General features: G+C 38.7%; 1 protein-coding gene across 1 annotated transcript; it reads left to right on the top strand.

Moving 5' to 3' along the window:
* The first annotated feature begins 505 nt into the window (after nt 1–505).
* Nucleotides 506–43,432, top strand: LOC103525834 (vitellogenin-1-like). The gene is made up of 36 exons (XM_008490824.2): nt 506–545; nt 837–857; nt 1,078–1,229; nt 3,647–3,895; nt 5,939–6,100; nt 6,783–6,934; nt 9,559–9,709; nt 9,808–9,965; nt 10,066–10,231; nt 11,184–11,306; nt 12,869–13,087; nt 15,157–15,374; nt 15,460–15,557; nt 19,625–19,749; nt 19,828–19,929; nt 20,014–20,133; nt 20,391–20,580; nt 20,670–20,763; nt 20,876–21,061; nt 26,180–26,324; nt 27,879–28,098; nt 28,983–29,152; nt 29,761–30,199; nt 30,299–30,564; nt 30,650–30,706; nt 31,416–31,652; nt 32,986–33,192; nt 34,216–34,358; nt 34,880–35,018; nt 36,249–36,384; nt 37,091–37,277; nt 37,691–37,788; nt 38,368–38,462; nt 38,568–38,727; nt 39,931–40,092; nt 43,117–43,432. The coding sequence occupies exons 1-36, from the start codon at nt 506–508 to the stop codon at nt 43,233–43,235; spliced, it is 5,706 nt and encodes a 1,901-aa protein (XP_008489046.2). The 3' UTR covers nt 43,236–43,432.
* Nucleotides 43,433–72,089: the final 28,657 nt, after the last annotated feature.

Consider the following 72,089-nt stretch of genomic DNA (forward strand, 5'->3'; position numbering starts at 1 on the left):
AGTCTCTCATTGCAAGTCTATGAGCTCTAAGGTATCTCAATCCTAAAGCTACAAAGTCAATCACAAATTCTCCTTTAAAACTAGAGTTTCAATGTGACAGAGCAAACTGTGTCTCCAAAGCTGGGAACCTTGTCAGGAGTAAATCATCAGGAGACAGAAGATATGATAGAAAAGCTAAATTATTTTCTTATGATTGAGGAAGTATTTTTATTTTAATTTTTCATTATTGTTTTATTATATAACTTCAATGTGGAGAAATAGGAGAAAATAACAAGCAAGGTATCTTGAAAATGAAATCTGTATTTCACATAGCACGTTAGCTGAAATCATTAGGTGATTTGAAGTATTCAACATTCATGACCTCAGAAATGTTTATTTTTTGATTGATCAATGCAGGTCATAAAATATGCTTATTTGTCAATCCAGCATGCCAAAAGAAACATGTGATAGCACATACCTTTATAAAAGAGAAGCCAGCCTGTTTATCCTTTACTTTATCCCCATCATGAGGGGCTTCATATTAGCCCTGGTTTTAACCCTGGTGGGTAAGTAACTGATTTGCTTTGATGAATTTAAAACAATAGATTGAAGAAGTTTTGGAATCCAGTTATAGCTTTCTTACAAACATGAACCTTAATATTTCATGGAAAAAAATATTGTTGTTTAAAGAAAAAAGGCTTTTGGCTATGTGCTGAGCTACAAGTACAGTTAATTAGAAAGAGTTATGCCATATGTACAAGATGAGATATAGCCTTTCATACTAAAAAACATTAACATTTTGGGGTTTTCTTTCTGCTTTGTCATTTCATTACTTTTTTTTTTTCCTTCTCTTTCAGGGAGCCAGCATCTTAATTACCGTAAGTAATTTTCCTATCAGCTAATATAATTATAATGAGTGAAATTCAAAATAGAATCTGAAAAGTGTATCAATATTTAATATATTTTTATAACAGCTAATTTTGTTCAGGTGCAATACAAAATGATCAAATTCATCTTTTTTGTTACATACATACTAATACAGGTATTTTAATATATTCTGTACAGTCTCTGTTTTTTATGGAAACCATTTTTTTGCAGAACCCGATTTCAGTGAAAACAAGGTTTATACATTTAATTATGAAAGTGTGCTTCTCAGTGGACTTCCAGAGAAAGGACTTGCAAGAGCTGGAATAAGAATAAAAAGTAAAGTGGAAATCAGTGGTATTGGGCCAAAACTGTGTCTTATTAGGGTAAGAAAATGTATTCAATTTGAAAAGCAAAATTCTCTTCATACTTGACTTCTCTTTTTTAAGCTTTTGGGAAGTAAATAAGTTTCATCATGTATTGTGCTTACTTGGGGAGAACATAACCAACACTTATTTTTTATGCAGGGTCCTAAATTCTGTTTGCACTTGGCCATGTAATTCTCAGCTCAAGTAAAAGTTGAGCTTGAAGTATTCCTTCTGCTTTATGGTCAGGGAGACAATGGAATATAATTTGAAATGCATCATAATTTATTACTGGATCAATGCAATCATTCCAAACTCTACAATCTAGGATTATTTAATCAAGTGATTTCGTAACCAGCAAAGGAAAGGCAAAAAAACGTATGACGGGCTGGATGTGATTCAATATTTAGCATAATTAATGTCATCTGGTGGCTTCTTTTTCTGCAGGGTCCCAAATGACATTCTTTGTCACCCTCAATTGTATATTTTTACTGCATGCTGAGCAATTACTAAGAGTTCTGGTTCTGTGAAAAACACTTATGCCTTTAAAAGAAGCTTATACGTGCTTCTAATGAATGTATTGAAACACACTCTTCAATTGCTTTACACAAATTCCATTTAGCCTTCTTTATATGTGGAAGAAAAATGATCTTTTTAAAAGCTTTTTTTTGAAAATTGAAAACTGCAGATTAAAAAGATGGGTGATAAATGCTTGGTAATGCTATAGCCTTCCAGACTGAATTGGCCCTCTGCTACTAGGTATAAGTTCAAATTATAATAGATCTGGACAGGGCACATTGCTTTTCCATGACCTTTGCAAATAGGTAGATTTTTTTTGTGAAAAACCCAAGGAAGTAGAAGCCCTGCATCTATGCTGGTAAATAGAAGGCTTTACTGGCAGAGAGGAGGCAGATATAGTCTTGTCTTCTCCCCACAACCTGCCCCATTCCTGCTGAAGCATCTTTTGGTGTGGCAGAGTGAGTCTTCACCAAAAAATTGATTTCTCTTTCCTAAAACCTTCCAATAGTGCTTCAGCTGCCCTTGGGTATTTGGAAAAAGTTTTCATTTTCAAAAGTAAATACAAAAATAATTTGAGAAAAGAAAAAGAATCGTTATTTTGGGGCAAGTTCTAAGCAAAAGGTAGCATGGGTTTATTCCCTTCTGCTCTGGGAACAGTTTATTTTGCTGCTGTTATATTTAAACCAGACACTTTGGAGGGGTGGTGCAGGGAACCGGTCTTTCATCTGTAGCCTACTAGTTTGCATTCAGCCCAAGCAAAAGGCTGTGTTCCCAGGGCTGTTTCCAGGTGATAATTTTTTCATCATGAACTCAGAGTCAGGGATTGCCAGCTGTGTTCAAAACCTAACAGACAGCACAAGTCCTGATTGGCCCCGAGGGCTGGGGAAAACTGCCTTGTCCCAGCCCTGCAGAGCAGTCCCAAACCTGCCCCTGTGCAATATGCCAGAAGCACATCCCAGAGGCAGCATGAGGAATTTGCTCCCTAACAGCCTCCTCTGTAAGCTTCAGTTTCTGGGGCTGGCAGTGATCTCCAACAACAATAACAAAAATAAATATGAAAGTGCAGTCTCCAGAAATCTGCTGAATGAGGATTTAGCTTGTGTAGCTTTTTTGAGACATTAATCCACATCTCACATCACTTCACCAGCCTGAGGTGTCAGAGAAAAGTCTCTTTAAATTGTCCAAATACATAGAAGGGAAGGGTCCTCTGAGAAACTAATCTAAACATGCCCCATTCCCATGGTATAGAAGTCGCTCGAGGTCTATGCATAGTTTAACACAACATTTTACTTGCTTGGATGTGCCCCAGGTTGAGGCTGGAGTGTGAGGCACTGAGAGGGATTGGGGGTACATCAGCTCTGCAGCAAAATGTGTAGGATTATTTTTGTAATCTGCTCTCCACTGCTCAGACTAATTATGACTATCTGGCTGGCCCAGCAGCCATGTTGTTATTAGTTTCTGACTGCTGTCTCTGCTCTGTGACCCCAGAGAGGGAGGTGACAGAGTTCACAACAGGAGTTAATGATGCTTCATGCAACATTAGCTTTCTCCTGCAATTTCCTTCAGATCTTCTGTACTACTTTTGGGTTGCAACCTGCTTCATGCAGCTCTTCTCTGGCTCATTTCTTCATACAAGTCAACCTTTGGCAATATCTATGAAACAGAACAGAGTGCAGTGACTGTGGAAATATCACAGGCATTTACATTACTTCCTTACCTTTTATGCGTGGAAATGTGTATAGCAATACTAGCTGTGGTAAATGGCATATTTTTTCCCTTTAAAGAGGCTTTGCATTATTTAAAAGTGGTGTGTTGTTTTGTTTTTTTTTTTTACGAGTAAAGATTTAGATGCTTTTTTAGATGTGCATTAAAAAAAATGGAAAAAATTAAAGAGGAATTATATGCCCCCTTTTTTCTAGATTCACTCAGTCGAAGCAGCAGAGTACAATGGTGTCTGGCCTACAAGCTCATTCGCTCGATCACTCAAACTAACCCAGGTACTAACGGGGCAACTCAGTAACCCCATCAAGTTTGAGTACAGCAATGGCCATGTTGGAAATCTTATGGCTCCTGATTCTGTCTCGGATGATGGTCTGAACATCTACAGAGGGGTTCTGAATGTGCTGGAGCTGAGTATCAAGATGCAGCATTCGTACAGTTTACAGGAGGTGAGCTTTTTGTTTTGGCCAAGGTGGTTGCTTCTCTTCAGATCCTCCTACTGAATTTTCTGAATTCATCTTTGACATAGACTTCACTAACAAAAACCACATAGGTTTGTGAAATTATGACTAATTTGTTATCATGGGACAACATTTGATGGAGATGAACCTAAAAAGGACAACAGAATAGATTTTTAATCTGGCTGATCAAATTATTTTTTAAAAATTCATTTGCTGCTTTAGAACTTTAGACAATCTGACTTGTGAAAGTAAACTCCTATGAAAGCTGAAGGCTACATAGAATTTGAATACTCCATTAAAACAAGCTTAAATATACCACAAGAGATTAAAGATAATGTAAGAGTAATTTGACTTTTTTACCAGCTGTATATACTTTAACCTCTTCTAGTTCCTCTTGTCGGAGGAAAAGACTAGATGTGCCATGACATTACTGTAACAGCTTTGACAGTTGCAGTTGCTGTTCTATTGGAATTTCCACTGTTTTTCAAGTTTTAACATCTTAGTAAATGTAAATCATATGATATTACATTTCACCACAGAACCTGCAATGTGGTTAGTTTTTTGCAAAACTCTATTTACATTGATTAGACTACATTCAATTCAGAGCTCAGCAAACCCCTTGAAATTATTATACTTTCACGTTATTTTTATTGAAAATGCAGACTGGAGAAACTTTAATTTTAAAAAATTTATTTTTATGTAAGTAGAGTTGTTTCTGGGAAGGGAACTACAGGATTTACTATTTTCACACTGCTTGTCACACATGAAAACCCAGGAGGTGGTTTTGCATATTCTGCAGCACTGTTTTCCCATATCTAGATTTACATCTTCATTATCTTTAATTCAGTTACCAATATGTCCTACTCTCATTGCTGAGCAATCTATGTGGCTTCACATTGTAGAATCATTTCCAAGTTTTCTTTCCTTTTCTTGGGCAGAAACTGCTTAATGAACATTGGCACCCTTGCGTGACAATCTCTCTCTAAAGGAAGATAAGCATTATTAGTCCCAAAATCTGAGCTGCAGAGAGGCTTAAAGGACTAACCTGGGAAAGTCTACATCACATCCCACAGGGTGTAGGGCTGGGGTATCTGGGCTAGCCATGAGCTAAAGTCAAGCTAGGCAGGAGATAATTTATCACTCTGAGCCCCATGGGCTGGCCATTCCCATTTAAAGTCTAGATCCTCACTGGAGCCACATTGTGTTCAGTAATAGTGTTAAGCTGGAGATGAATTGGGTATGTACTGCTTCCCAACCACCACCTGGCCATTTTCATGGTCTGTCATAGCCCAGAGCTGCTCTCTGGAGTGACTGTGTTATCAGTAACAATAAAAAGATCATGAAAATAACCCTTCTTCTTAAAGTGCAATCAAATATTTTCCTCTCCAAAATTTCATCTCTGACTGAGGAGGTTTAAGAGCTCTTATAAATATATATGCTCGAAAAATTATTGAAGGTTTGAGGTAAAACTGCACACCCAAGAAAACCTAAATCAAAACTCTGCTATCTTAAAATTCTTTTTAACTATTGTTGCTCATATTGTGACAGATCTTTCAATATTGCAAGGCCTGTTCCAAAGGCATTTATAAGCTGTCTATAAAAGCAAATTTTAGGGCAGAATTTCATCTCCAGCCTTATAATACTTTGCTGTTTTTATTCTAACTGATCAAATTATTTTGGCACTTTTTATTAATATTCTCTCGATGGCATTTCATAATCGACAGCTCTGTCTAGAAATTGTTACTCACCTTTTCTGGGGCTCCAAATCTTGTCTCACTGAAACTCTTGAATTTTAGTTCTCTTGGTGAACCTCTGATTTGACTTACAGGAAGTATGTTAAAAAAGAGATGAAAGTAACGATCATCCTGATTTTGCTCCTAGAGAGTTACCACAACTAAAACAAACAAACAAAAAATATTAATTTCTGCTAGCAATTTTGAAAACACAGAATTAAACAGGGAAGCCTATGTGGTGAATTGAAGAAACTTTGGTAGGAATGAACTTCTTTAATCACATTATAATTTTTCCCAGGCTGGAATTGGAGGTATTTGCAACACAACCTATGCAATCCAGGAAAACAAGAGAGCAAACTTAGTCTATGTGACAAAATCCAAGGACCTTAACAGCTGTGAAGAGAAAGTTCAAATGGTCACAGGCTCAGCATATACTCATCCATGCCAGACCTGCCAACAGGTAAATTAGAGTATTTTATATCCATATGCAGGGAGCCATTTGGCATCCATGTTACCTCTTGCTTTGTTATGCTTAAAATGAGAGAAGGGTCAAATGTTCCACATCTACTTATCAGCATTTTTTTCTGTCTGAAAATCAGATCCACAGAGCAGTAGAGGTCTGTGCTGCAAACTGCCATCTACTGCAGACACACTTCAACCAACCTGAACTAGCTGGCTTGAAAACCATTAATTATCAAAAGTAGTTAATTCACATACTCTGTTGAGTAAAACAGGTAGTCATGATGTCCAGTGTCTCCTCTGCAAGATAGGTACTACAGCCTCTTATAATCTTTTCTCTGAAAAAAGAGATTGTGTGGTTTACACTGTTTTTCTCCTCAGGAAACGTGTCTTCCTCTCAAGGGAATAACCAATTACTTCTTTAGGAAAGGGGAAAACAAGCTAACACTTATTGGCGGTAAAAGTAACAGATCCAGGCAGCATGCCTGTCATTTCCTTTGGAAGTGTGCACACAGAATTCACATAAAGTGTTCAGATGGGCAGCAAGCAAAACAGCCCTGGAAAATAAGTGGGCTGAAGTGGGTGATGTAATAGCTTCTACTCACAGAATTTAGAAGTTCAATGACATTTTTTTTCTTGTTTCTTTGTTGTTGTTGTTGTTGTTTTATATGTATTTTATAAAGAGGAACAAGAATTCCAGGGCAACTGCTACTTACAATTACAAAATTAAATATACACGGAACGAAGCTGTAATTACACAAGCTGATGTTGAAGAAATCCACCAGTTTGCACCCTTCAATGAGATAACAGGAGGAAATGCTATAGTAGAAGCAAGGTACTGTACATATGCCTTTAATTCAGCACCTAACTTAGCATCTCAGTAATCTGGTCAAACTCTATAACTGAAACAAATCCTTTACTTCCACAGCTTATTGTTTGCCAGTATTTAATTACGTAAAATCCCACACAGTTCATAAAAACTACCTTTACTGTTAGTTGTAAATCTGAAATGTGCACATCACTATCCAAATTTTGTTAGCTAAACTTGGCAGGGTTTGACTATTTTATTTCTCAGGGATATTTGATTTATGTCATAAAAGCCAAAACAAATGTAATTCCGTCTGAAAAATTGTGAACTAATATATTTGCAGTAAAATCCTTTGAAAGACAGTTATTCACTGAAAGAGAGTTCCCTGGAAAATAATAATACAGTCAGAGGCCCTGGAGACTAGTTCATAAGAAACCTAGATAAGACTTTACATTCGGATATACTTCCTAAGTACAGTGGGCTGCTTGCAAATCTCCCATCAAAACACTTTGTCAATAGGAAATTGGGTTTTATTGCAGCAACACTGCGCATAAAGCATGTAAAATGTATTTGCTTTTCTACACCAAATTTTCCATATTTTTAAAACAAGTTTGGGGCAAAATGAGAATTATGGTTGTCAAAAAATTAAGTTCCTGCTCATTTTTAGCTCAAGGCCTCAAATTTCCAGTGTTCAAAAATTTTTTTCATCTCCTTCGAAATCACCTATTGGAAAATGTTTGCTTACTTGCTTTAGTGATGGACTCTATAGTCAGGGGTGTCCTACTGAAGAGGGAGGCTTTTTACATAAAGGGCACTGTACAGAGGAGATTCCTCCATCCCATTCCAGCTGTTGTAATCTTTTATTGCTCCACTAGCTTTTGCAAGAATCTATTGCTATAATATACACTTTTGGAAACTGCAACATCAGAAAGTTCATTTCAATAAATCACCAACTGACTTCATTAATATGATGAACATATTCACTTTGGCTAACTGGAAAAAAAAAAACAAAACAGAAAGGTAAAGGTGAAAGTAGTTTCACTGTCTTATGCAATCAAAATGAAGGTAGATACAGCTGCAGTGCCTATCAAATTATGGGTTGTTGTGAGTGAGCATTGGTCTGGAGGCAATGGTCTTGCTGATTTAAACTCTCCTTCTGCATGGCGCTTAGACTGTCTTCCTTACTGTTGTCCCTCAGAAAAGGTGATTTCCTTCCCTTTTCCTCATTTTCTCTACATCTTTTGCATTACTTAACAGATGGGGCCAAATAGCTGGAAAGATGTGGCTAGGTCAGCCAAATCTTCAGAGGTTATTTTCACAATGGACTTTCTCTTCAGGAAAAAAAAAAAAAAAAAAAAAAAAAAAAAGATTAAAAAATTGAAAATCTAACATTTGGAACTGAGCTTTCAGGCCTGTTCAGTATAACCCCTTGTATCATCTTCCAAGCCAAGAGAGGTTTACTATTGTTTCACTGATTTAATCCTATCTTTAGTATTCATTTGCTTTTTTCTTCAGAATATATTTTTCCATCTATTCTAGGCAGATATATCTCTTCCCAGTACGATGAATATGAAGACATAATGGATTCATCATGTGCTGGATGGGGGAGTTAAATCTGCCCAAGTGTACCTGATGCTATACTTTCTGACCCAAATGCCCTTTCAATAAATTGTATAAAATTTCAAGAGAGAAAAAATCTCTGCTGATTATGTAGTGATTTCTATTCAAATTCCAGTGGCTTGTCTGCAAAGCAGTTATATGCTATTTTCTGCAGTGATTCTCTGCAATCCATATGGAAAGAGTAGATAGAAATGATACAGAAGATCATCATAGAGATTCCAAAATAAACATGCCAATTTTCTATGGAGATTTTGAGATACTGCATAGTACAACAATATTGCATTTGGAATGCTTTCAGTTGTTCAGTACAAATTCCTAACTTTAGTATAGTGTCCTAAATGACCTATTTTAAACATAAGTGGTGGCATAGGATGCATCCCTTCAGCTGAAAATGTACTAAAGATAGAAGATTTTTGCAAAAAAAATCTCTCATTGGAATATTCTTAATAACAAAGAATGAAGGGTTGGTGCTTCTTGAAAAGTTTCCAATAACTTAAGCACTCTTCCAAAAACTAATTCTGAATTTATCTGGCCCTTTTTGTTTGGGAAATCTAATTTGAAACTTTATGAGAATCTTTTATCTTTTGCAGTCCCCAGGACAATCAGCTTGACGGGTGAAATGGAGAGATAAGTGTAAAGTAAATGCAAATAAAAATCTTGTAGTATTTCTTATTGTATGTAAAGATTTTCAGTTCCTTTTGAATCTTCCAGGGGGCAAACACATATTAGAGCTTTTATGAACTTCTTAAAAGGTTTACATTAAGTGATAATTTCTAAAAAAGTTTATTTTTCTCTCTTCCTGAATTTACTCCTTAAGGTACAACACACAGCTCCTATAATATTCAGGCCACAGCTTTTCACTACTCACTTCCTCTTTTATTCTCAGGCCATATTATTCCCAAAGGAAGGCAAATGCCGGCTCTCATCTGAGCCCTGATGTGTAAGCATACACGTTCTGAGGACACAGTTTTTCGGTGCTTTTTTGTACCTTGCATCTTGTGAGGTCATAGCTCTGGGTTTCTTCATTCCAGGCAGAAACTTACTTTGACTGATGTGCAAAAGCACCTGACAGAGGTCCCACCAAAAGAATTCCAGAACCGTGGGACACTTCAATACCAGTTTGGCAGTGAATTGCTTCAACTTCCCGTACACTTATTCAGAATAGAAGACGTGGAAAGACAGGTAAAGTTCTGCCACCGGTCAGGCTCTTTGTTGGAGGCTGGAATCCTGCATGTGGAGACCAATGCATGTAAGCTTCGTGCATTTTAACCTTCCTGCAGATAGAGGAAAGCCTGCAAGACCTGGTAGAGACCACATCTGAAAGGCTTCCAAGCGATGCACCAGCAAAAGCCCTCAAGCTTCTACACCTCTTCCGTGCAGCAAATGAGGAGGACTATGAGACAGTGTGGAAGCAGTTCTCCAGCCGGCCTGTGTACAGGTACAAGGGATAAAAGTGGTGATTCTGCTGCTGACAGACTCTCTTGGAGACAATCTTTATGTGCCGATCTGGAAAACCGTCCTTGCCTTTCCCATTACAGACGCTACATTTTGGATATAATTCCTGCAGTTGCCAGTCACCGTGCACTCAGGTTCTTGAGAAAAAAAATGGAAAAGCAAGAGGTCACCAACTGGGAAGCAGCTCAGACAGTGCTTGTGGCTCTGCACACGAGCACACCAACTCGAGACGTGATGGAGGAAGCAACGGTAGGGCTCAACTCGCTCATTACTGTATTATTAACATCTGTATTATTTATTCCTTTGACAAGATTGTGAAGGTTTTGAAAATACAGAACTTTTATAACCTCTCATAAGGTTGAAAGGAGTTTATTTCCTGTCTGTCTTAAGGGAAAGAGAATGCAAATCAGAAGCACAGAAATGAATCCAGAATGAAACAGGAAAGAAAAAGATGCCTCAGTGACAGGGGTTATTGCTGCAAACAGTGGTTTCCAGTTTCCCTTTGTCCAAATGTACTTTACAGTTACATCAGATTAGATCTCTGTGTGTACAAAGACTAAGGAGTAAGAAACACATATTTGGTATATCCTGTATTCGTCCTGATTGACCTAGAAGGACGGATATAAATCAGAGATCTTTTGAAAACCAGGGAAATATGCCAACGTGGAGGCCATGCCACGTATCTCAGATTAGAGTTTTGCCCTATGTGAAAGCTGTGACTGCCCAGCTGTAACCGTGCAGTAATGCTCTGCTTCTCACTCAAGGAAGAAGCAGTGGGCTGGTGCCTTCTGTCAGCTCCAACATTTATATGAAATATTCCTGTCTGCCTGAGGTCCATTCACAATGTATATCAAGTTATTTGTACCTATAGTTGAAGCAATTATAGAACAATGATGTATGTTTCTTGAATGAAGTGTGTTTTCCATTCCAGAACTGGGTGATTTCCTCCCTTTGGATTACAGCCTATGCCAAATTTAAATCTGAAACACTAGAAAAGCAACAGATCTGCCTTCCAGATGTTCTTTGGAATTGCTTTATGCTTGCATTTTAAAATACAGTAATATCCACTGATTAACTATAAATCCATTAATGCAAAAATAGCAAAAGTTTGGTTTTGCCTTGCATTTTGGCAGAAATATATATTTTTTTAATATTGCTGCTTTTCATTAACAGCGGTAACAAACAACTGCTTTCTCCCCAGCTCATCGTGAAAAAACATTGCCCACGTTCAAGTACTGTACTTGGAAAGTTTTGTCACCTCAGCTATGCATCACTGTGCCACAAACAATGCTCTTCATCAGACTCCTGCTCAGAATGTCTCCAGGTAACCACATTGTTTGTCGTTTAGAAGAAAAATTAAGCCTTGACTTCTTTCTTCATTATTCAGAAACCTGTATTTCACTTCACTACAGTGTTTCCTTTGGGGAAAAGAACCCCAGTTGGTTAAATGCTGCTTTTTTATCTTTCGATTAGCACACAAAAGAGAATGAGAGGAAGAAGCGTATAATTCATAGCACTTTCTATCTGAGTATCTCTGAGTGCTTTATTGCCAATTATTAATGAGGTCCCATGGCACTGCTGTGAAACAGTTTAAATATAGGTACTTACATATACTTATAAATAAATTAAGTGACACAAAAGCCCAGGATTTTGTCCAGTCATGTAGCCCAGCCATCTCTCAGCCAGAAGCAGAGCCCAGTGATCCACAGACTATAAGCTTTAATAATAGTAATACCCTTCCTGTTTGGCATTGCTTTTAATCAGTGGGCCTTAAAACACTTTAAATAGGCAGTAAATAGCATTTCCCCTTTATAGAGGTGCATGTCATGATTTACAGAGGTCAGCCAGCCAGCCAGTGATAGACAGTGAAGGAGAAATAGGTGTTTTCAGTCTTCAGCACTGGTCATTCCACCATACCCACTAAGAGCACAGTGTTTAATACATTATGTGCTTGCCATTATTTTTTTCCTGTAGTACACAGGCACGACTGATATTCCTATGTCCATCTCCTGTGTTTCAGCTGCCACCAATGCCCTTGAGCTAATTAAATCGAAGCCCAGGGGCAGGGAATGGAAATTCTTTCCCAAAGCAAATGATTGTATAGGCTTGTTCAATGCATTTCTAATGTTCATTCATTTAATTAGCAATATCAGATTGGACTTTCTGCTCCATCAATGACTTTCAAATGTGATATTTTTAAAGCATGGGAACTGCATTGAAATTTTTTTGTACCAGCTCAGTATTTCTTCTTTACAGCCGTTTTTTTAGCATTGAAAACAGGTTTCTATTGGGATTTAGTTCTTTTTCTCATATTCAGCATTCTGACAGCTATTTCTAATTGTGCCACCTAACTCTATGATCTAGTTATTTACAACAAAGGCTATAAATTGACCTGGTGATGTTAATCCATGATAAAAAGTTCCTGTCACAGCTGAATTTAATGTCATCACCACTAGCCATATCTTCAGGAATCTTATTTAAGGATCTGAAGAATTTAACTGCATCTGCACTTTTGCACCTGTCTTCAACCATTAGACAGAGATATTCAAGTAGCATTATTGCAGGGTTCCCAGCTCACCCTGAAAGGCAGTGGGAACTAGCTCCTAGCTATTAATTTTTCCTGTAAAAATCTTGCTTGGTAGCTTTAAGGCATAGTGATGAAGTAGCTGTTCATTGCAGCTTTCTTGGCTATGCTTGTTCTATGAATAAAATGTCTTATTCATGAGGACAAAAAGAATTTGAAAATATTTAAAATAAGCGAATTGAATAAACTGAAGTTATCGAAGTCAAACCTCAGAATAAGGGACAGGATGTAGATAAGAGATGGAATTGAACTCAACAGAAGATTTGTTTTCTGTTTCTTTCCTTTTTTTTTTTTTTTTTCAGCTACTTCACGGCTTTGCAGGAGAAGCATTGAGCAAGTCTAACATAGAAGAAATTACCTTGGCTTTGAAATCCCTTGGGAATGTAGGACATCCAGCCAGCATCAAGCACATCAAGAAATTTTTGCCAGGATATGCAGCCAGTGCCTCAGATCTTCCTCTCAAGGTCCATGCAACTGCTGTGATGGCCCTGAAAAACATAGGCATAAAAGACCCCAAAATGGTAAGGAAACAAGCTGCCTCCTTTGCACATATGATAACCCAACACAATGCTTCTAATTGATGATGGGAGATAAGGAAAATCACAACATTTTTTCAAGTATAGGTGTAATATGTGTGGGTTTTTAATACTTGACAATTCCTTAGTTGGCCTGTCTTACTCCTTTTGACATTAACATCTAGTATTTCAGACTGCAACAAAAATCCCATTAAAAGGATACATTCATTACTCTGTTGCTGAAGACAAATCAGTATTTCCATTCCAAACATTTATTTTCCAAGGACAGAAGACAGAAAGCTAAATTATTGACCAGAATGTGTTTAATGCCTCTTCAGCTGCAGTATGTGAGAGAACCACAAAACAAGGTTTTCAGAGAATTGACATTTAATACTGTGTGTCACATCTAATTGTAATTCAAGACCAGATCTTATTGTAAATAGATACTAGAGGTTTGCATCCTAATTAGAAATTTACAGACACTGTGTGGGTTTAAGTCATAAACAGCACATTTAATAAATGTGACTTTGTCCCTGAATAAGATAATGATTAGATATCACATGCAATGATTACACAGGCATACTCTCATCCACCACAGACATCACTTTACAATCTCTTTCACCTTAAAGCAAGTTGCTTCTAAAAGGCAATTTTGCATTTTCAAGATTTTTTTACCTGATATGTATTTTTTTTGTTTTATATAAGACTTTTCATAATATAAAAAGTAAAATAAAAGCTTTCATTAACTATTCAACTAATCTGTATCTCTTTTTCCATTATACTCATTTTTTGTATGTGACTCCCAGTTTGAGTGCACATATTGATCCACAGACAATAGTGTGCCAGCGTATGCTTTTAAGCAAAAGAATAAAGAAACGATTTACTAGAGTGCAGGAGCTAGAAGGGGAAAAGCAGAGGGGGAGGAGAGAACAGCATGAGTAGGAGTTAGGGTATTAACTGGGGAAGAAAAAAGCCAGTTTGGTGTTTGACAATGCTGTGTCTGTTTGCCTCTGTCATGGCTTTACTCATATGACCCAGGCCACCTCTATTCTCTGCATTTTCTTTAGAGAAAATTGATCTGGAGCAAGGTAATGCCTGTGGGTGATTTTTTTCATTGTTCAAGAACCAGTTTAATGCCTGGTCTGCAGCTAGCTACACACCCATATTTTCATTAAACAGACTTAATATACAATCTGTGGGGTTTTTGTTTGTTTGGGGGTTTTTTGTATAATTTGAAAAGGTAGTTACACTTGTAAAGAGGCTACTGTATCTTTGTCACCGCTTTTACCTTGGTATTTAATAATCAACATATGCAAATTAATAAAAACTATCCTAGTATTTCTAAATTTAGTTGCAAATTCCTGATCAGACTTGTGGCCAGAGCCCCTGGGGATGTGCTGCCCAGGCAGGACAGGGAGAGGCTGCCAGGATAGGGTTACACCACCCACATCCATTCTGATGTAGAGGTGAAAGGCTTCAGCACAGTTCATGGAAACTGGAAAGGTTCCAGTACAAATCTGGTCTTAATACCAAATATTGCTGGGGTTAAATACATTGGTCACAAGTAGTGCTGTGGAAATTACATCTGTTGCATAAACTTTCAGTTTTAAACTGCCTGCATGAGAGATTTCTGGTAGTAAACTGGCTTTCATTCTAGCAGAAAGTTCTCCAGGAGGTCAAATTACTAGAAATAAGACATAGGTTTATGGATAGGAACTAAGAATCACTGAAACCATTTCTAAGGTATGTGATGGATCCACCTAACCTCTTTCACCTAGAGTGGTTATGCTACAGATATGTTATGCTACAGATATATTCTACTATAGATCAAAAAGTGATAATATTTTTGATGCAGAAGTTAGTTCCTTGGATCTGAATGTCTTGGAAGTCAGACTATGCTACCGTAATGCCCCTTCCAGTCCTCAGACTATGAAACCAAGAATACTGGTACCATAACAGTTAAATAATACAATTTTCTACTGCACTAATGACAAAGAGATAATTCACTGGTGACAATTTTTTTCTAGGAAATTGTTCAAACATACTGTAAATTTGAATTTATCTATTGTTTTCAGGTCCAGGCTATTACCCTTGAGATTTTCCTGAATCACAAACTTCATCCTCGGATTCGAATGTTAGCTGCAGTGGTTTTACTTGAAACCAAGCCAGGTCTTCCAATAGTGATGACATTAGCTGATGCTGTGCTGAAGGAACCTAGCATGCAAGTGGCAAGTTTCATCTACTCACACCTGAGGGCCCTGGGTAGAAGCACAGCTCCAGATCTTCAAGTGATGTAAGGAAAATCTGGATCCCTTCCCGAGCTGAAAAACTTGTTGCAAACTAATTGAGGTGTTAATGTGCTCACTGAATTTTTTCAGGGCTTCTGCCTGCAGAATGGCTGTCAGATTATTAAGTCCCAAGTTTGACAGATCCGGGTATCAGTTCAGCAAGGTTTTCCGCTTTAGTATGTTTAAAGGTAAGATTCAGAAGATTTTGTAGAGAATTATACACACATCAATGTGCCAAAAAATGGTACAGTGTGAGAACCCAATTCTCCCAGCCAGCTGTTTAGCAGCATGTTTTTCCTACATATTTTTCTGTGTTCAGTGAAAAAAAAAAATATGTAAAAATCTCAGGCTTTCCATTTGGAGTGCATTTAGGTCCCTGTGTGTTTTGCATTGTACACTGCCAGCATGCAATTACCGGAGGGCTTGTGAGGCTCTAACCCTCCATTTTCATTAGCTGGTAAGGCACATGCTCCTATATCAAATACTGTAGTCTCAGTGGTGCTTAAGAATTTCACACCATTGTTCAGCACCAAACAAACAGAAGGGACCTAAATTACTGCTGAAGTGGATTAATTTCTACCGGTGCTGAACACCTACAACTCTTGCTGAATTCAAATGTGATGCTAAATACTCTTCACCCCAAGAGTAGTGCCCAGTGTAACAGCAAACTCTGAAAACATTCAGATGTGACAATTCATTGCATCCAGTAACAGCTAAATCAGGCTTACTGTTTAAAGATTTTTCTTGCACTATCCTACTGGGATTCTTTAGTGGAATTAGGAGATCTATGCATAGGATCTGGAGGCTGACCAGTTACATCAAAGGGAGTTGCATATAAAAATACAGAGCATGGAGGATCAGACTGAAAGATAGCTCCTACTGGGCTAAATTGTAGCTATTTCCATGTTCCATGGATGTCATTTTTCTCAGTAGAAATGTTTTAAGCAACTTTCCTATGTAAATGACCATGACAGCTTCATGGTTTTGGCATTTGTATCTGGCAGACTAGGGAGATTATATCTACAAACACTGTCTCCTTACACATGCTGTTTTTATAGGAGGATCTGGATGGGTTTAGCACTTTTGCTATTCATTGGTACATGTAAAAATTGTTTTCAAAGCATAAATAGAAAAAGAGACTCTGGAACATCTGAAATCCACAGTGTTCAGTGTACAAGTGCTTCTGCCTCCTTTTTGGATGGAGGTAGTGGTTTGAAGAACTTATGTAAATCTTACTGTTTCCCTGTTCATTGTTTTTACTCAACCATTTAATCAGCTCTATAATGAACATAAATGTAGTACATACCACAGCAGCCACAGTAATATACAATACACATACTTGCTGCCTCAGAGATGGAGATAGAGAGTGCCCAAAGAAATGCAGTGGCTAATAGGCACTGTGTGAACTTTTGTACCATTCAAAATGCATTCAGGGAGACATTTTACCGTAATATGCAGATATGTGCTTCTAGTTTTAGGAAATTGTTTTCTCTTCTTATTTTTGCCTTTAAAATGGAGCTATCTCAATTTTTGTGAGACAGAAGGGTGCAGTCCATCATGACAGTAGCTGGGAGAGAGCTATGTGAAATGGATTACTTTGTTCTGGCTGTAGCCTGGAAATGTAGCTCATCGGTGAATTGCTGTTACTTCTTGGTGAAGACCAGCATCAGAAATTTGTTTAGAATGCATAATATTTAGACTTCTCACCCAGAAGAATAAGGAACAAGATTCTTTTCTCACACATGCTAATTTTAGACTTGGATAACTCAGTTAGCTAAATGAAGTCAGTCCTCAGTTATAGTGGTGTGGGAAGAGGATCCATCCCCCAGCTTTCTGATTTGATTTGTCACCACTGGCCACAGGTGAAATGTGTTTCAGTGAGTCCATGCTGGAGGAGTTTCCATAGTGACGGCTGTAATGCAGTACCTATTCCTTGCTAAAAAAAAAAATGTGCCCTCAGCACCATGGATCTTTGTGGTGCTAGATACTGAATTTTTAATGTCAGGCAATAAAGTCAGCTGATGCTATCTCTAATCTGGAATCTGTCACATCTGGCCACCACAAGCAGTCCTTCATGCTCTACACACTGCTACTGAAATCAAAGGGATGACCCACGTTCTGTTCATTGCGAGGACTGACAGAATCTGACTCTCACCATGCAGATTCATATAATTAAATAAGTGTACTAATGTTCACAAGTACCGATGACTGCTTTCTTTGATCACTGATATTTCATTCCCTTTACTTAGGAGCAAGATATTTAGATATATGCAGGTGCCATCACACTCCACAGTGAAGTGGGTATAGTGCATCATCTGATTATGTCAGTAGGATTTTTCATTGGTAAATATTTTCTTAGAGCATTAATGTTATGTAATGCTTGAGGTATGGAAAATATCTCTGCTCTTCAAGTTAATGAATTCTGTATAATCATTTAATCATTTATGAGCAACACTTCTTATTAAGGATCATGAAGAGCCATGGATTTTTAACTAACGCTTTACATGGGTTAAAACAAACAACAAAAAAGACCCTTAAAAATTCACTAGAAGTACCATACCTCATTCCAGTGTCCACTGTTCTGGCAAAGCTCATTCAGAGGAAAACTAGTCCTCATATTTCCAAGTCTCAAGTCCACCTTATTAGTAATGTCCCAGAGTGGTATCACTTTGCTTTTTATTTTCAATATCATCAACATTAAAATGTGAGCTTCTGTCATGTCTCCTTGCTGTCTGCTAAAGATCCTCAGTACCTGTATTTTGATTCTAGGAGTTGGTACTGAACAACTTCTGTGGTGTGTAGATGGTGCTCAGCATTTTGAGTAGCACAGGATCTTTGTACAGAAAAACAGTGAAGGTGATGTAGTGAAATGCTAGTTCATACAGATTTAGTAGACCAAGAGGATTCTTTTTCCAGCAAACTGTTCCTGAAATACATGAAACTGGAATATATCCAGAGAAATTAGAAATCAAAATTAGTCACAGCAATCTGATACAATATAAGAGGCTGGTGCTGGTCTCTTCTCCCAAGTAAATAGGAAGAGGATGAGAGGAAATGGATTTCAGTTGTGCCAGGGGAAGTTTAGGTTAGCTATTAGGAAAAATTTCTTTTTCCTAAGAAGTGGTGAGACATTGGAATAAACTGTCCAGGGAGGTGGTGCAGTCACCATCCCTGGAGGAAGCATTTAGATGGGGCAAAGCAGGATATGGTTTAGAGGTTGTGGTAGCTAGATTATAGCTGGAGTCCATGATCATGAAGGTCTTCTCCAACCTTAATGGTTCTATGATTCTAACTTCATGTGAGGGTTACACAAGGGTAAAGGACCATCCCCTGTCTGCATACACAAGTTTTGTAGAGAATGAGAAAATGTTGACCCATAAGTGAGTTGTTACATGAGGATAGCAGAAATTTAACATAGGGACTCCTAAAATTCTTCCCCATCCTCCAACTAGCATAAGAAGGAAAGAGAGACGAAGTCTAAAAGAAAGGAAGCTTGACAGAAATGCCTACATATTATGTTGACCTTGTTGTTCTTGAAACCTAAGAAAACTTAGAAAAGCCTTGGGATTACTTTAACTCAGAAAACAGGACTATATGGACTTGTGCCAAGAGTGGAAAGAATACACGATTTTGCTCTGGAAAGTTTATCTGCATGGAAGAATATTATAGGTGATAAATCTAAAGTAGAGAAACTAAATAGACAAAAAATATGTTTGCTCGAAGCTCACTCAGTAGTTAAGAATTACTTAACAATTAGTGCATTTCATGTAAGGAGTTACAGCATTTGGAATTGAATGCATTAAATAGCTTCTGGGTCATTTGAGAGAAAAATCTATACCTCACCATCTGTCCTTATAGGACATCTATATCACTTTCCCTAAACTATTAGCAAAGGATGGCAAATCTGTTTTCATTTCTGATCCCCTTTGTCAACTTGTCCTAAATGATGTCTCATAAAAGCAGTTCATAAACTGACTTTACAGAATTTGCCTGGATGCAAATTACAGAAGTGATTGGAAAAACAGCATAACCACCATGCAATGAGCAGGGGGCTTGTAATTTTGCTCATTAATAGCTCGAAAATGCAAAATATTCTGTTCATGACTGGTTTATAACATCAGTTTTATAGCTGGGTTTTCTGGCATTTGTCTTGTCATGTTGTATCTGTTGAATTGCACAGTTAGTAAGCTGGCAATCTGCACACTGTGGCTTTAAATGCTAACTGTGCTGTGTTTTACTGCCTGTTTATTTTCAGAGGTCCTTATGAGTGGACTGGCAGCTAAATATTTGGTACTGAATAATGCAGGCAGCTTAATTCCAACGATGGCAATGTCCCAGCTGCAGGCACATTTCCTTGGAAGAGTGGCTAATCCCTTGGAGGTAATTGGGTTTACCTGCAGTTTGCCCTCTCATTCTTTCTTATGACCATTGTCCGACTGGCATTTACACTTCCCACAGGTGGGAATAACAATTGAAGGACTGCAGGAGATTTTTGCTAAGGGTTACTCTCCTGACAGGGACTGGGAGACTGACTTTGACTTCAAGGAAATCCTGAAAAAGGTAAATTCCTGGGGAAAAGAATATTCCTATGGTATTGTTTTCTCAAATGTTAGGAAGAATAAGACTTTCTCCCTCCCCATGCAGCTCTCTGACTGGAAGGCAGTCTCTAGTGACCAGCCTTTTGCATCAGGATATGTGAAGATGTTTGGCCAAGAGTTGTTCTTCGGTGGACTTGATAAAAACACCATTCAAAATGCATTGCAGGTATCATTTTGAAAACACCAACACCCATGCATCACGAGCTTTAAAATACTGTTTCTTTCACACATTCTGTCCCTCCCATTACCCTTTTAATTCAGAGAGGTTTTGTCTTTAGTATTAATCAAGGCAAATCATGTCAAGTTTTGATCGGGATTAGGTATAATCATTGCTGGCAGACTTTCCCCTGAGGTGCAGTTAATGACATGCATCATGATACTCAAGTTCTGCTTATTTAGGCAAGTTGAACTCTGTAATTACAGGCATGGTATGGACCTGATGAAAAAATCCCTTCGATAAGAAGAATAATCAGTAGCCTTCAAAGTGGTGTAGGGAGGCAGTGGACCAAGGCTTTACTGTCCTCTGAGATCCGTCGTATTGTGCCCACCTGCGTTGGGCTGCCCACAGAGACCAGCTTCTACTACTCTTCTATCACCAAAGTGGCAGGAAATGGTAATATATTTCAAGACCTGAGCAATACAAACATGGTTTTCAGGATTAGGGAAGATTTTTAACACTTTTTTTTTTTTGTTTTGTTATAGTGCAGGCACAGATTACACCTTCTCCAAAGTCTGATTTCAGATTGACGGAGTTACTAAATGCCAACATTAGGATGCGGTCCAAGATGAGTTTAAGGTAAATATTTAGCATAAAATAAAATCATTACATTTCCAAGTGTCAGATGGCATAGAAATTCAACAGCTGTTTCCTGTCTGAACATAATTTTACCTTTATTCTACCTTTTTAGCATGGCTAAGGAGATGACCTTTGTAATGGGAATCAACACACAAGCCATCCAGGCAGGACTGGAAGCACACACCAAGATGAATGCTCATGTCCCTGTGAATTTAGTTGCCACTGCCTCTATGAAGGAAAAAAATATCAAAATTGAAATCCCTCCATGTAAAGATGAGACTAATTTAATTACTGTAAGGTAAGACATAGGAATGTACAGTCTTCCAAAATTAGCAGCCTGGTCCAGGAGAAGGTGTCCCTGCCCATGACAGGGATGTTGGAACTGGGTGATCTTTAACATCCCTTCCAACCCAAACTGTTCTGTGATTCAATGAAATAAAACAGAACATTTGCCTAGGGATCTTGTCTATGACTGACAGCTCAGGTAATTGGCAATGATTGGTGTAGTTTATTCATTTTAAATGAAGTGACATCTACCAAAGCTTTGCTTGAAAACATGCATTTCTTCCTGCAGTCTTCACTGAAAATCCTCTTTAGGACCGTTTCTCCCTTGTTGGGACCTGTAAGATATTTGAAACATAAATGGCATGAAATTTCTGTCCCAGTACATATTTTTGGACTGGAAACACTAAGTAATACATAAGCCAGCTGAATCCTATGAGTTATAACAGACAGCTCATATACATTTGGTGTCTTGAAGTGTAGAGGATTCAGTGTTTCTTGTGTTACTACCTTGTTTCCCTGTGGCTGCCATTTGGCTTTCTTGCCTGTTAGGTCTATTTGATTTATTATCAGTGCATGCAATTACAATACACTCTGGAAAACTGTTGTAGCCAGATGCCAAACAAATGAAAACAGATGGAAATACAAGAACAGAGAGGGAAGAAACAGGAAGAGTATGTCCAAGGAATCAAAGCAGTAGACCAAAGCTTAGAAAACTTTCATACACACACATGAAGAAATACTGAGAAAAACAAGCTTAAAGTTCATCACAAAGGAAAAAGCATCACTAACTAGAGAAACCAGATATTATGCAACCCATAGAAATGTTAACAAGTTTCTGGTCTAGGAATACATCTGTAGCAAAAGAGTTCAGATGCTTGATCCAGCTGCAATTAGCATTCATGGCTGCTGGCCCAGAAAAGCTCTGCAGGTCTCCTCAGTTTAGCCACCAGTTGGACTAATCATTGCTCTCCTTTGCCCTTCAATGGTCACAGACCATCCTAGTAGGCATTTGACATCACATCCTCTTCCCTAAGATGATTCTTTTACTCCATCAAATATGATTATAATTGTGTTCTCTGTGCAGAGGAGGTTTTCTGTAGTGTGTAGAGCATCAGTTAACTGCATGTAAGCTGCTGGGGCACCACAGCCCAAAAGTTTTGCTCAGTTTCTTGTGAAGACCAGGACACCCTGCTCCCAAAGTCAACAAGGAGAGCAAACACCTGGTCTCACTAGCTCTCACAGTTGGAGAAGGTGAGACAGATATTAATGAACTCAATAAGGATGCTGAACTGAAATGAGAATATCAGATGCTGACAGGGAACTCAGAAACTCAATCAGAACTATAAATGTTAGTGGAAGGATCCTTTCTGCAAAGCAAAAAAAAAAAAATTACTTCCTTGACTTTATGGGAAATTAAATCGGACAAAAAAAATAAAAGGGGTAAATTTATTGTCAGAAGGCATAAAGCAAGTTAGTATCAGAGGCAGGGGAATACAGTGGAGAAGTCCACAAGTTCCAGACCAAGCCTTACTCTAGACTCTGTGTCATTACCATTTATAAAGTCATCGCTCAGAAATAGCTCTATAATGTCAAGTATATGAGAAAACTGATACTCACTGGCTAACTTTTAGCACCATCAGTTTTTCTCCAGAAGACATTCCCATTTGCTGCTACAAAACAAATGGTCAGTGAAAACCACGCAGACAATGAAATGACAATGAGTACAAGTGAAGGCAAAGCAGTAACTACAGAATGTAGCACAGAACCATATTACTGAAGAGGTCAAAACCCAAGTAAAGTAAAATATTAAAGGGATGAAGAGAAGCAAGCAGGTATTATAGAGAGGATGCATGTCTATTCTATAGAGAATGAGCCAAAAATTTAATTTATCTTCCTTTTACATTGATCCATCAAAGGATAAAGAACCCATTGTGCTCAATGACTTAGAGATATTCTGATACCTTCCTTTGTTAGTTTTAAATTCTACATTTAAAGAAATTTTTCTAGAAAGCTATTGTTCTTTCATTTGTTTGTGAGCTCTTTTCAAAATATTTCTGTATTTGGCATTCTGTGCTGTTGATCAGTGGATTACTTTCTGTAGTTCCATGTCATTAAATTAGTCAGGCTATGATATTATTTTCCCCTTCATCTCTCACACTCTGACACAGGAAGCAAACAGTCTCCAGTGGCATTAAGTTCAGTTATATCCTGCACACTGTACAGGCCATAACCTGTCACAGCTGTGGCATTTATATAAAATTTCAGGAGCCAAAGAGAAACTCAGGTGAGCAATCTCAGAATGAAAAAGCAATCTCAAAGTGAAAACTTTGGTAACAGAGAGATTACAGTCCCAAGACAAATCAGCACATTACAGACACAAGTTTCTTTAAAGGAAAAATCAGAGTAAAATAATTAATCATATCATGGAGAGAATATATAGCATGTGTTTCAATTCAATCTTATCAAAGTTAATTAAAATTAGTAGTTATTTTTAAGGCTCTTTTAACATAACTATTTGGAATGTTACAGATGGCTACTTAAACATACTTTTAAACAAAATTTACAGAAAGAAGCAAAAATCAAATAAATTTCAGGGAAAAATTAGAGCCCTGTTATTAAAGTATAAATATGGAGAGCTGCCAGAGAATGCGCTTTGAATATATATCACATATTCAGAATTACAGACAACCAAATACATACATAATCTTAAATACAGCTTCTATCTTAGGGGTTTTTTCTTGTTTCCACTGTAAGATGAGCAAAAATGACTTCACATGGGCACCTTATTTGTAAGATGAATTACAAAATTACAGCTCTGTACATATACAAGATGTACACAGCATGTGTAATGGAAAATGCATAAGCACCAACATGTGCTGTGAGCTCACAAGGCAGCACTGAGTGTTTGGGGACAGAGAAAGGAGAGGGCCAGAGTCCCAGATCTCTGGCTCTGTAACACCTTTGCACCAAGGTCAACAGGATGATGTGTAGGAAAGGCAGAATTTTTTGTTTCACCACAGCAGAAACGGATGTGGTTTGAGGACTGCCTCTTGCTTCTCATTCATTTAGGTGTGACATCACCCTTTAAAACTTAGGAAAACAGTTTTTTGTTGATTTACTTAGTTTTAAAAAGACATTGCACTCATGTATGTAAGGTGACACTCACTGTAACACCAGCAGGCCCAACACAGCTGAATTGCTTGTCCCTTACCTCTGCAGTGAATTTGACTTATACTATAGCACAGCTTCTTCCCTCATCCAAAAAAAATACACTAATACATATTGGAAAATCTCTCTTTTATTTCTTTCTCCCTTGTGTGGGATCAGAGAGAACAGATTCTTTCATACCATAGCTTTAGGCCTTCTTTGTGACTGTGTTTCTTGTTAAAGCACCAGAGCTGGCTCTTGTAGCCTATTTTTACTGTGCCGTGTGATTCTGCAGACATTGACATGTGTCACCTGTGATGCAGCTACATTTGTCAGCTCTCTGTGCTCAACAGGAAGGAATCGATCCTCCACTTTCATTAGGTGGCAGAAGTAGACTATTGGCACAAAAAATAGTAAAAAAAAAAAAAACAGAAAAGAAACCCCAGGGCTTTCTGCATGGAGACCCAGCCTGCAGTTCAGTGGTCATTTGAATTATTGAATGTTATTAAAATAAAAGCCATTTCCTTTTTTGTCCCTTTACTCAGATGAGCCATCTGAAATGCAAGTTGATTTGTATTTTCTTTTATCCCCTCAGCTTGTTAGGGAGAATATTTTATTTCAGATTCCATTCTTCAAGGTTCTCCTATCACCCAGCGTGGAGTGTTGCTGTCATGTCCTTATCTAAAAAAAGAGAAAGATGGAAAAGAAAACAAAGCCCACAGGTGACACACGTTTTATTGAGGTATTCCGCATGAAATGCAATTGTGTGCTTTACAGTGCACACAGCACGGCAGGAGCCTTCAAGAGGAAGAGAGGGCTATCAAATGAATACAAATTCATCTTTCAAATAAGTTAGATTGGAATTGCTCAGGCTAGTACATTGTGGACCATATTAAAATAAAGACCATTTTGCAGACCATCTTTCCATTCACTGTCACAAAGGTATCTCCATTGGCAGACCACAAAAGCCCCAGGAAAAGCAGATCAACTTAATACTTGAGGAACCTCACATGGGGAATTTTAAGCAGGATGTTAATGGTGATAAATGGCTAATAAGATAGAGTTAGCATAATTTTATTAGCTGAGGGAAATAGGTTTTCATCTCTTAAAAGTGTTCAGCATTCAAAATATTTCTCTGACCCAAATCAAAACTTGTAGTTATCACAGCACTGTAACAGCTTCCAGGAGATTGTGAAGTATGGAAGCAGGAGGATGTTCATCCACGAGTCCCTTGGTTTTATGCTGCACCTTATATCACTCATCCTGGATTCTGATTAATATTATTACTGTCCACAACACTGGAAACAATGTACAGAACACATTGCCATAAATAGGCCCTTAATTTTCTTTCCTACACATATCTCTTTGATGTCTTTCCAAGCCATGAGTACCAGCAAATTTAGCTCAAACTGGAGACGCTTTGATGATTTCAGGCTCCTTTCTTAAGGAAATTATATGCTTAATTATATTCTTAAATTCTGCTTTTAAAAAAGTTGCACAGCAAACAACATTCAGCAGCCACCAGTCCCCATGTTGTTTTTTGAAGTTATGGCTGTATTTTCCCAAATATCATGTCGAAGGAAGTGAGAAGTTTAGCAGTGCACATACAGAGGTTGAGTTTAAAAACTTAAAAGTCCAGAAGATCAAAATAGGATACTCAAAGTTTTAATAATTAATCCAGAGCCAGTCTTCAAAGTAAGTAGGCTGTTCATGAAGATGTTAGGCATACAGATACCATCACTTGCAATGGTTCTCACCTGTTCATGACTCTGAAAGCCTGACTGAGCTATCTGGCACTGAGATTTTTCCATGTCTTCATTCACTCTTGACAAAATACAACTAACAGGAAAGTTTCTGTAAATATCTATGAAACAATTAGCAAGGCATGATACTTGTTGCCAAGTACGTGCCACAAGGCATTATTCAGGTCTTTTCCTCAGCAGTGCTTTATCAATACAGATTTCCTCTAATGTATATTCTGCAGGTCTAAGATGTTTGCTGTTACACGAAATATTGGGGATTTGGCTGCTAGTAAGATGACTCCAGTTCTTCTACCTGAGGCAGTGCCTGACATAATGAAGATGTCCTTCGATTCAAACTCTGCATCAGGCGAAATTGATAACATCAAGGTAAATGATGCAGTGTCTGGCTATTCTGTTTTGTGCATTTAATCAGTGAGAGACCATTTCTCTTTTCCATAGGAAAATGCACAGTTCATGTCTGACCAATGCTTCTTCACTCACACAAGTTATGTTCAATCTAATAACAAAATTGTCCAATAGTAGCATTATTTTAAAATCTGGAGTGTAATACATCAGTCTCAAAAGCAAGTATCAAAAGCATTTTCTTTGGTAATTAATTTTACACTGCCATCTACAGGATAGGCTCACACTATTTAAAATACTTTGCAAACATCATACAAGCATCACATTCTTTGGCAATCACAAATTACAAGCATTCTGATGCCAGGATGGATGACAGTTTGTGTGTCAAGTCAAATGACTTGGTGAGCTAGAGTTTTCCATAAAAGCCATCACAGGCTTTTATCGATGGGCAGCACTGCGAAGGCATCACTGTGGCCACTCAGTGAAAGACTGACAGAGGTGAAGGATTCACTGGCCTGTTCTGGTTTCACTGTTTTCCTGTAACTCTGAAAGGTTTTCAGATAAAAGAGGAGATGAACAGAAGATGAGCAAAGCAATTTCCCACAGAGTAGTCAATACATAAATGTAATGTTATTGAGAACAATTTCCAATAAGCTGGAAGAAAAGTTCTTCTGTTTTGTCCCTCTGTGCTACTCTTCCTGAAAACTCAGCCCTCCACAGTTCTTTTGGATGAAAAACAACTGAGGCACCAGTTGGTGTTGGCACTGACTCGAGCACTTCCAAGTATTGCTACAATTTCTTTTGGAAAGAGAATATTACAATTAAAATTCCAGTTTAACAGTGGGACTCATAAGTTTGTAATCTTGCGACATGATAAACTGAGTGAAAAATTAATTGTAAACCTGTATTACTTGGAAATGAAATCTTATGATTATGTGTCTTTAGCTATTTGCTTCATTGCTCAAGAAATCATATTTTTCATTTCATGGATTTGATTCTAATTTTAATTAATTTAATTGGTTCTCCTGCAGGCATTGCTAGGCACATGTAGATTACATAGTTTTGAGCGGAAGTTTCTAAAATCCCATATGTTTTGACCATCTACTTGGCATAGTCTCACAGTCGTGTCAGACCTCAATTGAGACATAATTTCTATGGACATAGATGAAGATGCTGTTTGACTCAATTGTAAATCAAAAAATTCCAGTCAGTCTAGAGAACACTTGGATTTATCAAGGACCTGTTAATACTGTCTGCTATTCCAGGAAAACATAATTAAATATTTATAATTAATTTGTGATATAATTTTCCATTCTTATAGCCTGGGGCTCTTTCTACATTAGATAGTCTAATCAGGCCATTCAGCTGATAATTTTGTCCAACTGAAAACCAAGTTGCCCTATGTCACAGCCTTGCTATCTGAAATAAACTGGTTAATTCCTCCTGTAATATATATGTAGCTATTACCAAAATAGGGTTCATAACATTAAAATGTTATTACTATTGTATTATCTTAAAATATTGTATACAATATAATAATTGTATTATTACATGTCTTACTATTGTATTATCTAACAGGACAGACAGTCTGCAGAAGATGTTTCATCAGGAGATTCCTTTTCCTTTGGGCACTCTTCTTCCCAAAAAGAACCATTTGTTCAGTCCCTGTGCTCCAATGCAAGTACTTTTGGGTTTCAAGTGTGCATTGAGAGGAAAAGCATACATGCAGGATTTATCAAAAATGTGCCTCTTTATTACCTAGTTGGAGAGCATGCCATTAGGATGACCTTCAAGCCTGGTAAATACAATTGTATTTGTAAAAAGAAATCAAAGGGGGGGTGGATGTGTATATATATATATATATATATATATATATATATATATTTGTATATGTACACATATCTCTTTTGTCTCTTAAGAAGCACAAAAACTACTACTAGACCTACCAGTCTTGCCAGTAATGGCAACAGCCTGTGCTTGTAGCAGGAATCCATTTCTTTCCCTCTTGTCTGAGCAGCAATTTCCCAGCTCCCCCAATAAAGCCCCTCAGCATGACCAGTGTCAAGCAGAGCTGATCTGCACCTGCAGAGCGTGTCTGATGCATTCTGAATCACTGGATTTGGGATGAAGCACAGACCAATTGGACATGGGCAGCAGATCTGATGCAGTGTCCTGTAGCTACACTCTAAAAACCCAGATTCTTAAAGGGAGTTATGGATTAACCTTGCCAGGATCTGGTCCTTAATGTCTTAATCCACAATCATAAAAAGTAAAAAGCACAGCAGGCCACTGGATGTAGGTCTTCTAAATATCAAACTAATGGCCTAACCAATGGGCTGTCCTTTACAATTCAAGAATAGAGCCTCAGTTCCTCCCTGATGCCTATTCACTTTCCCATAGTGTCACCTAGCTAAGAAATCCACTTAAATCTGCCTATCATTCTGCTTATTGACTCAAAAAAGAATCTAGTATCATGCTAATATTTTAAAATTTAGTTATTGCCAGTATGCACTTCAGTTATCACAGAAAAATTTTAATAAAATTAGTCAATACAAAGAAAAGCACTGAACACTTATCTTTTCATTTGGGAAAGAATAGCTAAACAAATTATAGCAAAAATTAGCTTTTTCTACTATTCATTTGCAAATACTAACAGTAACACTAATAGTTGTGCAATTTCAGTTGACACAGGGGCACCTATTGAAAAAATACAAGTTGCAATTCAAGCAGGAGACCAAGCTCCTACAAAAATGGTACGTTTAGTAACATTTGAAGATCCAGAGGCACAAGTATCTTCCAGGAAAGAAGCACTTAAAAGGGTGAAGAAAATCCTTGATAATGCTAATGACCAGGTACTGTTACAAAACTCCATTTCTAGATTTATAGAAGTAATTACACAAAGCTTAGTTTTTTTATATTTCTTTTCCTAAGTAGCTTCCTTTGTTTAGGTAGTATACAAAAATGGAAAATACAGAGAGGCTTTTGGGTACACAGTCTTTTTCTGCTCCTTTTTTTGCACTTATCTCTCCTGCAGGTGAAGGACATTAGAAAGAGTAGGTTTGGTTTGTAGGATTTTCTAAAAATTTCCTGTAAGACACAAGATAGCTGTTGTGTGCCCAAAAGGTAGCCCATTCTTTCCATCTACTGCAGCTGTAACAAAATGGTATGAGAACCACCTATACAACTTGTCCCAAGATATTCATAGCTACAGCAATGTCATTAGCAGCATCTGTTATATACAAATTTAAGATCAAGAGATTTTTTTGGGTATTGTTCTACTTATGGGGATTTAACACGTAATGAAGTTGCCTCATTGTGGTATATTGCAAGAATGTTATCAGGCATACATTTTGTCTTGCAAGGCAGCAGAGATACAGAGATTCCTGTCTGATTTTACTTAGAACTTTCTGTTGGAACACAGAAAATTAACTTTGTTTTTTCCAATGACACTATTGACCAGGGGACAAGAAAATCCAGAAGTTCATCGTCCAGTTCCAGCAGCACCAGTGGAAGTGATGAGAGTAAAACGAGCAGCCTCTCCAGCAGCAACTCTGACAACAGAGCATTGACGAGGGGGGAACAAACAAATCTGAAAGCACGACAGTCCAAAGCCAAAGAAAACAAATTCAGTCCCTTTGGGGAAAGCGATAGTAGCAGCAGTAGTAGTAGCAGCAGTAGCAGTGGTAGTAGTAGTAGCAAAAGTAGTAGTAGTGGTAGTAGTAGTAGCAAAAGTAGTAGTAGTAATGGTAGTAGTAGTAGCAGCAAAAGCAGTAGTAATAGTAAAAGCAGCAGTAGTAGTAGCAAAAGCAGTAATAGTAGTAGCAAAAGCAGTAGTAGTAACAGCAGCAGTAGCAGCAAAAGCAGTAATAGCAAAAGTAGTAGTAGCAAAAGCAGTAGCAGTAGAAGCAGCAGCAAGGGCAGCAGCAGCAAAAACAGTAGTAGCAGCAGCAAAGGCAGCAGCGGCAGCAACAGTAGCAGCAGTAGCAGCAGTAGCAAAGCATCTGGTATAAAGCATAAGGCTAAGAAGCAGTCCAAGACCACACCATTTCCACTTGCCAGTGCTGCTGAAGGAGCAGGAAGTGTCCTTGAGCAGAAGGGTAGAGCAGAGAGCAGCAGCAGCAGCAGCAGTGGCAGCAGCAGCAGCAGCAGCAGTGAAAGCACTGGTCTTTACCGTGGCCACAGTAAATATGACAGACAAGTTGAGCCAAAATATGACAAGTCCCAGTTTAACAGTCACAGTCATAACGACGCTTCTGCAGAATGGGTAAAATTTCCTAATGGTTTGACTTTTCTGCTAGGAGGTGACCCTTACCGAGCTGTGGGTAATAATCCCTTTTGGAATTTTGCAGGAATATCACCTTCCAAAAGTATACCAGCTTCGTTTCAAGTCTGCTCATATCCACTGGGTAAGTCCCTAGTTCAAGTGTACATTCCCATGGTGGCTACAGTTGATATGATCAGGCATATTACTGAGGGACTTTGGTTTGTTTCACTTGAGCATTCTCTACTGTTCAATGTCAACACTGTCAATGGCCAAAATAAGCCTATTTATTTTATTACTAAAATGCTGACTGCTACACTGCATCCTTCTGTTGTTTCAGCACTTGAAATCCTCAAATTTCATTCAGGACACCTTTGGGCTAGATGCTGTACAATGCAGTTAAAACTAAGTTAACAAAGACCATGGGGGAATTACAAATCAGGTTCTTCCAGTAAGAATAGGTGTGCCCACAGTTTTTATCCAGTCATGGCAAAATCATCATGTATGTGGTTTGTATCAGAAACCAGGGGCATTTTTAATATATATTAGAAGGATGATAAAGTAATAGCTTTTCTAGGTAGTACCTGCGGAGTTTATATGTATCCTGCTTACAGAAGAGGAAGATGATTTACAGCATTTTTAATTAATTTGTAAACTCTTTTTTATTTCAAAAAAAATATGGATATGTTTGACTAGTTATTAAGTGTCAGCTTTTATTTTCCCCTAAGAGCCCCCCTGAACAGTGTGAGCATGCACTCACTCTCTGCCTGGCAGGATGATAGCTCTGATTTGGGTGTTTCCACTTTAAAACCAGAGGCCATGACATAGCTTTTTAACCTATTTTTGTTTCATAGCACCCAGATCAGAAGATTTCAAGCAGCTCATCATCTTCCTCTGAATCAGTAAGCAGCAACAGCAACAGCAGCAGCAGCAGCAGCAATAGCAGGAGCAGCCACCCAAGCAGCAGCAGCAGCAAGAGCAGCAGCAGCAGCAGCAGCAGCAGCCACCAGCATGGAGAAAACTCTGGCCACAGCTCAAGGAGAAGCTACATGAGCAGCCACCCCAGCCATGGCTCCAGCCTGACTCGTGAGGTACTACTGTCTGTGTGGTTTGAAGAACCACAGAATGGTTTGGGTAGGAAGAGACCTTAAAACCACCTAGTTACAACCTGCTCAAAGCTTTATCCTGGCTTTGAACACTTTCAGGGAGAGGGCATCCACAACTTCCCTTGGTAACCTGTTCCAATGTCTCACCACCCTCACACTAAAGAATTTCTTCCTCATGTCTAACCTAAATCCAGTTTAAAACCATTACCCTTGTCCTACCATTACATGTCCTTTTAGAAAGTCCCTCCCTAGCTTTTCTGCAGCCCCCCTTCAGGTACTGAAAGGCCACTATAAAGTCTCCCTGGAGCCCTCAGGCAAAAGGAGGCTTTGTTGGCTGCTGAGTGAGAGCTGTAGATGTGGTAGCATTCTAACCAGCTGAGGGGATTAGGTTCAGGTGCTATGCTGCAAGTCAAGTTTTTAAAAGGAAAGTCAAAATCCGTTGAGATTTCCCCCCGTGAAAATTTTTTCTCCAAATTCCCTTAGCTTTAGGGCTTTGTTTGCTGGTTTCTTGAGTACATTTTCCTTCCTTTCTAAAGGTGTTTGCAGTTTTTGAAAGCCTAGATTTGTAATCATAAAGATTTAAGGGAGTGACATAGTAAGTTAAAGGGGAAAAAATTTTCTTTTTCCTGTGAAAGCCCAAAATACAAAATTCATTGAACTAAGGTAAAAATGTGTAGGCAAAAAAAAAGTTTTATTTAAAGTCTGCCTAATTATTTTTAGATGTAGACCTGAGACCATGAGTGTATGCGGAGTATAGCTAAAACCAGACTCTCCATGGTCATTACTGATTGGTAAATGTAAAGTCCCATTAAGCACAGATCACTTTGCCTTTATTACACTTTTAGTATTCTAGAATAGTACTTATTAAAGGTATCTACATCATAATAGAATAAAAAGCTCTGCAAATGCAGGCAATGTCTATGGCAACTCTGCTACTGAAAAGGATTTCAAAATAATCAATTTCCTTGAAGGAAAATAGGTTGTGAATGTGTACGCTGCTATGTAAAGATTTAGTATGTATTGTAGGCAGCTATTTGAAATAGTAATGCACAAAATCTTAGCAAGTGCATATAGTTTGGAAGAGTCTTGTATCTGCATCAAAGCTATCACTTCTTTGAAAATTCCTGGCGGTAATGAATAATCATGATTCCAACCACATTTATTCTGAAATGTTAGGGATATAGAAATACATACCAAAAAATAAACTGATGGAGGAGGAGGACTACTTCCTCCCATCAGCTGCCATAAACTGGACTGCAGGCTCTCCAGTGAATACACAGGAATACTTAAGCACAGATGGTTGGGGATTGTTTTTCAGCGCAACTTCCTGGGAGACGTAATTCCACCTGGCATTACGGTTGTGGCACAGGCAGTAAGGAGTGACAGCAGAAATCAAGGTTATCAGGCTACAACATATGTTCGTTCTGATGCTGCCAAAGTTGATGTGCAACTAGTTGTGGTTCAGCTGGCTGAAACCAATTGGAAAGCGTGTGCTGATGCTGTAATATTGCCACTGAAAACACAGGTAAGCACACAGACAGCTTCACCCAGAGAGACACCTAAAAAGCCCAGAGTTTTTAAAATAAGCACAGAGCACCCTGTGATTAGAAGCAAGCAGGAAAACCACATATTTTTAAATGTTTCACAAAATCTGAAATTTCAGAAAATTGTTTCTATCTTTCACTATTCCTTTGAATTCAAAATACAAAATAAACAAAAAAAATTAAACCACTCCAAAATCTAGCAAACAAAATAGATTGACCTTTCAAGACACAACAAAATACAAACTGTAGAAGTACAAAAATATTTTTTTAATTGACTGCTTCTTTACTAGCTATTTATTATTTGCTATACTATGAGTTTGCTTGTCTGAGAATTTGGCTGGTTTTCTCTGTATAATACATTTCAGAAGACCCATAACTCAAATGCATTTGAATTGGTGTATTTCTTAGGACTGACACAAAAAGATGGATCAAGTAAAGTTGAGTAATGGGTTGACGCCTGAAAAGCATCATAAGTGAATGAATGGGTCTTTCCTTCTCTTTTTTTTGCACTTCCCTGTACTGTGCTTCCCATGTGCCTTTTGATGCAAGAGGTCTTTGCTTTTTGCAGTTCAGATTAACAATTTCAACACGATATTTCTTTATCAAAAAAGGTGGGGTGGAATTCAAATCAGGATGTACTGGAGCAGGCTAATAGAAATTGTAATGCACTCTTCTAGAAAAAATATAGATATTGATTTAGAATTTGTAAAGTCCAAGTAAAACTCCAGAAATTATGATGAACCTGATGTTGCAGGGGTTGCTTTGAAACAGGAATATGTACATGTATTGATGCATAATGAGCAAACTTTTTTCTACTATTCCTCAGATTTTTCTGGATGTAGTCCAAATTTCTCTGTGAGCCTATTTAGAGCAAAAGAAAGACTTAGAAACTTTAAGAATTTATGTGAAGTTTCAGGAAAGAAGAAAGACTTCCATATTGAAATAATCTAGGGAGATTCTGTGATTCCTTTCTGAAATCTGGATTACTTTCCCTATTTTTAAAGGCAAGATTGAGATGGGGCAAGGAGTGCAGGGACTACAGAATCGAAGCCATGGCTACTACTGGCCAACTGGCGAGGAAGCCAGCCGTGCAGCTGAAGGTGAAATGGGGAAACCTCCCATCTTGGATGAAGAAGACAGGCACCACGTATGTTATCCACTCTTTCCTAAGCTGTCATTTTGCCTTTCTTGTGCTAGTTGGCTTTATAAAAACACTGAAAGAATCAGATTAATTTTTTCAATCCAAACATTTTTGGGACCTTTTTGCATAGAAAACACAAGTTAAATGGCACAAAAGTGTTTTATGAATGTCCTCTACTTTCTCCAGATGTTTCTTGTTAAAAGATATGCCCCAAATAGTTGAAAACTTGACATGTTTAATTTCATTTTCCACATTAAGTGATTTGATATTTTATTTCAAAATGCCTTTTTGTTTTGAAATGTTCTTCTATTCAGTCACAAAACAATACTTAGTTAAAATGAGCAAAATAAAACCAATGTGTTTCCCCTGGATAAAATCAGCTTTTTGACTTGACCCAAAGTATTATTTCTTTGACTTTTCAGTTCTTCCATTGTTTGCCTGATATTTCAGAACTGCCATTAGTCCTCATCCTCCCATGCCTGATTTTGCTCATGTACCTGAGTTTGTCACATCTTATTTATCTCTAGATTCATGCAATATGTTCCTGGTGCAGCACTCATGTTGGGCTTCTCAGAAGCAGATCAGAGAAATCCATCTCATGAATTTATAGTAAGGGCAGCTGCAACATCTCCACGAACAATTGATACAGTAATTAAAGCTCCTGGGGTACGTGGCAGTTGTTATTTTCCTTTTCCTTACCTGGAATGGATTTTCAATCAATAACATTTAGATACGTAATGTAAAGGAAAAAAACCAAAAAACAAACAAAACAACAACAACACACAAAAACAAAAGAAAAACCCATTGCCTTTTAGAGAAGCTGCTGTATACCTGGCCACATTACATGGGTCTTGAAATATATGCAAGAGTACTCTTGACTTTGTGCTCCTTTGGTGCAAACTTGTAGTGAGTTGAAAATCAGACTCTGTAGTCAAATACCTTACTTCCATGCTGAGAACAGCAGTTAGTCCAGTATGACTGCTCTGCACTCACACCTTTATTCTTTTTACTTAGTCTGATCAGTTGTCTGGGATGTACAGGCATCTCAGAGCAGACAGCAGAGGCCTTGAGAATACCTCAGGATTGGGTGCAACCATGTACAGCATCTCCCTGTGCTGGCACTCAAGTCCCACATCTGCAGTGACCACACTTGATAAGACAAGTCTGAGCAAGTTAGGACAGTCACAAATGCAACTTTGCCTTAACCAAACTGGAGCAGTTAGTTACACCTGCAGAGCAGCTTGCACAGGCTGGATCTCCAGAATCCCACTGATTAATTGCTCCTTGTCCACTGAATCCCTATGCACTGCTTTGAAAAATTTCCCCTATGGATCTTCGTCAGATTAATAAGAGCTAGCTATTCATATACAGAAAAATTAGTGTGTCTTTAACCTTCCATGGTGCTTCAGTATTGCAGGATTTTTTATATACTATAATGAAGAAGTAAGCACACTAGGCTTTAATTTGATTCTCTCGGTAAATGTAATTTGTAGCTACAGTGAGGGATCTTACACCAATGCTCCTGATGCCAGTTTTCAGCTTGTAATGGATACTGTTCACTTCTCCAGGCACTTCCACTGACACTCAATTACTGTACTTGTTACCTTATTTTTGAGGAAGTCTCTTAATTATCACTTAAACATCATCTACATCAGTTACTTTTCAGTGTCCTTAACAATTTGTCAGAAAGTCAACAAGTGTGACTAGAAGATGAGTTCTCACAAAAGCTGAAGTTTTGAGTGCATCCTGGAGTGACTAACACAACTGCAATTGTATCAATGCATCCTCAAGATATATTTTTTTTCAAGATAATGAGCCTCTTTTTTTTGTTTGCAGTCATCTCTAGAGAAATAAGGTTCAATTTATCTAAATGTATTTTCATTTCTGCTTTTTCAGGTAACACTTTACTATCAGGGACTCCGAATGCCATTTACCCTGCCCTTAGGCCCATCTCCAACTTACGAGACTCAAGATATCACTGCCTGGAATTTATTGCCCAAAATAGCTTCGCAAATAGCACAAGAAGATCAATGTAAATATTACTCATATGCTTGTCTCATGAATAAGCAATGGCTGTAGATTCCCTCCTCTGGCATGACTGGGTCTTGCTTCTCCTTGCAGTGGTCTTATGGGGGGAGCACAGCTAACCCTGCTTTCTCAACAAGTTATTCCCTCACCTAGAAGCATGTTTGTTGGCTGCTGCATGAAAAGTCTTCCAACTTACATAAATATTCAGAGTTCAGGGAACACTCCTGTCTACAAGTCCTAGAGGCTTACTAGTGAACAGAAGGTGATATTTATGTATTTAGAGGCATGAAATGTTCGGTACAAGACAGATCATGTAATTTTCTGCCCTATTTATGTTCTTCAACAGAGAGTCATGTGAGCCTCATCTGCTTGGTGCCTAGCACTTCTGTGGAAAATGTGAATTACATTTTTCATTACTACTATTTTTAGTTTCTCAAGAATTTCATACATTTTAGTCTCTTTTACCTTGAGTTTTGTGTTTATCATATCACCACAATCAACACTAGTATAGTCTTTATCTGGTAGTTATTCTATAGTGCTGTCCTGTCCTTACCGACCCTGGCAGCATTGAAAACATCTGCCAATGAGATGTTGAAGTTTCTTTCCTGTTTACTGGGTAGTTCAGTCTCACAGAGGTGTCCTTCAATACTTTCCAGCAGCACTCATGCCACTGTCACATCTGCCATTTCTTTTCTGGTTTTGTTTTGCAGCCACATGTGAAGTCAGCGAAGGAGATTTCAAAACTTTTGATCACGTGAGGCATACATATTCTTTCAATAAAAGCTGTAACCTGATAGTGGCCCAGGACTGTACTCAACACCCAAAATTCATCATTACTACAAGGAAGGTTGAAACTCAGTCTTTCTCAAGAGAGGTTCACATAAATACAACTTCAGTGTAAGTGTGGTTTGTCCTAAGGGCTCAAGAATTAGTCATAAAGTTTCAGAAAGTTAGTCTGGGGATGGGAAATGTCTAGCTTCTAGGTGAAACTGCCTTGCAATCAGATCTTTGGGTAATTTTGATAATTTCCAGAAGAAATCCTCATCTGAGACTATTTGGTTTGGTTGCCCTTACCTTCAGTTTCATAGCCACCATTGCATATGATAACCAGCTCATATATTTCCCATGCTGTTTTTTCTTTAAAGCTTTTATCTCAAAAGCCACTGTCCTGATCACTTGAGCACTTTGGAAAGACAAGAGGTCATTCATTCAAAATGCATATATTTAAATCGGTTCTCTGTTAGTTTTGGTCACAAATATGTCTGCTTTTCACATTTGAAATTAACCAGTAGTTTCTTCTTTTTCTGAAGGAACATCAAAATCTATCCTGCTACAAATTCCTCTCTCCTTGTAGCATGCAATGAAGAACCAGTTCTAACACACAGTGAAGTTTTTGAGTATGGAAAAGGTAACTTATGACAGCTGCTTTTCCATGAATGACATCTGCAAGATGTTTATATAAATTCCACAGAAAAATTTCAGTGTGAAAAAAAAAACCAACCTAATTAAAAAACTTTAATTCAAAGAAAAACTAGATATTTTACTTTGTTAAGATTCATATTGACTTACATTCCTGTTTTCTGTTGTAAATACACTCCTACTTTATCCCAGCACAACTGATAGGTAAACAAAGTCCTTTCATATATGTGTGTGAAATGTCCATTGGTGATTGTTTAGAAAAAAACTGCTTTTTATGGAAACAGATGCTTTGGCTCAGATATTTAGTTGGAGCACCACTAATGTCATTATAATTTCAAGACTTAGTAGTCTTGAAAGACTACTTTCTTTCAGACTACTTTCTTTCACATTTCCAACTATAGAGAACAGCAGTGGAATATTTTTACAAATGAAGAGATAATTTCTGCCATTTTTGTCTCTCTCCAGAAAACAAAAAACCAATCTAAAACAAAATCACTGGTATTTTGTGCTATTTCTCCATCAATTTGAAATTAAGCAGATCACATTAAGTCTCATTGTCTTTTTACAGACCATGTTAAAATTTATAAAAATGGAACAACAGTTATAGTGGAAGCTCCAACATACGGACTGAAGACTGCAGCTTTTGATGGTGCAATCCTTAAGGTATTGGACTTCTTTTCAAGGTTACTACTTTCTTTGTGTCTACTACCTGGGCAATGTAACAGGCCAACACTTCAGTATTCACTGTAAAGGTGTGCTATTTTACAGGTTACAGTTGCTTCATGGATGAGAGGAAAGACCTGTGGAGTTTGTGGAAATAATGACAGAGAGAAGCACAATGAACTCATAATGCCAAATCGTAAGCTGGCACACAGCTGTTCTGCTTTTGTTCATTCATGGGTACTGCTAGAAGAAACCTGCCTTGGTGGTGAGTAGATCTGAAAACAATTTATGCTTGGAGAGAATACAATTTCACTTTTGCTCTGCCAACAGCTAGATTTTTATTTTTTTTAAAAAGCAGCAGATATCTTTTACCTAGAAAAGACAATAGCAATATATATTCCTTTTAACTTCATTAACCACTGACTGTTTAAAACATCGCCTGTGAACACAGAGAATATCCACTACAAAGAAAGTCTTTGTCTCATGTGCAACTCAATGTTAAATAATTGATTCTACTATAATTTCTTGCACTGAGTTGCATTTTTCTTGGGGAGACACAATCAGGCATCATCTTGCTTCCACTGAAGTAAGTATGATTTTTACCACTAAATCAAGGAAGTTTCAGGAGTTGTCTGCAGGCTTAATTTTATCAAAGAAGATGCAAGCTATGAATACAGTGTCAGATCATAAGTTTATGTACATTTTCAGAGTGCACAAAATTTTTTTTTGTTCTCCACCATCTGAGGGTGCAATCTCAGGGAAATATTTAGAAACACTCCTAAAGTAAAAGAGCTACTTTTACACATAGCTGGAAAAATAATGATGGTCTCCCATGACATCAATACAGTTTTGTTCTGTAGGTCTCCATTTACCTTGGACCTGAGATAACTTTATTGAAGTTAATGGTTGCTTTCTCCTTGACTTCAGTGGCAGTAGAATTGTACTTTATCTGTGTGTCAGGAAACGGAGTCATAACTGGGATCCTGTTAAGTTACATTATACCTTTCTAGTGAGATAATTGCAGCTTTATAAAAATCATCCAATACAAAAATTATCCTTGATGTTATTATATAAATGCTGCCTTTTTTTTTTTAAATCCATTCACTCCAGTTGACATTTTTCCTAATGCAATGAAGTAGCCATTGTCCTTGCAGTATCTATTCTTAATAGCTTTGAGACATGAGAGGTTATTTTCTGTGTATTATGTGGTTCTAAAAAACTGGGTATACATTATTCCATTTGGGTTATATTGTGCAATTAGATTTTAAAAATAGCTCCCCTTTCAGACTCTTTCCTGTATCCCCAAACTTATTATCATCCTATCTCGATAACCTCACTACTGTGAAAAATGATTTGTCAGGCATCTGTGTTTTAATAAAAGTCGAAGAGAAAATATGGACCTTTATTATTGCAAGGATCGATTGGGATTTATTTCTACAATTTTAACTACCCCTCCTTTTCCTCTAAGGGTGCAAGCTGCAGCGCAGTTATGTGAAGCTGAATCGAAATCCTACTATTGATGGTGAGGAATCTATGTGCTACTCTGTTGACCCAGTACTGAAATGTATGAAAGACTGTACTCCAATCGAAAAAACTTCAGTTAAGGTTGGCTTCCACTGTTTCCCAAAAGGTAAGATATTTTTCTCTCTGTGTCATGTACTGTAGGAGTTCTGTCAGAGCACTCGAAAGAACAAAACACAGCACAGACACAGACAGACTGGTATTGCTCTGGCTCCTCTCTGAGTTGCCGGTTTTAATCCCATTAGTATTTGCTATAACCACTGACACTGCTGGCCAGCTAAAAGCTAGTTTAGTTGGTGACAGGTAGCATCATTTGAGAAAAACATTTGAGGTGGTAAAAGGGGCAGCAGTGATCGATTTTTTTTTTTTTTTCTCTTCACATTTTCAGCATCTCCATAAAGTTGAGATAAGCAGCACTGAGTCCTTTTATGCACACTACAGCGTGCAATTTTGTGTAGACCAGGGCAAGCAAGGCAATTGAAAGTCAGTCAAGTAGTGTGACAAGACTGCTGTGATTAGGCTGCCAGGCCGTGCCACTGTGCAATACATCAGCAAAAAGCATATTGCTTAAATGTTCTCTATATTGTTCAAAAAAACTGTTTGTTTTTGAAGGTATTTTATATACACACATACAAACATGCCCCAGATTTTTAGGAATACTGGGTTGTCTTCTCCTTTCTTTTATACCACTTTGTCATGAATGTAGTGCACTGTCTAATGCAGGTTCATGCTGAAGTTGCATGGGCATGAGAGGAGGATCCAGCCTGGAATATTTATGAGTTACATATACAAAATATGAGTTACATACACAATATATGAGTTACATACAGTATATGAGTTACATACAATATATGACTTACACAGTACATATATACCTTAGAGCAAATCCTAGCATTAGGGATTATCCACTGAACTGGTCTATTCTCTGTGTTAACTGTCTTTGGCCAATTTTGTTGTTAGTTAGGATAATCCAGTGTAGTTTCACTGAAGCTAAGGGACCCCTGTGTTGAGTAATACTGGAGGAGAATAGAGTATTTTATGTCTTATTTTAAACAACATCTGTGTAGAACTTTGCACTTTGCTCAAGCTATTAATATCCACAATGTGCTGAATCAGCCCATAAAATCAATGGGTATCCTTCTATAATAGTGAGCCATCTACACCAGCCTATTCAACAAGTAGCATAGACAGAGTGCTAATAGTTTTCTGACAGCTCCCTGAGATGTGAATAGATGCATCCTTTCATGAAAAGAAAAACCCACCCTCAACAAAATAACTTCCAAAATCTTGTCATATCCATGTTTCACAGATTTCTTTTGTGTGTCGAACTCTGTATCTCTGAAACGTTGCCACCCCAGGCCACTCATTGCCTCAGAATATGAGGCTATAATAAAGCTGTTTCATTCCCTCACAGAAATGTGAGAGAAAAGAGGAAAATCAGTAAAAAAGATAAGTTAGTTGTCACAGCCAGTGCTGCTTTTACAGCAACAGCAGGCTTCTCTGTTTCATTTACTGAACCAGAGACTAGGAAGTCTGCTAGCAGCACTCCTAATCAAGGGGGGTTTTGTATTTATTTATCCTAAGAAGGAGGAGGTGGGAAAGGAGGAAGATGGAGAAGAAACAATATACCATTTGTTGTTTTTTAACAATACTATTGCTTTTCCTTGGCCTAAGACTCAATTAGAATACAAGGCCAGCCCTTAAAACCTGTTATTTTTCATTCTTTGTTCAGTGACTTGGAGAAGCAGCAAAAATAAAATCCTCATCTTTCTCAAGTTGAGAACATGCATTTGCATACACTGGACAAAGACTTTATCTCAGATGTTAATACAAGAACTCAGACCTGACAGTCTGCTGTCTCAAAAGAGAGGGACTCCTTCACTGTCACCAGTGTAGCAAGGACAAAATGGAATACAAGGATGAAGAATTTCCCTTATTGTCCTAAAATCAGTGGTCATACACTCTTGACTGAGGCAGACATCACTCCAAGTTTAAGTCCACATATTGGTTTACATTTCAAACGTTCCACAAGCCTTACCCATAGGGACAGTAGTTATTCAGCCATGATCCAGTTTGCCAAGGCAACTATTTCCTACATGGATATAAATGTGATGGGGCCCACAGTGTGCCCATGAGTAGGAGACATAACAAGAATTAATGTATATAATAAACACTCAGAAATCTTATAGTGTTTCTCATTTCACAGCTTGAAAATATTATATATATTTTTAAAGGCATCTCCAGCACCTTTCTGGGAAATATTTATTTTCCAGTTTATTATGCAAAACCTGTGCGTCTGGTTGGACAGTAATTTAGCCAAGGAGGGTGCTAGTATTTCAGGAGATAAGATACTGATATGACCTGAACCCTTACAGTGGTCTCCTGATTTCCCTGTGATGAGAGATGGCATGTTATAAATGCATTTTCCAACTAAGGGATAAAACAAATGGAGGTAAAATTATGAAAGCTTTACCCATTCTCGTTATACGAACCTAATCTAAATAGATGTTCTAATATTCTTCCAGATGCGATGATAAACCTTCAACTAGCTAAGAATATTTATTGGAAGGATGAATATCATTATTCCATTTAGATTATTTCAGCATTAAGGGATCTGGCTTATTCAAGCTGCTGTTGATAAAGCAGTGTGGTAAGGTTAATACCGCAACTGACAATGCTCTGCCAGATTTCACAATATATGGGAAACTTTAATTAGAAGTTTATGAACCTCTGAAAATTCTCCAAAGGGCTTATCCCTGAGAATGAACTTTGACAGATAGTCAGCTGAGATATGCAACAATATGGAGCACTAACATAAAAAGAGATTGCTGATGTGTATTGATACGTGGTGGTCTTACATTGATGGTGGCTACCTCCAGCACTTTTACAGCCTCCTGCTTATTGTCTTTGTGCTCCATGAAATGTTATTCACTTTGCTTTTAGGGAAGTATTATAGTAATTATATCATGGATGAAAATCCTGCTTCAAGCCAATGAGTCAGTAAGATGTCAGTTGTGGGGGCAGGATTTCATTCTTTACTTGATGAGGGAGCTGGCAGCCATCAAAACAGGATTTCCTTGAAATGTGTTAATTTACTTGATGTTGGTTAACAATGACTCCACTCTTCTGACAGATACTGCTGTAAGCCTGCTGGAATGGCAGAGAAGCAGCGATAAGAAATCTGCATCTGAAGATGCCGTGGAGTCTGTGGATGCTGACATTGATTGTAGCTGCACTGGTGACTGTAGTTAAGCTAAAAGCTTTAGTGCTGTGCTATAGACATACTACACAAATAATTGAAAGCTGGACAGATAAGAAGGGAATGCAATACCTGTAGTAAAATATTAAGAAATGTGCTTGACAACAACAAACCTAGTGCATTGCATCCAATGTCAAATACAATATGTACAGTCTGCACTGCTTAATAAATATGTTGTTCATTAAATAAGTATTCGTGTGGTCTCTTTCTTTATTTTTCCCTATCAACAAAACAATCAGACCAACTATAATATTATCCAGAAATTCTGCTTCCTTTTATCTGAAATATAATTACAGCAGTCCTCTCTTAAAATTATGTTCACTAGGTGATGAAAGGAAAACATGATTACAGCTACTGCTAACATTCCATTGTGCAAAGACTTTCATATTTAGCATACTAAACACACAGTAAGCATTTGTTTTTCTTTTATGTTTTCTGGTAAAGAGCAAAGTCTGTTCTTGGAACCGTTCTGCAAAAAAAATACATTTTACTCCCAGCAAGACCATTAGCCTTAGTACATTCTACAAAGGAATGAATTGGACTGCTAGACTCCCACTGCAGCTTTCCAGAGAGCTATAGTGTGTGACACAGTCCTCATTTTAATTTAAATTTTAATGGATGCGCTGTTGCTTCATAGGCTCGAAGTATGAATAGGGCCTGGGTTTTTGTTGCTGTTGTTTACCATCTCCTATTTTATATCTATGAAAATGATGCCTTAAAAAACTTCAGGGAACAACAATACATCAGGTAGCATTCCAAATGCTTCAATAAAGTAATATATAGAAAAATATGTAAGATCAATAGCATCAGAAAGCTAAAATAAAGTACAAGCAGAACAGTTAGACTGTGTTTAACCAGTGAATTGTAACCAGTGAATTGTCAATCTGCCAGCTTTCACTAGGCCTCTGCAGACAGGCAATTCCTTCCCACCTCAGAGTACCAGGAGTAGGTGGCACTTTCAAACCCCTAGCAGTGACACCCTGTCTCTTCACCCCGTACATGAATTGCTGTGCAGTGTGCTGGGATACATTTCCTGTAACAGGCAACAACACCAAGCATGCTTTTCCAAAAGAAGCCTTAGCATGGATGAGCTACTGCTAAACACAAGTGCTGTCAGCAAACTGTCATTAACAAAAATAAATACTTTTCTCTCTAACTAAAGACAGAACTATCAGAAATATGACTAAAGACTAAATAGCTAAACAACTACAGAATAACATTTCTCAGTGCTTTCTTTTCAAGTGTGAGCACTCCTTTACTCTCAGGTTGCTTTTCAACCTTAATTTCAAATTAGAAAACACACTTTTTTTTTGTTGTTTTTTTTTTTTCTTCTCCTCAGTGTACTGCACTTCATCACTTCCAGAAGAAAATAAGCCATTATGAGCCATTTGTTCAAAACAGGGCTCAATGGGCTGAGCTCTGACACCTGGTGTGTACCCTATGGCAAGCATGTTTGCCCCTCTTCTGAGAATAACCTACAGAGAGCAAAAGGCGAGTTACTTGCCTCTTTTCATTCTACCGTAATTTAGTCAATACATTGTATTTGAGAACCTTCATGTGTACTGGGTCTATATGTAGATAACCAGTGCTCTGTTCAACAGCAAAGTTGTTCTAAGACCAGTAACAAGAGTTCTTGCATTATGTTTATATATGTAATAAAGCACTCACAAACTCCTGTACAAAAGATATGTTTTTCTAACTCATCAGAAGTGATACGCTGCCAAAAAATGGGTAGCCCCAAACAAAAGGACATACAAAGAATATTGCATTCCATGTTCCTTTAGAATCACATGTATTATACTTGGAGAGCCCTTTTCTTCCTGGTACTGTTTTCACTGTGGTGTATGGGAGATTTGCCATTGACTTTAATAGGATCAGACTGTCATCCTTAATTCAACACCTTTCTCTTTAATCTGCTTGTTTACAAAAGGAAAACTTTTGCCAGTCAACCACTTCAGATAAGACAAAGGTAGTGAAGAGCTGTAGTGAGAGAAGAAAAATGAACTTTAATGTTCAACTACCAGAACAGGAATTTAGTAACAGCAAACAGCCGTTAGTAAGAGAAGTAATTCTGCTAACAGTAAAACACAGTCATCTACACAGAAACATGACACTAATTAACAGTGATCAAGCTAGGATGTACAGTAAAAAATACAAGCGACTCATAAAGGTAATACTTTCTCTCAGAAACAATTTACAGACTATTAAAGTCATTGGAAAAAAACATGAAGGCAGAGACTTATAAGCATCCTAAATTAGTTTATTCTAAAAGGAAAATACATATTAATACTATACACTGTGCAGTACTAAAAAGCAATGCCAGTCAGGCCTGGCCCTGCTGAAGCCCCACTGAAGACCCTGCACCAGTGAAGAAGGCACCTCTGGCACCCCAGCTGAAGGGAATCACCAGCACAGTACTGTGTTTCTTTTTGCTAAATTGCCATGCCTGGAAAAAAGTAACCTGCCCATTCTAAAGCCACAGACATATGCCTTTCCCCCAGCAGAACTTCCTCTGTTAGGACTTTCCACTGGCTGTGGTGTTTACAGGCAATAAAGCTCCCAACAGGAAGATACTGCTTGTGATGGCTTTACCCCAAAAGTCTTAAACTCCTAGTTCATGCAGTGTCCCTGACACAAGGAAAGAAAGGTGAAAATGCCCCACTATGTCAGAGCACAGCTGGAGAATTCACTCATCATTTCCCTACCTGTAAAGCATCCCGGGCTGGGGTGCAGGCTCAGGCAGTGGCTCGCAAGACCCAGGCCCCCTCCTTTCACCCATCTGTGCAGGGCACGGGTGAGACACAGCTCTTATTATTTCTATTTTGAAGGGGTAGCTTTCATTTCTGTCCAGTGCCTGTTCATTAGTGCCCTCTTGCTGAGACAGCTGAATGCCTTTGTCTGATTGAAAGACTCCACTGATGTTGCAGCTGTAAAATCCAAATAGAATGAAAGTTAGTAAAGTCTGAGGTTGGCAGTGGGTACAGCAAAGCAAAACACTTAGAACCAGCTCATTTTGCCAAAGGAATTAAGGGCATTAGCAGTACAAGTGTGAAAAAGCCCTTCTGGAGTTTCTAATGCACCACACAGACATTTCCAACCCATCTGGGAGGATATCTGCAGTCCAGATTTAAGCCTCATTTGGAAATCGTGCCTGTCCTATCTTATAAAGCAAACCAAAGTTATATAGCCTACTGAGTATTAAAATGTGTACTTCACAGTCAGAGCTTTTATGCACTCTACTTTTCATTCCTAGTGCTTCTCGATGATATGAATTAATGAACTCTAGGTTCCACTGTAGTAATCAAGGAGTATGACCTTGTAATTATAGTACTCCAGTATGGTGTAAGAAAAATGAGTGTCAGAGAAAAGATTCAGGACTAAACATAGGCCAGGCTTGAGTCCTAAACCTGCCTTTGTAGCTCTGTAATGCAGTTTTGCATGAGGCTGGGGATTTCTGTGCCTCATTCCCTGCATCAGAAGGATATGACTACTTACCTACTTGATGGAGTCAGAAATGCTTATGAATTTATAGTCCCATATGTCTTTTGCAAGTCCTTCAGTGATTCTAGACATGAAAAGTAAATTTTTCCACTAGCTCTCCGAACCACATGAGTATATTTTACTGCTAAGTTGAAGGTTTTCATTTTCAGATTCAGCCAACTGTAAAATAACTATACATTTGGAAAAAATCAAAACAATGTACTTAATTTGTTCATGGTCAGCTTTGGTTAAACCTTAGTGGATTATTCATAAAAACCTGGAACTGGATCCTGCTATTACAGTGGGATAGGCAAAAGGCTAGTGGAGACACAATCTTTTGTATCTTAGACAAAGCCAACAAACCTTTTGTCCATCAGATCTGGCTCTTGTGATTCATTAATTTTAAATGACACAGAGACTCTTAGGAAAGCGTGGACATTCTACTCTGGAGAAAGGAGCTGAAGCGTGATAGGAAAGGACAAAACTGTTAATATCAGATCCCTCCTGGAAATTAAATGCTTGCTCCACAACATAAGCATTAAATATATATATATGTATAAATAACATGTACAGTTCTAACCCCACTGAAGTAAATGGTTAAACTGAACAGAACTAGGCTTTTACTCAGCATGTTTAAATGACTTATTAAATGAACTTTAGTTGTCCCTAAAAATAAATGTACTGTGTGGATCTAAGTGCTGCGGATGAATAAGAAACCCCGGGAGCAAGCAAACATAGTGGTTAGGGCTAAAACCAGAGACAGCACAGAAGGTTGCAAGAGAGAGTAGCTATTAGGAGCCATCTGATCTTGATGTTGAATTTTAAGGTCTCTCATGCCATCTACTGGCTTTTGTGTTTATTAACGATGGATTAAATTTTTTCTTCTGCCACAGTTATTTATAGGTCTGATAAATTCCAGGCAGTTTTATATAAATTATAATCAAGGTTTGGGGTGGGTTTTTTCCCTTTAACCTCCACACTTGATTACTATGTCGTTTTTTTTCCTGTAAGTACATTACAATTCTTTCCAAACACCATTTCACATTGTCTCTAGAGGAAAAAGACATTGCTTTAGACATTCTCATTTCTGTTATTGCTGGGTAGGCAGTAATTACATTGCAAGCAAGGCTGGGAGAACAGTTTACTAAGAAAATCCAAAGCTGTTTGAAAATAGCACTTACAGTGGTTCCTCAATCACTGTGAGAAGGTTGGTATTTTGGTACCTGAAAATGCTCTAATGTGCAAAATAAAAGTCTTTTTCCCCCTTTTTATCCCTTGAAGTTTACTTAGCTGTAATTCACAGTCAACACTTACATTTCCTAATATTATTAAGTTTACTTTCAGATGGGTTTCAGGAAGTGGGAGTTACATATAGGTAGACCTGATTACAGCATTTACCTTGATTATACGCAGCCTTTTTCTTCCTGATGTCCCAGTTTCCCTTCCCTAGTCATCTGTGTCCACTGGTCTGCTCAGCTTCTCTCAGCAGGACAAACGTGGGCACCTCAGCACACCTCCACCCCACTGCAAGGAGAGCAGGCAGCCTGGCAGCTGTGCACCAGGCTTCATCTAGAAGCTATCCAGGGAGCTCCAAAATTCATATTTCACCCCATGCTAAGATAACACCAGCCCTGTTGAAGCTTTAAACTTTCTCTCTTTCTTTTCTCTGTCCTTCCTTCTGCAGTTTCTTTCATTCATTGATGGATGTATCAGGCTAAGGGTGAGGGACACAAAACTTGTTGTGAGGGTAAGTTGTTGATTTTTAGGAAAGTTGGAGTTCAGGGCCCAAAAGCAGTCTGAGCATCCAAGACTTCTATGAATTAACATGGAGTACTCCAGTTGCCATCTGCATAATAGAGGCAAAATTAAATCACAGTCTTTATAGGAGCATCCAAATGGGATTCAGACTTGGGTCCTGTTAGTTGATAGCCACGTTCTCCATCATCTGTGATGCACTTTACCTGTAGGTTAATTCTGAGTACTTTGGAGGAAAATACTAACGGAGATTTGTCCCATCAAACCCCAAGTCCTCCATGAACTCTGCAAGTGGTCACTACCACAAACACAGTGCTGAACTAGGGTACTGAAACAACAACCATCAGGCTTTTGCCACGTTTTTGTTCCACTGGGAAAATGGGTCACAGTCTCCTTTCATTCTGAAGCTTCAGGGCACTTTCATGGCTCTTAAAATCTTCCTCATGGTAATGAAATGAATTTCAAAATATATTCAGTGGTGACAAATGCATGAAATGTTGTGACTAGCTCCCCTCAGTCCTATATCCATTATACTTTTACACTATATTCTTCACGTATCAATTTAATATTCTCAAGTAATTGTAACTCTTCTTTATAGACATTATACAAAACAATATTTAAGTGCCTCGTTTAATAGTGGTCATATCTGTCTCTCATGCAGTTGAGAATTTATCTAGAGCTGCTTTGATGCTTTGTTTTTTTGCCAGACGATAAAGATATAATTACAGCAAAGGAAACAGAGCCAAGAATTTGGGCTGAATAAGCTAATATGCTGGAATTCTACTTAGAATCCTGCTTACGTCGTCAAAACCAAACTATTAATATTCAAGATCTGTTCATGACCGTGAGATTTGGGTGATGATGTTCAGATTAGATTCACTATGGGTTTAGAGATTGAGGCAGGCTCAGGTTGGAGTGAGAACTGGCAGTCAAATATTTATGATACTAACCTGTCTACATTCCTTCAGACTCACTGCACTGGTATGTCTGAAATGTGGCCATACCACTTCTATTTGATACTAACTCAGACATCTTTACACCATGAGTCATGATGTCCCCCCCTGTTTCTGCTATTGCAATTTGCTGGATCACAAGACCTCACTTTAACATGTCTGAACCCAAAGGACAATCTTCTCCTTTACTGATGTACAAAATTCCATATATTAAGAAGAGCTGAGCACTTTATGTGGTCTCTAAGGTATCTTGTCCCTCCAGCCTGGAGTTAACTAGACTATTCAACAAGAAATGTTGAAGAGGCCACCATAGATATCCCATTTCCCAGGGCCCTGGACACCCTGGTAACAGGTTTTCATGTCTGAATTCATCTTCTATATTCTGGTAGCTACATTACCCCCTCATAAACACAGCTGGGGGGAGGGGCAGAAGTCTCACATCTCAGTCACTGTTTGACCCAATAAATGTATGAAAACAGGTGGGGACCACAGCTGTATCACTGAATGAGCATAATCACATGTACTGTGCTTTTGTGGGGCTCACTGATAGAGATGAAGGGGCGTAGAGGGAGAAGACCTTTTGTGAGGCTTTTCCTGTTTTATCTGTGAGAAGGTGCTGCACCCTGTGGCTTTTCCATCACTTCTGAGCAGAAGTAAGTCTATTCTTTAGAATGCTAGAGAGATGCACAGATTGTGAAAATTAGACATGGATAGACTTTGCTGCTTAAAGGTATAGAAGCTAGTAATAAGGATTTCAGTCTTGAGTATAAGTACCTACACTGTACCTAAGTCTTTTACTTTCCCTCACGAAGCTGGGTATCCGTCTCTACAATGCTACAGCATCACACTGGAAAATCCAGATGCAACCAAACTACAGTGCTCCATAGGAATTAATTGGTGACCTTGCCTGACAGACCAAAATAAATCTGGCAGGCAGGTTGCCCCCTTTGCCAAGTCCTCAGCTCCCCAGCTGCAGCTGTACGGATTGCTCAGCTTCCTGGGCTGGGTAAGGTTGCCAGCTCCAAGTCCAGCAACCAGCCAGCTCCCCCGTACTGCCTCCTGCCTTCAGCTTGGCTTTGCAGGCTTCTAAGCATGCCCAGGGCCAGCTGGTTAGCACCAGGCAGACTGGGAATCTGGCACTCCCCTCGCCTTTTGGCCAGCTGGTGGATTGACAAAATGGATTGCTCCACTCATGAGAAATGCTGGGACACCAACACCTTCCTCCTGCACAGAGTGAGATGCAATGTGGCAGCCCCAAAGTCCCCAGAGACATAGCTCCTTTTGGCAGGGTGCAGGGGCTGCTCTCTGCCTCTCTCCCTTCACTTGTGCAGGAGCTTCTCAGGCATGGTGTGATGTGGGTTTTCTGATTTTGAAAGGATGTGAAGCCCAAAGTCCTAATTTTTTGTACATCATTCTGCATCCCATTCCAGCTTTCTTTTGGTGAATAGGCACAGACTAGCTGACTTAAAGATCAAGGTTTAGGTTACCAGTTTTGTGTGCTACTCAGCCTACCAAATCTGCAGCTTTACATAAACAAGCACCTACAAACAGAAACTTGGTCTGGACAAGCTCAGAATATAGTATTGATTTATACCATGTAAATACAAAGATAAATAAAAATAAAAATAAAAATAAATAAAAATATAAAAATAAATATGGATTTCCCCTTTTTTTCAAAGCTCATATCACCAATTCTAAGGCTAAATCCTTTGTGGTACAAACATTTCAATGTCACATTCACTCATGCTGTACGTTTTCAGTATGGGACTGAAGAATGATTGAAACATGTAAGTTTTTGCTCTTCTGGAACCCTTGCCTAATCATTAGCATTCTTTTGGAGAATATGCCTGGCTCAGAAGTCTCATTTTAAAGGTTTTTTCAATAATTTTTTTTGAGAGTAGGTGATCAGGACTTTATGCCTTAGCTGCCCCACATATAATGGAAATATAAGTATTTTCTGTAGTTGTGTCATCATTGTTCTAGTCCAGTCCCCTTTCAGCTGCAGCTCTACATCAAGCACAAGACACAAGCATTGCAGGGCTACAATAGCTTACATTTGCATAACTTCCAACAACTTCTGTGCTGCAGAGAGTGTAAAATTTTCACCACTGCTAACTGTAAGTGTATTTGTTTAGCCAAGCTGCCAAAACTTGTATTTTAGCTCAAGAAGTCTTTCATCCAGTACGGCTCCCATTACACTTCCTCTGTCCTACTAGCGTGCCATCTAAAGGCAATCAAGATGTACTTTTTTTAAACCCACAGACTCAACTCAGTGGGTTTTTGGAATACAGATGAAGTGAGATCACCCAGGGTTGGTCCTCTTGGGAAGATATTTGATAATTTCCACACTGCATCATCCTTGAATTTCAATCATTTCCTTAATAGTCACACTAACAGCACTGAAATCATCGAACCTCACCATTTTCCTCCACATCAAAATGCACTCTAGGAAAAAAAAAGTTTCTTCTGATGCGAAAGTGTTGGTAATTCTTTTAAAACAGTATATGAGAAATCAAATACTTGGCATAGTCTACCACACTATTCCAATGATTCAAGTCTAAAAACTGCAATAATTTTTCTGAATGACAGACTGAGAGGTTGCTCACTTGTTTATCACACAACAATTTCACAGCTACTGGGTTTCATTACCTCCTTCCTTCCCCAGATCATCTTTCATATGAAGACTTCCTTCATATGAAAAGACCTTTCCCACTTGAAGTTCTTCTCTTTGCCTGGATTCTTCATTACAGTATTTGTAAGACTTTTTTTTTCCTTGTTAGGCAGAGAGCAAGGTTGTAATGACAGCACTGTGCAATCAAGCGTGTCTCAACAAGCTGAAGAGATTCCTACAGCAAAACCCCAGGAGACCTAACTGCAGCCCCCTCCCCTCCCACCAGCTGCTGCACTTATCTTTTAGATAAGAGACTTGGTGATCTCCTCTATGGCCTTGCCTATGGGGGAAGGGAGCAGCAGGAAAGCTGGCTTACTCACACTTCACCCTGACCTCCAGGTGAGAAGAAACCTTCCTTGTACAGTTCTATGCTCACAGTAGTAGCTGGTAAATAGACCAGATCATAAATCAAGCAAGAGAGTTAAATAAATTCGCTGTGCTCCCTACAGAGGGATCACCCCGCCAGATTCCTGGGGGTCCCTTGTTCTCAAATTCGCTGCCACTAGAGGGCAAACGTGACCAAGGCATTTAACAAAAAAATCCCTCTACATTAATATATAATCAACTTTAATTATGCTTTACAGTGTGAGAGGAAGCTTCTTTGACTAACTATACCTTCAGAAAAGATGCAGTTATGGTTTCTTTTACCTGCCCCACCAATATCAGACACACTGAAAGTATTCACAGCTGCAACTTTGCCAAAGTACATTGCCATTTCTCTCCGTGTGGCTCTAAAGATTTTATGAACACACAAGTCAAACACTCTTCTCAAATATTCAAGTAAAAATCTAGTATACGACTTGATATGCTTCAAACCAGTACAAGTGAAAATGAACTAGATAACATTTCACCTTGTAGAAAAGGATTCTTTTGAAAAAATACATTCACAGTAATCAGTTGGAAGGCTTCCAGAAAACTGTTAAGATCCAACAACTCTGGCAATCTCCTATGAAAGGAGGAGGTGATACAATGAAACATCTAGACCGAGTCCCTGTACTAGGCACTTCCCTGGCTTTCATCTCGTTCTGAATGGGCACCTCGGCAGTTCAAGTCTTATCCAATAGCTCTTTATAATGGCTTTGGGGTCTGCTTCTGGAGTTAGTCATTATCACATAATAGAGGCATTTAGCTTTTCAGCATCAGGATACTGAAAGTAGCTTTTAGTGTAAGAGAAAGGAAGAAAGTAAAAAACATACACAATGCATAGGGAATAACTCAAGTTGTAATTTAAGCTACAAGGAAGAAATAATTTTTCTTGAAAGGTTTGTGCAGGTGATTTTCCTAATGGAAAGAAATTATAGATCTGGAAAGATCTTACAGTCATATGAGCCTGCAGAACTGGTACATGAGCTCAGCAGCTGATAAGTCTGTTCTCCACTTAAGGTAAGCAAGGCAATATTTTTCTTCAAAGGGAGGTCCAGCTAAATAACTGCAATGAGATGCAACTCCAGAGACATCACTGGAGTTGCATCTGCCTCTGGTAGCAGTAAATGTGACCCCCCCAGTGTTGGGATTTTATAAAGATTACCCCAGCAAGCACATAAAATATCAAAAGCTACAGGAAATTTTCAGCATTTTCCTTCAGCTCCTCAGAAGGGAAGTTGTCAAAGTAGCTGTCTGCTAAACATATCATCTGCCGTGCTACAGAAAGAAGGATGTCAACACTGCATGTCAAATCCAACCTTGAGATATATTTTTTAATGGGCAGGATCTGACTTAGATAGATCCCAAATCTCTGTGCAATTACCTGCATCTGTAGGAAAAGTACAAAAGGATTTCTCTTAAAGAGCTCTCAAACTATTTTCTATTCTTGCTTTTTGTGACAGAAGCAAAGTAAAAATCTTAGGAAAATATTTTCAAAGGAGATTGTTAGAGGAGATTGTAAGTTTTAGTTGTTCCCATGCCCTCACACCAGCAGCAGTGCCACTCAGGTGCAGCTTGGGCAATGACAGCACTCTGTCAGCACCCAGACACCATGACACATTATGGCTTTCAGGAAAAAAACTACCCAGAGGTGGTCTAATGCCACCAGAACTATTCATCTACTACATCCTAATACCTTCAGAAAAAGGGTTTGGGATAGCACAACATGAATGGAAATTACTGACTATTGCTACAGCCTTCCTTAGCCAGGGATCTTTCAATATGAAATATGAGCATGTGAAGAAAGCTGGACAACTTTGAGATGTTTAGCTCAATCAGTGAAATGGATCAAGTATGCCAGCAGTCCCCTGACACAGCCATCAAGCAACGTGTCACAGCAGAGGGAAAGGACACCACTTCCTGATCACAATATTCACATGAGCACAAGAGGCAAATTAATTTTGTTCCTGCCAACACAGACTGCTGTCTGTTCCCTGCTAATCTTTCTTCCTGCTCAAAGCACCTTTCAAACACAAACAGTGATGCAACCTAAAGCCTAAACTCTACTACAAGAGCTTTAGCCCTTCCCACATGTAAAGAGGAATCATGTTAGCCAGGTATGAGCCACCACACTTCATACCTGCGTTCTCAGGTTCATTTTTGTCCTACCACTGCAGATTGTCACTACAAGTCAAAAAGGCTTTGAACTGTCACATTAATTATGTTTTCAGAGTATGATGGTCCTTAACGGGACAAAATTATGGCAGAAATGGAGTACCACAACATTCTGCTTCTTGGGTGAGGTGCTTGTGTACATAGCCTGAACATCCTCAAAAGAAGGAAGGAAGGAAACGTTCTCTTCATTCCAGAGGAAAGGATGCTCCAGTGCCAAACAAATGCACAGCCTTCTAAGAACTGCTCCCCAAGCAGCCCCTCTGCAATTGCTTCTGGCTGAAGACAGCACAGGAGTTCAGTTTTTCACAAAGGCATTAGGTAGAAAAGCTTTAATAATTAAGAGTGTGAATTAAGCAGATACTGTGCTACACCTACGGTGCCTTGGTGAGAAGGCACTCTGTAAACAGAATTATTATTTCATCAACACAGTAGACTCCTCACTTAATGGCTCACTAACTGGGCCAGAGATGAGATTCGATGTGAAGAAATCAATGACTCAAAGCAAGAGATTCAGCAAATATGAAACACCTAGTGCTTAGCTCTTAGGATTGCATATTGTCTCCTGTGGAAGTGACTCATATCATGCAGGGAGAAAATAACACTCCTGCTGCTGTGTCCAACTGTATCCATAGGAGATCAGACTGAACTGGTGCTTGCTTGCACTAGACTCCCATACTTTAGTGGGGTTTTATTTGCTTTTTGGTGCTCTCCTCTGTGCTATAGCTGCTAAATAAATACTCATCGCTACTTCATATTTCCCAAATGGTCTTAGTGCTTCTTAAAATTTTTTTTTTTTTAAACTCTTGACATAAAAGTCATTATATCTCCTCAGTGGTATCCTTATTTTGGTGTCTACCACACATATACATCAATCAGGATGACTCTGCTGCTCTGCAGAGCAGAAGCACCAAAGGGCATCCTGCAAAATTAAACCATGAGAATAATGAAGTCCTTCACAATTCCTCTCTGCTCTAGCCATTATAACAACTTGAGAGTGCAGAGAATATATTTTCAACATGTGACTATAGGTGCATGACTCTTCTTCAGACAGCTGGCTAGAGGGTAGATGGCAAGAGCAATAAGTATCTATCTCTACCACACAGGAATGAGCATGATTCATGGATGAAGAATACTTTATTTTCCTACTCACCAGCATACTGAGGCTTTACTGTGAAATTACTTTTTCAGTTTTCCCCTTCTTTTCAGTGCTAATTTAGGGATATAAAGCTCACCACGCTAGCTCCCTTTTCATTGAAGTGATTTAAGCTTCTTTTCCAGATTCTTGGGGAAAATCTCAGCTATGCATTCATCAGCTCCTAATGCAAAACAGTGAATCTAATTCTGCAGAGAAAAGTTCCTGGTGTAGCTGGGAGCATCTGCACAAATAAGGAGAGGCAAGTTAAATTGCAGAGGAAATCATTCATTAATAGTGCCAAAGGACAGTATAAGACCTTTCTAATTATCTGAAAGAAGGATTAATATCCCATCTTTACAGGGAGGAAAGTGAGAACTGAAAAAATGCATTCAGAAAAATTAACAGCTGGAATCACTGCAGCTTCAGTTCCACATCCATTCCTGCAGGTGGAGAGCCAAATTTGGGCAGAATCTCTTCTATTTCTGCAGTAGTTTGTTCCTTTCGTTGCCATAGAATAGACAACTCTGTTGCCTCCGACGAGGCGTGGCGACCTGGTTCAAGAACGACTCAGCAACCAACCCCAGGTTGCCCAGGCCATCAGCTCACAGACATCAATATGATGGACGGCAAATGGCGTTTATTGTTTATGTTACACCGCATTTTATAGCCTAGGTTTACATCGTCACTTCTGTCTGCTTGCGCTAGGGACCCGTACCTATTGGTTGTCAGGAGGGAAGCCCTATCTTAACTTTCCGTACAGCATGAGATCTTCCGGCCGCCAAACCTTAACTGCCACATTTCAAACCTAAACTACCACACTTCAATCCTTAACTACCGCACAACCCACTAAAATTCTTCTCAAGCAATTTTCTTCAGAATATTCTGTTGCTTCTCATTTGGATATTTTCCTGTTAACATGCATCTTTACCAGACAGGACAGTTAACAGTTAATGTGACAGAAAACAATTATAAATTATACAGAACCATGTTGAAACCAGACTGCCACCTTTCATGAATTTTTCAAGATAAGCTGTCTTTCTGACACACCTTTCTGGCTGCTTTTTGTTGGGGTGAATAATACAGCACAGAAATACACTTTTGAAAAACAGCAGCTACCAATGCCTTCCTGAAAAAAAGCTATAACCTTTTTCTACACATAATTGCACTGAATTCACCAAGAGCACATAATGGACAGGAATACAAAATGAATCACAGCACTTCTATATGAAACAGCTGTTCCATGAACTGGCCATGATGATTTTTGACTATATGACAGCATCTGTAGTTTGGAAACAATTAGCCAGAAGCAATTATTTATCTTGAATTGTCACACTTGTTTTATCAGCTCTTTAGGGGGTTCTCGTGTAATCACAGAACTTGCAGAGCTGAAAAAACAGGATTTTCCTGCTCCAGTTGGACCAAGAAATAAAATGCAAATCAATGACAGCCTGCTTAAATAAAATTTGTACGGTCCAATTTCATCCATCATTTTCTTCCATTCCTTGTTAAGACAAAAATATTATATGCTCTCAAGGACTCAGGAGATCTCAAAATATATTTACTAGTCACACCAGTATACTGGAATCAGGAGAATGCAAATAAATCCCATCCTTCATTGCCTCATACTTTCCAGTCCTCTAATTTGCAGTGGTAAATTTGAAATCTGAATAGTCTCATTTTTCAGAAAGCACTGAGCACTCCCCAGTGCCTTTTGCAGCCTCTGGGACATGCAGCTGTGACATTCAACACCTATGCAAATCTGGGCCGAGTTATCTGCAGCGAGACAACTGATGCAGCTGAGAAAGAGTTACTTTGCCATCTCACAAGGGAATAAAATCTCTATAGTGAGCTGCTGGCTCTGTTAGAGGTAACTCAACAACATTGCAATAATGTAAGCAGCCTTAGGAATAGGCTAAAAGTCATTAGGAGGTTTGTTTTCAGAGCGTGTCAGGAGAGGATGTATGGCACCGTCATGCATTCAGGAAATCATGTTCAGGTTTTATAAACCACAAATGCAAATAAGGCCTGGCAAGCTTTATACTGTGAACACATAAATAGATTTAGCATATGTAAGCTATTGTGTAGCTCAACTGGAGAATTAATACTGTCCAGGAAGAGATATGCCAGCATAATATGAAATTTCTGAGTAGTGAGGCTAACAGTACCCAGGACAGTCACAGCAAGCTTTCCAATTTCACATTTCTGAAATGAAGAACCAAGAAACCAACATCTCACTTATGCTGTTGCCACCAGACATCATTTTTCAGCACATCTTTAGCAGTTAGCCAAGTGCAGCATAGCTGTACAAAAGCACTTCCTCTTGCTTAAGCTATCTGGCTTCTTAGGCATGGGCCATGGCCTCTGGACAGCAGCTCTGAGCATTCTGTTATAACAAGCAAGAAGCACTTTTTGGGAAACTACTAAATTTCAGATGTTAACTGCTCAGTTATGTATTAATGTTTCCTTTCAGGGCTGCATTCAGCCATTTTTGCTCACAGAGTTCTTTTTAAAATAACTTCCTTATTCTACCTATAACCTTTTTTTCTCCTTGTTTTTCAGTAGCAGCTTTTGAACATGCAAGCAGACTGGGGATCTGTTTGTGCTTTCCCTGTTGAAACATTCATCAGCTTCCTGTGCTGAATCTTGATTCACAGGGTCTGCAGGCTGCCAGGCCTGTGTCCTCCAAGAGTGGTAACACCACTGCTGCTCTCACTCCACTCCTGCTCTCTGGGTCCAGAACCTTTTACAGAAAAGGGACTCTGGGGCCCAGCTGCTGGGTGCACACAGGACAGGGAAGGAGATGAAACACACCTCATCCTGAATGCTGAACACAAATACTCTGCTTCACTGCTCAGGGGGTAATGAAAACTGAAGGCACAAAGGGATTTTGCACTAGATTTCTGAAAAATCCAAGCTGAGCTGACAATCTAAGCACTTCTCTGTCAACAAAGGCAGTTTGGGATTTACAAACTAGCAGTCCCTCCTGAAGAGTCTGATTTATTTGGTATGCTTTGAGCAATCCTAATGCATGCCAAGTTTTTATTCACAGCCACAGCATTTTGCATAATACCCGAGTAGAGTATTTGCTTAGGAAGTTGTAGACCTGGATTGCAGGCTTTTTCCTGCTGAGCAGGGCTGAAACTACAGTTTCCACCTCCTGCAGGAAAACGCAGGAGGGACTGGGCCAGGCAGAGCCTACAAAGAAGCACAAACTTGAATTTGACTGTAAGACACAGGACCCAGTTTCTGCTCCTAACATTAACATCTTAACACTAACATCAAACATCAGATGGCACCTGAATTAAAAGAAAAACAAATACAAGCCAGAAATAATCAAGGACACGACACTGACACCAAGAACACATCACTCCTGGCCAAGCTCCACAGTCACTGGGTTAGCTAGTGGTGCCAGGTGCCGATGCAAAAGTGTAACTTCAGCTCTGAAGCAGCTTGAATGCCAAGAGGTTTATGTCTCTGTACTGCCCCTCCATGGCACTTTGTAGAGATACTTCCCTCTCTTTTATTGAAGCATTTTGGTACTAACTACCCTACCCTTCCCTGGGTCAGAGCTAAGTTATACATAATAGTCAATAACAATAATGTAACTAATACTGCTTCACTATTATGTATTTCTACATTGGGACTGCACATAACCTTGGTATCTATGGTACCATCTATGCCTGCATCTGCAGCAGGAATCCTTTCCATTTCATTTCAGATCTGTTTCATGATTACAGTCATTTAACTAGGGCATTATACCTCTGTTTTGAGTAATAGTTAGGCTGCAGAAAAAAGAAACCAAAATTGAGGATCCCCTGCCCAGGAATGAGTATCCTAAAGAATTTTAGGATAAATATCTTTCAGTGTTTTAGAGGAAAGATTCCTTTTGAGAAGGAATAGTAAGGTGCTGTACTACATCTGCCCTTAACTTTATTATTAACACTTTTCACCCTCCCTACGGTGGAGATGAGATTTGCTGGACAGCTGCATTCCCAGGTCAGCACCCTAAGATCACATAGTGTGCAAGAGGCACTGCCTCATCCCTCCTCTCTGCTTGGAGGCTCTGGTGTACAAAGCCTTCTGCCCACAGCTCAGAGATAAGTGCTCATCAAATGGAAAGGAAATGTTCCTGTGGTCTGTTGAAGAGGTTCTGAGTACAGGCTTTCATGAGGCTTTCATGAGACCAGCCCTTGAGCCCTGATGATCCTGTGGGGTATCAGGGCACCTAAGAGTTAGAAACTTCAACACCAGGCATAAAATGTCTTGTATCTCCTCAGAGAATTAGCCCACAGTTTTACTCTCTGCAGTTTCCAAACTAATGGAAGCAGTTTGAGCATAGGTGCGTTTAAACCTGCAGGACATTCACATTTCTTAGGGATGGAGAAGTACCTAAAATTCAAGTATCAAAGACAAGTAGATGACCTACTGGGAGGAACATCAGTCTACTCTAGCTAGTCCTCAAGATAAGCCACTTGCCCAACATTAGTCACGAGAAGCTGTTGCAAGGGTTAACTACCATGCAATTTGTCTCAGAGGAAATGTCAGACATCCAAATAACCAAGGAATAGAGTAGTGCAACATTAAAAGTACGTCACCACAGTTTCCACAATAAACACATCTTTTTTTGATGTGTTTAACCTGTCCTTGACTCAGAGTCCACAAAAGTTAAATGATTTCCAAGGAAGTCTGCCACATTAAATGTGCAGTTTTAAAAAACCTGATGTTATGGCTGTGCTAGTACTGTTTGGCATGAATTGCTTGCACAGCAAGATTAGAGATCCATTCCCAAAACTAGGGTAAAATTTATAAACCTGGATACAGTATATTGTCCCTTATTGTAATAGGATTTTCTCCTTCATACCCTTTCCTATTTAATGCAAAGTGAAATTCCATTTCATCTTTAGGAAACCTTTTAGCTGAAATATAATTTGACTAATAAAACCTCCATAAACACTATTACTTTTATTATGTGTGACTGCAAGTCAGACATTGATAATAAAACTTGGCGTGACTGGTAGCAGCAAGGTAACCATGGACACTGCTCTTACAAAGAGAAGATAAAAATTAAATCCCAGTAATTTAGAGATACTTCTTTTCTCTTGAAAAGGAAAGTGGAAAAAAAATAGTTACAGATACATTCCCTTGTCAGATGTCATGCCTGTTACTGGTAGAATTAATATTGTTACAGTGGTACATGGGAACACCAGCCTGAGGTCAGGGCTACTGTGGTCAGAGAACTGCCTGAACAGAAATGATAGTCCTTGCCATCAAGACACAGATTTGAAACAAACTACCAAGAGGGCAAGAAAACAAATTTTTCCTTCAGATAAATGAAAAGAAGCACAAGAAGACAAATCTTTAACTACTAGAAATCAGTACAGTCTCATGGACTTTGTCATCTTTGAAGTAACTGTTTTTCTGTATCTATGAAGCACAATAATGGCCAACAAAAAGCAGTGAATAAGTCAGTCTTGCACAAGCAAGAGTATATCCATGTCCTCACTAATATTTTGCAGTGCCTGTAAATTTTTTATAGACATATTTAAATAATAGTTTCTATAAAGACTGATCATAGAGCAGACTGTTTTGATGACATTTTTACTGTCCACTAAAACCTCTCAGGTTCTGGAATTCCAGTAAATTGCATCCTTTAAAGAGCACATCATTTTTATCTGTCCATTTTCCTAGCCAACTTGCACTTGCCTTCTCCTCTTTTTGCGTGACTATTGTAAACTGGCGTTTGGGTTGAACCAACTCAAAACAGCTGATGGTTTTCTTGTTTGAATTATTTTTCTGTCTGCTTGTGCCCTTTGCCTTTCTCCATGCAGGCAGCTTCGTCATAATAGATCTTTGTTGTCCAGCCAGAGGTGAAAACAGCCAGCAAACAGAATTAGTGTCCTTTTTTGGTTAGGTATGCCCAGACCAGACTGCAAAGTTCTGACCTGTTTACCAGACTGTTTTCACATTTTTGATTGTGTATAATCAAAAATTGTCTACCTGTAAATAATCCATTTTTTCCATAATGATGCTAAAAAATAGAACTTCGTGCGGCATGACGTGTATACTTTGCCTCAAAAGTGTACAACATTATTTCCTTTAGAAGAAACTGTCCAAGAAAGAAACCTGCACTTCACAGCAGTCCATGGAGCACACCCCAATTGTTATAAATTACTTCTGTTGCAGCAAGAAGCATCTACATTTCACCTGGAAACACAGACTGATTTATAATCTCTCCAGCTGAGGGAATGTTTTAATTTCATTACAATCACCTGAAAACTTATCACCTATCCTGCAGATATAGAGAGAGCTGTGGCTGTTCCCCACAGCCTTACCTGCCTGAACTCTGCCTGAAACTCAGCCCTCTGGTTCTCCAATAAAACAGGGCACAGACTAACTTTGTGTCATGGGCAGAAATGAGCAAGTATTTCCAAAGACATTCCAAACACATTCTAGTCTCAGTCATACAGGTGTGACTTGGAAACATTGGTTTGAATTACTGTGTATGTGGACTAGAAGATTTTCAGACCAGTATCTTCTTACCTGATAGGAACTTTCAAGTGTTGGTGCTACTGAATGAAGGAGTTCAAAAAATGAAGTTATTTTCTTTTGGCAACTGAGTGATATGCAATGATTTTATAGCACTGAAAGTCTGCTAAGTATCTCTCAGCCTCTGTCATTTCTAAAGGCTGAGTCTGGTGGCTGTGATTAAAAAAAGGACTTAATTTTACTTCCTACTTTCTGACCACTTGTAATTTTGAACACAAATATTGATCCAATGAAGCTATCATCAGAAGAAAGATTTTGACACACAATTAGACAGGATTTATGCAAGGATTTCAAATTATTTCTCCCAAAGAATTAAATTATAAAAATGTGTATTTGTATGTAGGAAGAGAGATGATGAGCTGTAAGTGTCAATATATGCATTCTTACCCCAAGAGCACTTTTACTGAGAGAGATTATTCTCTGAAGGAAGAGAAGAAATTGAATTCAATGCATTTGCAGACAAATCCAAAAGATAAGTAGCACGCCCTGCTTGTTGAAGTTTTCTTTATGTTACACTCCAAAACACAAATTGGAAAGCACTGCTCTCAACTAAGGACAGAGGCTTCTCTGAAGTTAATGGAAGTTCTCCTGCTGGGAGCAGAAATTGATCCTGCAAATACCAAGACAACTCTATCTTCACTTGGCCCCCTAGTCTTCTTACCACTAGCTACCCCCCAGTGCCTTTGGCATGACACTGAAATGCTCAGTTAGGGATGCATTCAAAGTCTCATCACCTTAGCTTAATATGAGTAACTTCCTGAGCAATTTTATAACATTTTTCCCACCTCGCTGAGCTTTTAAAACCAAAGAAATGGAAATCTCTGTATCTTAGGGATGCTTTAACACAACTGTCAGGCTGCAATCTCTGGTGTAGTTCTGCTTTGTGCTTAACATGAGGGGGCCACAAGTTCTTTTTGAACAGCACACTTGAAATTAGGAGATTATAAACTGTTCCCTGAAAAGTAAAGGAACTTATTTTCAAAGCTTTTCAGGCATGTTTGTTGCTCAATCCTTCTCACTAAACTGATTTAGTTGTCTCACTGTAGAAGATCAACTTACAAACAGAACAATAAAACACTAGGAAGTGAAAATTAAAGAAGACAAAAAATATTTTCTCATAAAGAAAATGCAAAACAAGATTTCCTTATATGAATTTGGTAGCACTGCTATAATCCTGTAGAAAAAGATTTTGAATTAAGAGAAAGGCAGTAACTCTGCTCAGAATGAAATACATCATGTTCATCAGAGGTACTGTAAAAGGACTGTGGAATTTCTCTCTATGCCACTTGCTTTATTCCATCTCTGTGTCAAAAAAGTACAAGTCTGAGGATGGTTCCTTCCCAGTCTCACCTGCAGCTTTGGACTCTGAGATAATGGAAGCATTATGTTTTTGTCACGGAATAGTTTTTCCACTGTGAGAGCTTAGATTTTCTTAAACCCTAAATCCACAACTTCACAGCACTTACCTGTACCTTGAGTAAGAGTGAGTTATTGAGTGCTGGGGTGTGGCATGGACTCCATTCAGTCTGGAAGTTTCCCTTCAACAGAGAAATGAAGACACCAGCAGCTTGAAGGGGCAGAAAATAACAGAATTAATGAAAGCTTCCCAAAATGAGATGGCTTTCACTGCAAAGAACAGAGATGGACAGGATCAGCAGTTTGGTAGCTGAGTGATAATGTGCTTGTTTACATACAGCTTGGTCTAGATGGGTAAATATTGTAAGAGGGCAACACCTTGTTTCAGCAGCTCAAACCTTGGTAGAATCCACCTTCACAGTACATGTAGGCTTCAAAAACATGAGAGGGGGACTAAGTTTTTGTTCAGACTCTTTTGCTGGCACAGTGCTATTGCAGAGCTTGGATTCTTTTAAATAGAGATTGGTACTATTTGTCTAGTCATTTTATAATAAACCCTGTGCCATAACAAACCTCCTCAGGTTGATCAAGAAAACATTAAATTGCAAGACTAACACCTGGCACTAAGAAACACCTGATTTCTTCTTAGCAATATTACTCAAGATATGCAAATTGCAGATATTTCCTTTACATGTTAATTAACACCTCGTTTACAGGTAAATACCTCTGTAAGCATAGGCAGCAAAGTACTAACACCTCAGAAATCAAGGCCCTCAGGAAGACAGAGAAGCCCCATTCATTCTGACCCCACCTCTCCCACCGAAGAGGAAAGCACCTGAACAACAGCAAGTCAGGAAATGAGCAAATTAAACACTGATGTGACATTCAAACTGCTCACACCTTGTTCTTGATGTTTTGCCACAGCTGTGCCCTCATAAACAAATGCATTCTTGTCCTCTGTTGGTGATTTTTCCCCATAAAACAAATCTGGTTGCACCTGTGCTCAGGTGACAGAGGTCACATTCCTCTGCCTTCTCAAACAAATGTTCAAATGGAGAAATAACAAGAAAGTCAGAAGAATACAAACAAACGACTAAAAAAAAACCCCAACACAACACCAGAAACAAACACAAAAAACTCACTTCATGCAAATGCAGTTTGTGGAATTCAATGCCACAGGACATCAGCAAACTGAGATACTGCAGATAGCTACAAAATGTGCTAGCAAAAGCTTATCTGAATTTGAGGCACACAATTTGAAATCTCAGGGATAAGAAAATGAAGTTTCCTTTTTTTTTTCGTGTTGTGTTCGGGATAGGTGCTTGGTACAAAAAAGCTGCTACCCCAAACTGTGCTGTGGTCTCCTCCCCAAAATGTTACAGGGTCAGCAGGCACAGCAGTTCCTGCTGCTCTGATCCACAGCCCTCCACAGACACATCATCAAGATAAATTGTAAATTACAAATGTTTGTCCCCAAAAATTTAATTTTCATTGTGTCCTTAAGCATTTTAGCAGCACATTGAGAGTTATACTGCACATCTCAAATGCTTGTTTTCTTTTTTGGAGTGTGTCTTTTACCCAAATACATGAAAGTAACATTGCCATTAATAGATTACGAACCATTAATGTAATTACCATCTTATGCAGCAGCAACAAATAGAATCTTTTTTTTTTAAGTTGCATTAATCCATTTATATGTTCCACTAGAAAGAATAACATTGCTTCCTGCATCTTTTAACAACATGACTTAGAACTTTATTTTCTTGCTAATTTAAAGAAAGAAAGGGGGGAAAAAAACAAACACAAAAACAAAACAAAAAAAACATGCAAAAAAATTATTCAAATGGGGGAAATCATGGTTTTAAAAATCTTTATTGTCTTCAAGGAACCATACTTCTAGCTCAGAAAATGTCATTTTTCCTCAAGTACAGATCATGCATTTCCCCATCTTTTACTTCTACTTCAGGTTTGATTTTTCCCAGGGACAGCTTTGTTCAGCAGCAAGCAGGCAGTCATTTTAGCTTCTTGATTTCCCTTATCCCCCATTCTCAGTTATGTTCTCTATATTGTGGATATAATGGATGCACCCAAGGTGAGTTGAGAGCGATGCTATTCATAAGATCTTTCTACCCACCCCCACTCCAATAACACTAATCAGAGACAAGGTGTCCTTGTTCCTTCCTTGCTACTGGAACATGCAGGATTGACAACTCTATACTGAGACGCTCAGTTAATCACACATGTTCTGGTGGAAATTATTACCTTTATTACAAAGCTGTGTATAGATAGAACTAAATGCTCATCTTTGCAATAAAGAGCGTGCTCTTCTGTAAAATAATTACTCCATTATCAGGTGTGCTTTAAGTATTGTGAAGTTGCTAGTCATTTTTCCTATTCTGTGAGGATTATAAAAAAGAACTTGAATTTCCGAAGTACAGGATTTAAGACTATCAATTATTTTCTTCATGAGTCCCTCCCTTTCCAAAAGAAAATAATCTCCTCTGAAGAAGGTGTCATTCTTATGACAACAGAGGGAGTGCAATATCACACATTCACTGAGAATGTTAGACCTGATTCAAAGTCCAAAAATTCGAAGTACATGGAAAATATCCTATTAACATCAGTGAGCTGTTCATCAGCTCCACTGAACAAAAGCTTCCCTGTACTTAAGGTCCTGCTGATAACTGTCAGGCCCTTGAAAGTACTGACATCCTGGTTCCAGTTACATCAGCTCCCAGAATCAGATTTATATAGTTTTCCTTCTCATCTTCACTGGCTAGATGTATTCAAGTCCTCCTTCCTTGGTTCAGAAATATGTTTTATATAGCTTATCTTTCAGATATTTACTTCTCCTTATTAAAATGACAAGCATTATAGGGACCATGCTGGCAGTAATACACAAATAATGTCATATCCCTTTTAAGGTGCACAGATTTTTGAAACCAAAGTGCTTGTCCCATCACTTGTAATCCATGTGATACTAAAACTTGAAAGAAATTAGTGTTGCGTAATTATCATTTCTTGCAAAAGACAACCCCTGAAATAACTTAAAACTCTGAATGTTAGATGCAGCCAAAATCATTTATGCCTTCAGAAACATCAGTATTGTCTTTGATTCAATAAACACTCTTGGGAACCGATGAACGAAACAAGACTTCCCTGCCAGGTCCCCTCTTTTATAAAATAAAGCATCATAGGGGCATGTCAAGAAAAAACAAAATGAAGACACATATGGGCATCAGGTGTAGACAGGAGAGAAATAAATACTCCCGTACAAGAACACAAAACAGAAAATCCAGCCGGAAAATGACAGTTAAGTAACATGCCTTACAACTACAGCACATAATGGAAAGAAAATAACATAAGCACATCATCAGGGAAGGTACCTTACATCCAATCTCTCATGGTCCAATCCAACTACTTTTTTTTTTTTTTGCACCTAGAATCATCATTGTAAAGGAAATGGAAGCTAAATGAAAATCACAGCTGAAAACCAAACTGTGCTGGAAAATATCCCAGTCCAGCTGAGTACTGAATATTTATTCTCCAGAGGAGGAAAAAGGCCTTAAGCAAGACTAGTCCCAAAACTACAAACTTCCAGTCCTCTCTGATCAGTCAGCAAACAGTAATAATTTAACCTGCATGAACCAAATCTGAAATATTTTCTCTGTGCATGCCCAACAAAGAAGAGTAACGGTGAGAGATGCCCAGCATTTTTCACTAGGGATTGATTTTTGGTTTCCTGTGATCAGTAACATTGCCACAAGCTGACCCCATGGCACCCATACTTGCAGCAGCACTATGGAAATGCCATCAGTTAGGATAGAACAAGTAACATCTGCTGAGCCCAGGAAAGCCAACCTGTAAAAGCAGCAAGGCCACAGCATTTATCCCCCTCTTCCCACTGCCCAAACCCCCCTGTTGCCCTCACCAGTGCAATGGATCAGCCCGTGCTATTGCAGCTGCACCACTCCCAGCTCCCCCATTTCCAGGCTCTGAACACCAGCCCAGTGTCACCTGTTGGTCTGACATGATGGGCAGCAGGAAACACTCAATGTTTCGGAGCGAGGGGTCTTTCTGGACACATTGCAATTGCATTTTCTGGATAGTCACTGTTACTTTGAAGGACACACTGATATTTTGATCCCAGATGAATGTGTTCTGCTCCTCTGGCTCATTAATGCCAATCTTTTCTACAATAAATACTCTTGGTATCTGGTCTTCACTGGCCTCTCCTGGATGATTTATGTCACCAGCTTACAAGAAGTCATGCTGAAATTTTCCTGCCCTAGATTCATTCCAACATTGTAACTAGTCTGGTGACTCCTTTGCAGTTTTTCAAATCCATTATTCAGCAAGTCAGAGCTGATGATGCACTTTTGGCCAGATTGCTTTCATCTTTCATTTTATTAAATGCAAATTGGATTTGAAAATGAAGGCGGACCCTGCTATAATCATACTGGCAGGTAACAGTGTTATTCAGCTGTCAACAGAATTCAGCCTAAAAAGATCATGGCACAAGAAAGAAATTGTATCAATGACTTTGCTTTGCTTATATTTAAATATTACATCAAACCTATACTGTCACAGGGGACAAAAAGTGAGCTCAAGTTGCAAAAATAACATTCTTATTCTACATCCTCTTTTCCTTTGTCTTGCTCCTTAGTATATGCAAGGGGAGTTCTTACAGAGAGAAATTTATGCATTGTTGCCAAAAATGTAGCCGAATGATAATAAACCAGCCAGTACCAGTGCCACAGGCTCCCATTTTATATTACTGGTTTAGATAAACTAATTAAATAAAATGTGAAGAGCATGCTTTACACGTGAATACTCTAAGTTCTGGAGACCTAGAAGTAAATCAATAGGAAACACTAGGTACAGATATATAGTGTTGATACCAATTTATAATAAACCAATATAGCAATACCAATAGCAAAACCAATAGCAAACAGACCAATTTGATGGTCTGTTTGCTATTTGTAATAAATAACGAAATTATCTGCTTTCAGCAAAGTAGCTCTTAAAAACTAATTAATTGTATTAACCATTTCTAAACAACAAGTGCTTATAACCTTATGTAAAACATGACTCAGCTGCAACATGAGCCAAAGATACCAAAGAGTATTAATCAGATTTTAAGAGTTACTTTGATGACGTCTGGTTCATGAATTGGTCAGTGTTAATTTTTCCAATCTTTGCTAACGTTTTAATATTAAGTAGTGCTTTAATGCTCAATGTTGTTTGTTAGTAATAATAAGATACCCTGAGGCTTTCATTAGAGAGTGTAGCAGTTGGGTGTTTGACCATGTTTTCTGGCAAAGGGGCTATTATTCCTTACAGCAAGGAAGGCAATGCAGATACAGTTCCTCTAAGAACAGACTAAACCCTCTGAAATTTCTCAGCACAAGACACAGCATCTAGCACAGTCACAGATGGAAAAATCTTGCTTTTCTTTAAGTGGAGAGATTTTATTACCAAGTGGTAATGACAAAAGAAGATGGGAGAGTTAAACATCTGGCCTGAAGTCTGGCAAGATGAACCCAAAGCTTTGGGTATGGCATCAAAACTGTTCCTGACATGTCTCATTTATTCTGTGCTTCTGTGCAAGCACCAAAGTCTGTTGTCAAGTGTCTAATTGTCTCATTTTGATTGCAGCAAGCAGCTTTCTCACCCACTAAATAGCTATAATTTTGTGCACTCACCACTTACTACAAATGCTGTCAGAAATTGAAATGAACAAGTGGGAGAAATACTTAAATCCTGCCATCGTTCCAGCAAAATGAAAAAGCAGAAGGAAGTAAATAATCCTGTTGGCACAGACAGACAGGGAACTCAGCCTTTTGCCTTGCCCCTTTTCTGTCAGAAACCTCAGCATCGTAGCCCATCAGGCCTGCACCCCCAGGGTTTCAGAGCTGGCCACTGCCCTACACCAGGACAGTGATCCCTCCATTCACAGATTTCCTGAGAAAAATGAAATTCAGTTTCCTTCATCTGCCAGAGAAAGGTCTGACTAGATAGACAAAAGTCAGCAAGAAGCCAAGTTCTGCAAACTGACCTTGGCCCCCTCCCTCCAAAGACTGCAGTAGTTTGTCAAAATGCTCCTTCAAGTTTTCTCACACACCTATGCTGACAGTGTCCCAGCCAAGCTTGGACCCAGGTATTTTGCAGTTCAAGGATCTTGATTGGTTTGAGTGGCAAACATGGGATTAATAACACTTTGCATATATGCATACATATATTTATGTATCTGTGTGTGCTTTAATTTGAAAAAAAGTGTTATTTGTGTGAACCAATTCTAATATGAATTTTTTTAGGCATTTTTTTATTTATACTGCTTACCAGACCATGCAAGGACACAAGAAAATATGCTGTGTACACTAATTATTTATATCTCTCTGATAATCTTTCTGCCAGGGTATGTGTTCCATCTCTAACAAAACCTCAGTGTTTCAGTGTTGCAAGAAAACTCACCAAGATCTCTAATAAGGATCTAAATAGTTGCAGGTAAGAAATCTTCTGGGTTTTAAAAATAAAATTTTTTAGATACACTTTCATACTCACAATCCCTTTACTGTGTCAAGGATTTCTGTGAGCACAGACATACTTCAGTGTTGGGGACTGAGCTATTGAGAAATACCTTCTTTCCCAAATGACACAGAGATCTAAATGTTGATCTAAATCATGAGCCTGCAGCAGAGGGCACTGTGAAAGCACCGTGTGCTGCAGTTCTGCACACAAAGAGCTGGAAATAGAGATGGGACATTCCCCCTGTGCAGTATCTGTGCCTCCTTTCCTGATGCTTCTCCATTTCACCTCCTGGAAAGGCGACTGGTTCCCCCTCTCAGAAGGCATTTAGGACCCAAGTTATTTTATCACACCAGGCTGCAAATGACAAAGCCAATCAAGTCTTTACTGAATAATTGATGTCAACTGAACCTCCTTCCAAGTAAAATCTCACATGGGTTGGTTCACAAGTGGTGTAGACAGCCCATCTCCCCAGCCTCTGCAGCTGGTAGCACTGCTAAGATGGACAGAGAGCTATAAAATCATGACTCTGGAAATCAGAGCACACACCCCCCCAGTGAATGGTGCATGTCTGTAGCACTGATGGATATGTGTGGTCCATGAAGTCTGCCTGGGACTTCGCTAGCTTAACTTTCAAAAGGTCCCTGGGAGAGACAATGCCATTAAAATCTGGGGTTTATAATCAGTCGTTTTCATTTGGAAGCTGAAGGCAGCTCTTCCCTGCTCTGCTTTTATATTGTGAACTCTCAGATATTCCCAAACACCCTACAAAGAGGCTAAGCCTGCAGAGCTGAGATAGTGAATATTTACAGCCCTGTTCAGCAGCCAACATCTCTGAATCTATCAACAGCTCCTTGCAGGAGGCATCAACCTTGTCTTGCTCCCTCTACACAAGAAATTTAAAGAATAATTTTAGAAAGCAAATGAAGCATTGCAGAGCTGTTAAAGAATTAAATAATCCATAAGTAGCAGGAAAATGGCACAGTAAGGAACACTTAATGTTATTAGAAAAATCAGTTGTGTGTGGACAAAGGCTGGCTGACAAATGAGAAAAATATTTGTTCACTGTGACTGATCTGCAGCAGACTTTCAGCCAATGGTACCAGATGGTGGGGCTGCTTTTTTGTAAACATACCTCTTCTAGAACCAAAAAGAGCCTGGTTAATCGACCATGGATGATGGTCCTATAAACTAAGCAAAGCTGTGTCTGTCCAGCACTGTTAGCTGACAGTTCATATTAGGGAAGCATTAGAGAAAAGTTCCTGGATTCTTTTGAAGGCATCTGGATTCACTGGAAAGCCACAAAAGAAATGGGAGAATGGAGTAATTCTGACTGTGGATGAGGTGAAACAGAAAAGATAGTAATCAGCTTTCCATGTCTGTGATGGAGAATCCATTGGATTTGAATGGGCAGGGTTCAGTTTTCATTCAAAATATTGTCTTTCACCCAGGACACAGGCATATAGCACTAAAAGGCTGTGCAGCTGAGAAACCTACCTTGTACAGAGTGGGTTCATGGATTATAACCATGAAAAGGATGTTGATTCTTGGTTTGAACTGTTCATTGACAATATTTAATAGTGTTCTTAATTCTAGCACTGTGATGGTATTTAATGCTTGGATTTCAAAGAGCTTTTCTACAATATAGAGGATGAAAGGAATTTCCAAAGCAAATAGTCATAAAATATTAATCAAAGGAAAACTCTGACTCCAGTTATTAATCTGCAACAGCCTTCCCAACCCATGGAACACATTATCTTGTTCATTGGCAGAGCATCACAGCTAACCCTGCTGTCAGTCACATGAGAATTAATGACCCAGCTAAAGATCAGCAGCAGAGCAGCTCCATTCTGTACAACAGATCAAAATATATTTCTAAGAATTA

The sequence above is a fragment of the Calypte anna genome, chromosome 8 (genome assembly GCF_003957555.1).
Source record: "Calypte anna isolate BGI_N300 chromosome 8, bCalAnn1_v1.p, whole genome shotgun sequence".
Classification (NCBI taxonomy): domain Eukaryota; kingdom Metazoa; phylum Chordata; class Aves; order Apodiformes; family Trochilidae; genus Calypte; species Calypte anna.

Bases quoted from the DNA above. Each gene is read 5' to 3' on its own strand.
- LOC103525834 (XM_008490824.2), top strand. From the start codon at position 506: ATGAGGGGCTTCATATTAGCCCTGGTTTTAACCCTGGTGG. The intron at 36,385-37,090 runs GTAAATATTACT...TTTGTTTTGCAG, and splicing joins AATAGCACAAGAAGATCAAT to CCACATGTGAAGTCAGCGAA. The intron at 38,728-39,930 runs GTGAGTAGATCT...TTTTCCTCTAAG, and splicing joins AGAAGAAACCTGCCTTGGTG to GGTGCAAGCTGCAGCGCAGT.